At 48.6% G+C, this 62,912-nt stretch overlaps 1 protein-coding gene and 1 long non-coding RNA gene across 2 annotated transcripts in view; both read left to right on the forward strand.

The window, feature by feature from the left end:
- Positions 1–10,232, forward strand: part of LOC149427665 (uncharacterized) — a 10,869-nt gene extending 637 nt beyond the window's left edge. Inside the window, exons 2-3 of the long non-coding RNA XR_016311235.1 lie at positions 2,092–2,168; positions 9,392–10,232. This is a non-coding gene — a long non-coding RNA (uncharacterized LOC149427665). The remainder of the gene's footprint in view (positions 1–2,091; positions 2,169–9,391) is intronic.
- Positions 10,233–20,417: 10,185 nt separating this feature from the next.
- LOC149427666 (thyroid receptor-interacting protein 11-like) lies at positions 20,418–60,629 on the forward strand (the record flags this gene model as incomplete). Its single annotated transcript, XM_089667801.1, is given in 15 exon segments — positions 20,418–20,740; positions 24,268–24,338; positions 24,417–24,527; positions 39,664–39,930; positions 43,297–43,365; positions 45,319–45,484; positions 48,349–48,684; positions 51,188–51,228; positions 51,418–51,594; positions 54,652–56,956; positions 56,959–57,212; positions 57,215–57,260; positions 57,263–57,340; positions 57,343–57,635; positions 60,489–60,629. Coding segments are annotated over 15 exon segments (4,491 nt in total), but the record flags the coding sequence as incomplete, so codon positions are not given.
- Positions 60,630–62,912: the final 2,283 nt, after the last annotated feature.

The raw sequence follows: 62,912 nt of genomic DNA on the forward strand, positions 1-62,912 counted from the left end.
GTGAAAAGGTATTTAGCAGTTTATATTTACTAACATAATTGCATTTCCATGTTCTGTGTACGGATATAGTGAATGCAGGGTCCGGAGAGAGCGGATATAGTGAATGCAGGGTCCGGGGAGGGCGGATATAGTGAATGCGGGGTCCGGAGAGAGCGGATATAGTGAATGCGGGGTCCGGGGAGGGCGGATATAGTGAATGCGGGGTCCGGGGAGAGCGGATGTAGCGAATGCGGGGTCCGGGGAGAGCGGATGTAGCGAATGCGGGGTCCGGGGAGAGCGGATGTAGCGAATGCGGGGTCCGGGGAGAGCGGATGTAGCGAATGCGGGGTCCGGGGAGACCGGATGTAGCAAATGCGGGGTCCGGGGAGACCGGATGTAGCGAATGCGGGGTCCGGGGAGACCGGATGTAGCGAATGCGGGGTCCGGGGAGACCGGATGTAGCGAATGCGGGGTCCGGGGAGACCGGATGTAGCGAATGCGGGGTCCGGGGAGACCGGATGTAGCAAATGCGGGGTCCGGGGAGAGCGGATGTAGCGAATGCGGGGTCCGGGGAGAGCGGATGTAGCGAATGCGGGGTCCGGGGAGAGCAAATGTAGCGAATGCGGGGTCCGGGGAGAGCGGATGTAGCGAATGCGGGGTCCGGGGAGAGCAAATGTAGCGAATGCGGGGTCCGGGGAGAGCGGATGTAGCGAATGCGGGGTCCGGGGAGAGCGGATGTAGCGAATGCGGGGTCCGGGGAGAGCGGATGTAGCGAATGCGGGGTCCGGGGAGAGCGGATGTAGCGAATGCGGGGTCCGGGGAGAGCGGATGTAGCGAATGCGGGGTCCGGGGAGAGCGGATGTAGCGAATGCGGGGTCCGGGGAGAGCGGATGTAGCGAATGCGGGGTCCGGGAGGAGCGGATATAGCTAATGCGGGGTCCGGGGGGAGCGGATGTAGCTAATGCGGGTCCGGGGGGAGCGGATGTAGCGAATGCGGGGTCCGGGGAGAGCGGATGTAGCGAATGCGGGGTCCGGGGGGAGCGGATATAGTGAATGCGGGGTCCGGGGAGAGCGGATATAGTGAATGCGGTCCTGGGTTTAGTAACACTTTAAAGCTAAACATGTTGTTCTGTGATTGGATGAGGGTAGAGATATGACTTTGAGACTCTAAAACTGAAATATGAAATAGTGCTGCCGATCTCAGCACTTATCTTTTCTGCTGTTTTGCTGTTCTTTCAGGGGTTGTTTTTTTTTTCTTCAAATTCAGCTTGCCAAAGTTTGCTGCTCCAGCTTTTGGTTTTTCAGGTGGCTACGTTGTCTTGCAGAGTCTTATGGAGCCTTAACCATAGCCACCCTTTGCTACATGCTACAGGAGAGGACTACTTCTTGACATGCAGATTCTGCCTGTGCCAAAATAGGATTGTGTGCATGAGCACACCCTAATTACCTTGTGCAGCGCAGATTCCCCCCTGCTGACGGGGACCCCCGTGTCTCTACCTCTTCCACCCTCCCCAGATTGCAGCCAGCTTGCCTCCTCTCCTGACAGCTGCTGCGGAGGATATTTCAGTGTGGAGAATGGGGGAAGGGCTGGTAAAGAATTTAATTTCCCTTCCCTTCTTTTTCTGAATTAACATAATGAGTAATCAACACTGATCACTGTGTTCATTCATAACCGAAGCATAGTAAACTGTTTACTATGCTTCAGTTTGTGAATGGGAAACCGCTCCACACAGAGCACTTCCCGTTCATTCACTGCCCAGTGCTGCAGAGAAAGGGACTGGGGAATCTCTGTTCTCAGTCCTTTACCCAGTCTCCAAAGTGGGACATCAGGGGTTTGTGCTTAGACCCCTGATATGTCACCAAAGGGGTTCCTAAAAAAAGAAAGGAAAAAAAAAGCTTTGGGTGCACACTCTAATGCAACAGACTGCGCACCCCTATGACCGGAAGCTTGAGTAGACTAGACTAGGCAGGGCACGCGTGTTGACATGTGAAGTGCTGAGACGGGTCACAGGGGCGTGCAATTGCATTTTTAATATTCCTACATATAAAAGGGTCTTTTTGTTTTTTACCTTTTTCATTAATAGCCCTTACTGGTACAATGTTCTGTTTTAGGCAGCAACAGTCAAAGCCGGAACTCCAAGAATCTGCAGAGAGAAACTCCACAACCGACTCCACAAACACTAACCAAGGTTGCCTAACTTTTTTGTTTTAATTTTTAAAACCTTTTGTTTGCTATCAGTTCTGCATGCGTAACAGTCCACCTGGTGTACAAACGAAGATGTACGCCTAGGTTCATCCCCCTGGAGGTAACCAACGGTGCTCCGAAACTGTGTCTTCCTGGCACTTTAACTACTTCCCGCCCGGCCCAGGGGCGGACTGACCATTTGGAAACTCGGGCACTGCCCAAGGGCCCAGGGTCAGTAGGGGGCCCCATGAGATGCCCCCGGTACCTTTTTCATAGGCTTTTTTGAGTTTGGGCAAGGACACGGGCCCCATGATCCCCTATTGCCCGGGGGCCCCATGAGTTATCAGTCCGCCCCTGGCCCAGCCTATATTATTATGACAGCTGGGCGAACCTCTCTTCCCTCCGGGAGGGTATCACAGGACGTCTTTCCCGGATCGCTTTTTGCGCGTACCCTCAGGGCCACGCTGTGGCGAGGTCTGTCACTGACTGTGTACCTCGGACACGGCCGATCATAGATCTGTGTACCGGCCCCGTTGCCAGTACCATGTGACTTGCTGTGACCAATCACAGCAGGTCACATGACAGTTGGATACAATGGATGGTTTCCTTTCATGTCATCCATTGTATACAAGTGTGTCTAGCTGTGAATGGTCACAGTGATCACATGCACAGACTGGGCCAATCACAGCTAATCACAACAAAAAAACCTGAATTAATTAATTTCATTCAGTTAAATGATTTCTTATAGCAAAGACATTTTTTGCTATGAGCAATCAAAGTATGTAAAAAAAAACTGATCGCTTCCCCAAAGTAGTCCAATGTTATTATTATACTACTTTGGGCATAGTGTAATATGAAAAGAAAGTCTTAAAAAAAAGAGAAAAAAATGTAATAAAAAAATTATTAAAAATGTAAAAAAAATTTTTTTTTTTGTACTGTCACCAGTGTCACTGATCACCACCACACCAGTTATAGGATGACGCTGTACTGCACTGGTGACAGTATGTAAAAAAAAAAATTGAACATCTTTTTAATTTCTTCATTTTCCAAAAAATTATGACAAAAAAATTACAACTTCAAAAGCTCGCCATGCCTCTTATGATTTTCGTCAGACTGCCTACTTTGCAAAAAGGGGTCATTTGGGGGGTATCTGTACCGTCCTGACATTTGGGGGGTGTCTGTACCGTCCTGACATTTGGGGGATATCTGTACCGCCCTGACATTTGGGGGGTATCTGTACCGTCCTGACATTTGGGGGGTATCTGTACCGTCCTGACTTTTGGGGGGTATCTGTACCGTCCTGACATTTGGGGGATATCTGTACCGCCCTGACATTTGGGGGATATCTGTACCGCCCTGACATTTGGGGGATATCTGTACCGTCCTGACATTTGGGGGGTATCTGTACCGTCCTGACATTTGGGGGGTATCTGTACCGTCCTGACATTTGGGGGGTATCTGTACCGTCCTGACATTTGGGGGGTATCTGTACCGTCCTGACATTTGGGGGGTATCTGTACCGTCCTGACATTTGGGGGGTATCTGTACCGTCCTGACATTTGGGGGGTATCTGTACCGTCCTGACTTTTGGGGGGTATCTGTACCGTCCTGACTTTTGGGGGATATCTGTACCGTCCTGACTTTTGGGGGGTATCTGTACCGTCCTGACTTTTGGGGGATATCTGTACCGTCCTGACATTTGGGGGGTATCTGTACCGTCCTGACATTTGGGGGGTATCTGTACCGTCCTGACTTTTGGGGGGTATCTGTACCGTCCTGACTTTTGGGGGGTATCTGTACCGTCCTGACTTTTGGGGGATATCTGTACCGTCCTGACTTTTTTGGGCCTCAAGAAATTAGATTGGCTGTCATTACTTCAGGATTGATCAATTTTCAGATCTATCCCATAGTTTGTGAACTCTATAACTTTCCTACAGACTAAATAATACATCCTAATTTGGGTTATTTTCACCAAAGAAATGTAACAGAATACATCTTATCCTACATTTATGAAGAACAATTATTTATTTGCAAATTTTTTTTTTTTTTTGTTATTTTAGCAAACAAACAGCCCCAGTGGTGATTAAATGCCACCAAAAGAAAGCTCTAGTTGTGTGAACAAAATGATAAAAATTTAGTTTGAATGACAATTGCGCAGTCATGCAACGCTGAAACCTGAAAATTGGCCTGGGCAGGAAGGGGGTAAAAGTGCCCAATATGAAAGGAGTTAAACAGCATGAGAGCAGGGGCGGACTGACAACTCATGGGGCCCCCGGGCAATAGGGGATCATGGGGCCCCTGTGTCCTTGCCCAAACTCAAAAGCCTATGAAAAAGGTACCAGGGGCATATCATGGGGCCCCCTACTGACCCTGTGCCCTCGGGCAGTGTCCGAGATTCCAAATGGTCAGTCCGCCCCTGCATGAGAGTATAAAGGGAAGAGCCGGCAACTCATCCTTCCGATAAAAGTACTTTATTGATAAGGGCACAGTGTGCACGATACAGCAGCTGGTGCCCCCCTGTCACATGGACATCAGATAGAGACTATAAGTGGCCTTTTCATTATGCAGACATGGTCCACTGTCTGCACAGAGTCGAATTGTAGGGAAAAAAACAAAAATTCAATTTAAAGTGGTTGTAAACCTCAGACATGAACTATATCCCTCTATAGTATGTACTTGTCTCTATCAAGACACTAAGTGTCATTTCTGTCTGCTGCCTCTTTCCTCTGATATCAGCATGAATCACTTCTGACAAGTTTTCCTGACACCAGGAGAAAAATGGTGACAGGGGAGGGACCTCCAACAGATTGACAGCTTCAGCTCTGTTTCTGTGAGCTGTGTGGAGGGGGGTTTGTCTCCATTCAGCTCTCAGAGCTCTCCCTGCTGAACTATGCAGAGTGTAATTTCAGCTCTCTGCCCCCCCCTTTTTTTTTTTTTTTTTTGATGGCTCAGACAAGCTTTTTAAATTCAGTACTTTGTCTCTCTGCAGCCTTCTCTCCTCTACATCCGTTCAGATACAACTTATGTAGGATGATTTGTTTCATCTCTGTATCACCTGAGGCCAGTCAAGATAGAAAACTAAAGACTTTTTTTGGCTTTGGGACAGGAAGTGAAGAGAAATCTCTCCGATGGGGACACAGATGGCAAAAAAAAGAAAAAAAAAAAACTGATATCAGCTAACCCTCCCTTACTCTATCCAAAATGAAAAAAGTTTTACATTTAGTTATACTTTTAGGCATTCATAAAAAAATCATCAATACAGCACATGGGTGCAATGCTTTGGTAAAGTGGTTCTAAAGGCTGAAACCTTCAGTGTGCAGTTTCCCCTGTATACTTACCTGGGCCCGATCTTGATCCAGCGATGTGCCTGAGAGCCTCGGCTCTCCTGAGTTTCTCCCTCCTCTTTGGCTGAGACACAGCAGCAGGAACAATTGGCTCTCACTGCTGTCAATCACAGCCAGTGAGGTGGGAGCTGGGGGAGGGACTGAGCTATGCTCTGTGACCCATTGACACACAGGCGGCTTGGGAGTGAGGACACACACAAGTGCCCCCAGGGCAAGCAGCTTGCTCTGGGGGCACTCGGCAAGGGGGAGGGGCCAGATGCATCAGCAGAAGGCGAGGATCAGGGCTACTCTGTGCAAAACCATTGTACAGAGCAGTTACGTATGATGTGTTTTATTATTTTAAATTTAAAAAATCACTCCTTTTAATATCACTTTAAAATCAAATTGCAGCATATACAAAAAATGTTATCATGTCTCCTGGGGCAGGGAGCGGGGGGAGGGAGTTGCTGCAGTTAGACACCCTGCTGGAGACACCCTGCAACCCGAAGAAATTAAAAATCACATGGGGTGGCTCCAAGAGGAGAAGAGAGGAAGGGGAAACTGGAGCATGGGAACTGAGATCGGAAACACAGAAGATGGAGGATTGTGTGATTGTCTGCATTGCCACGCTGAATAAGGAAGTCCAGAAAAATGACAGGATCAACCAGATATTTACTAGGAAAGAATTATCACAAAAAAAAACTAAATTTTTGATTATACTGACCTTTCATTTTTATTTTTTTTGTAAAGAAGAATTAAGAATATAGTTCTGCTTTTCAGCTGGCATTTGACTTTTTTAGGGCTTGTTTACGCTTGCTTCAAAATGTGGCATTGGACACGCTTTTTTAAAGCACTCTGAATGCCAATTAAAGCCCGTCACTAAATAAAATGGTTCCCTCACAGTCCTGTTCACACGTTGTCTTTGCTTCAAAAATGATACCTCGTGTTGTTTTCTTAGTGCTTCGAAATATCTCCAAATCCTCCATAGAAGTCTGTGACAACACTCACTTGCAGCACTTGAAGCTTCGGAAGGGCTTTTATGCAGCATTAGCTTTGCTTTGGAGGTATGAGCCCAGGATACACTAGGAAACTAACAAGCAAATCGGAAAGTTGTCCCCAGCAGTCACTGTGTATGTATTCTGGGAGTGTCTGGTGCAGATGTCACATCTGGTGTGCAGTGTGAAGCAGCAGGAAGGTGAGTAGGCGGTAGAATGGAACCGAGCAACTAGCAGAGGGCACATGTGGTGTGCAACATGGGAACGCTATAGCAGAAGGTGAGCATGGACCAAAGAGAGAGGACTGAGCAGCAGAGCAAGAGAAACTAGCAGATGTCACACGTGGTGAGCAGCGTGGGAGCAATATAGCGGGAGGCGAGAGGGGACCAGAGAGAGGAGGATTAGCAAACCAGAGAATCAGCAGAGCTAGGGGTTGCTACTGAGCGGGGGATCAGCAGAGCTGAGGTTATTACTGAGCAGGTAATCAGAAAAGCTGCTGGTTACTACTGAGCGGGGGATCAGCGGAGCTGGGGGTTACTACAGAGCGGGGGATCAGCGGAGCTGAAGGTTACTACTGAGCAGGAAATCAGCGGGGCAGGGGGTTACTACTAAGAAGGGGATCAACAGAGCTGGGGGACCAGAGCAAGAGAAACTAGCAGATGTCACAGGTGGTGAGCAGCATGGGAGCAATATAGCAGGAGATGAGCGGGGACCAGAGAGAGAGGAGGATTAGCAACCCAAAGAATCAGCAGAGCTGGGGGCTTCTACTGAGCCGGGGATCAGTAAAGCAGGGGGTAGCTACTGAGCTGGGTATTAGCAGAGCTGGGGGTTACCACTGAGCCAGGAATCAGCAGAGCTGGGGATTACTACTGAGCCGGGGGACCAGAGCAAGAGAAACTAGCAGATGTAACAGGTGGTAATCCGCATGGGAGCAATATGAGAGGGGACCAGAGAGAGGAGGATCAGCAGAGCTGGAGATTGCTACTGAGCCAGGGATCAGCAAAGGGGGGGGGGGGGGGGGGGGGATCAGCAGAGCTGGGGGTTACTACTGAGTAGAGAATCAGCAGAGCTGAAGGTTACTACTGAGCTTGGGATCAGCAGAGCTGGGGATTACTATTGAGCAGGGGATCAGCAGAACTGGGGGACTAGAGCAAGAGAAACTAGTAGATGTCACACATGGTGGGCAGTGTGGGAGGTAAGTGGAGACCAGAGAGAGAGGAGGATCAGTAAACCAGATGTCAGGGCTCCGGGTATGACCAGAGGTGTGTGGACTGACACAGGGAAATGCAGGCTTCAGATATAGTATAAACAATATAATTTATTTAAGACTAAACATAAACACAGTGCAAACAAACCAAACCAAAACCCCCAACAGATAACAAAAGAACAATACTAAGCGTAGTCGGACGGGCCAGGTCAGGAACAATCAGGCAGACAAGGTACCAAAGAAGCAGACTGGAGAGTGGTCAGGAATAGCAGAGGTCAGGACAGGCGGAGTTCAATCAGAGTCAGGGATCAAGCAGGATCAGACAGGAAGCAGAAAGAATGCAGGTACAGGGGCTCTTGGGAAAACATACACCAAGGCCCTGATCACAGGCCTGGCCATTCCTTATATGCACCTTCTGCAATCAGCCTCAGGTGTTTTGGCTGACTGCAGGAGTGAGCCTCTGGTTGCTGAGAGCACCCACTGGCCAGTCCTGATACTGCAACCCACAAGGCAGGTGAGTCCCACCACTATTGGCGAGTCCATTCCTGACACCAGAGAATCAGCAGAGCTGGGGGTTACTACTGAGCCGGGGATCAACAAGGCTGGGGGTTACTACGGAGTCGGGGATGAGCAGAGCTGGAGGTAGCTACTGAGCCAGGGATCAGCAAAGGGGGGGTGGGGGGGATCAGCAGAGCTAGGGGTTACTACTGAGTAGGAAATCGACAGAGCTGAAGGTTACTACTGAGCTTGGGATCAGCAGAGCTGGGGGTTACTATTGAGCAGGGGATCAGCAGAGCTGGGGGACCAGAGCAAGAGAAACTAGCAGATGTCACACATGGTGGGCAGCGTGGGAGGTAAGTGGAGACCAGAGAGAGAGGAGGATCAGTAAACCAGAGAATCAGCAGAGCTGCGGGTTACTACTGAGCCGGGGATCAGCAGAGCTGGGGGTTACTACTGAGTGGGGAATCAGTGGAGCTGGGGAATACTACTGAGCCAGGGTACTACTGGGCTCCTTTAAAACAAATAGAAAATCAGCACACACAGGGCAGATGTCACACATGGTGAGCAGCGTGGGAGGTAAGTGGAGACCAGAGAGGAGGATCAGTAAATCAGAGAATCAGCAGAGCTGGGGGTTACTTACTACTGAGCCGGGGATCAGCAGAGCTGGGGGTTACTACTGAGCCGGTGATCAGCAGAGCTGGGGGTTACCACTGAGCCGGTGATCAGCAGAGCTGGGGGTTACCACTGAGCCGGGGATCAGCAGAGCTGGGGGTTACCACTGAGCCGGGGATCAGCAGAGCTGGGGGTTACCACTGAGCCGGGGATCAGCAGAGCTGGGGGTTACCACTGAGCCGGGGATCAGCAGAGCTGGGGGTTACTACTGAGCCGGGGATCAGCAGAGCTGGGGGTTACTACTGAGCCGGGGATCAGCAGAGCTGGGGGTTTCTACTATGCCGGGGATCAGCAGAGCTGGGGGTTACTACTGGGCCCCTTTAAAACAAGTAAAAAAATCAGCATACACAGGGCATTTGACAAACTTCATTAAAGCTTCAAAAAAGCATGTTGGCACTTTTAATGATCGTTAAAGTTGAAGCAAGTGTGAATGAGCCCTAAGAGATAATTCTTCCAAATTGTGAAGGAGATCTATTGTGCTACGCAGAATATTGTATAAATACTAACCCCAGATCTTCTTCTCCTGCAGACCCCGCAATGAATGATGAAGCCATGCTCCGAGCCGCCATGAAAATGTCCTTGGATACAGGTGGGACAGGGCCGAGTCCCCAGGAAAAATGACCATTGGGCTGCGGCCCGTCTGTTTACACTGCCCTGCCTTGTTGTGCAGGTAGTAAGGATGTACATATTCAGTCTATCCTCTGGACCGGCGCCTGCTTGGGATCTATTTTGAAGCTTTTATGGGTGTCTTTTTAAAGGTGTCCGTGTGGCATTTTACTTCTCACAAGAAGATCATGTTGTCCTGCTTTTTTTTTTTTTCCTCGATCTCCGGATGTGTCTCTCCGCCATACAGAAAGTCCCGCTTCCCCCCCGGCTGAACTTCACACCACGACCAAACAGAGCTTGCAGCACGGCCATTGCTTCTCTTCAAAGCCCATTCCATTTACATTACTGTGTCTTCTGATTGGGCAGCAAGTCTATGGGCCCCCCCCCCGTGTCTGGCTGTCCTATTGGAAACTATTCTGGGGGATCTGTCACAAAGCTGCGTCAGAAGCCTCTAATGCAGTCGGCCTTTTTCCCAAGCGGCGTAGTAGTACGGGGGGCAGCTAAAATGCCTGGAAACTAGCGGCCTGCGGGCAGGAAGGCGGCTGCTTCCATCGGAGGCTTCGGTGACAGGTATTTAGCTTTGTGGCAGAAAGGTGCATCTGTTCTATAGCTATAATGTCGGTAAGAGAGGCAGACTCAGGACTTGGTTCTTACATGGAGGGGATTGGTATATTTTTTCATAACTGAGCTCCGGGAAGATATAAAAAGGCACAAATAATGCAGCTCTGTATTCATTATTAAATCATTAAATGTAAATATATATATATATTTTTTTTTTTTTAAATGCAAGTGTAACGGAACCAGACCCCGACTGCACTAGGGTATTTCTGTTAGACTCCCGCTTCCCTGTCCGAACACTGATCCACAGACACCACCGCTGACCACGCAGGAAATAGACAGCAACAGACTCTTCTTAAGACAGGAAATGAACTGCTTTATTTTAACAAAAACACAAGATATGTACACAGGGCGGGGAAATACAACCAGGAACAGGAAACACAGCAGGCCGTCCCACCAAGGGGAAGGGCTACAGGAAACACATCAGCAGGCTGTCCCATCAGGGGGAAGGGCTGCTGGAAACATCAGCAGGCCGTCCCATCAGGGGGAAGGGCTACAGGAAACACCTCAGCAGGCTGTCCCATCAGGGGGAAGGGCTGCCGGAAACCCCCCACCAAACCAAGACACACAATAAAACAAAGGGATACACCACCTGGCAGTAGACAATACAGGAACACATACATCCCATAATAGTTTGCTGGCAAACAAGACACAATAGAACAGTGGAACAACCACTTGGCAGTAAACAATGAACAACCCCCACACCCCACCTATACATGTCCACATAATTTCATGACAGAGCACCCTGTACCCCCTAACAGGCACAGGGTGCCTTAGACATAAGAGGGATTTGAGGAGCTGAGACAGGGGTTTCCCCACCCCCAAAAGTCACTCCCGTCACAGCAAGCAGTGGTAAGTACCTGAATTTGACCTGGCATCAGCCTCTTGCAGTGTCTGTGCAGCAGAGCTCGCAGTGGAAGAGGGAGAAGCAGCACACGCTGATAGAGTGACAGATGAGCTCATCAGCCTGCTGCTTATGGTTTCGCAGACTGGGTCTCTGGGAAGGGGACCTGCAAGTGAAAGTGAAACTGCAGCAGAGCAAAATGTAGGTCCCCTTCGCCAATTTATAAGGTTGTGCTGTGTAACTGGATGAACAAAAACACATCGTTTTGTAGGTAAAACAAACTTTCTTTAGCTGTTTACCTAGAGTTTGGCTTTAATCCTTTCGCTGCCAGAGCAGTCTTTGCATTTTTTTTTTTTGCTTCTGGTTTTACATACTGGGTCTCTGGGAAGGGGACCTGCAAGTGAAAGTGAAACCGCAGCAGAGGAAAATTTAGGTCCCGTTTTGCCAATTTACAAGGCTGTGCTGTGTAACTGGATGAACAGTTTGGCTTTAATCCTTTTACTGCCAGAGCAGTCTTTGCATTTTTTTTGCTTCTGGTTTCAAAGACTGGGTCTCTGAGAAGGGGACCTGCAAGTGAAAGTGAAACCACAGCAGAGAAAAATTTAGGTCTCTTTTGACAATTTACAAGGCTGTGCTGTGTAACTGGATGAACAAAAACACATCGTTTTGTAGGTAAAACAAACTTTCTTTCGCGGTTTACCTAGAGTTCGGCTTTAATCCTTTCGCTGCCAGACCAGTCTTTGCTTTTTTTTTTTTTTGCACATGTTTAAAAAAAATAATTTTAGGCCTGAAGATTACACAAAACCCTCTAACATTTATCTATTTTCTGAAAGCAGACACCCTGGAGCACGGGTGTCAAACTGGCGGCCCTCCAGCTGTTGCCAAACTACAAGTCCCATGAGGCACTGCAAGATTGACAGTTACAAGCATGACTCCCAAAGGCAGAGGCATGATGGGACTTGTAGTTTTGCGACAGCTGGAGGGCCGTCCGTTTGACACCTACAGCGTACAGACCTGCCAGAAAAAGGGTTAATGTACCATATTTAAAGAGTTACTCCACTTTTGTTGAGGAAAAAAAAAAAATCAATCCTCTCTGGGTGATCTACGTTCCTTGCATGGATTTTTAACAATCTTTGTTGCAGAGTTCTACCTGTTTCTGCTCTGGACTAATAATTCTTCATTAGATCATGTCTTGTGCAGGACTGAATCTGAACAGGAGCGACTAATTCATAACAAGCAACTGATGTGCTTTTAGGGTTCTGATGAGGAAAGCGGCAGGGTCTGCATCCCTTTAGAGGTCATTTAAAACTTTGGGAGTATCTCATCAAAAAGGAAATTTTTGTAGCAGAAGATGCCTAAAACCTGACTTGTATCTTAGTGCAGACATTTTGGGGGCCGTTCCGTACACCAGCTCTATGACGGAACACTTCCAGGTAGCCACATTACATTTAATTTAGAGAAGATGCAGCTGCAGGTTGAAAAAATTAGTTTTTTTTTAATAGCATTAACCCCTTCCTGCTCTCACTCCTGTCTCCCTTTAAATGGTTCTGAAGGCCCGGGAGGAGGAGGGGGGGGAATGTTGGGGCAGGAAGGATCTGCAATCATGTGTCCACTGTGATTGGCTGTCTCATTGGTCACATGATTGGGAAATGATCCATCCGCCTACTGATCTAGACCAGTCTTTGACAGTCTGGTCTCTGGGCTGGGACCTCGCAGTCAGCAAGCGCTCAGCACAGAAACATTGGATTCTCAGCGATGCATTACTGCGACGTTTAGAGGTCAAAGCTTTTTACCGAATTTCCTTGGCCACGGCAGCACTGTTGAGGATTTTGGAATGACTGGGTACTGTACACTGATATGAGACATGTTAGAGGCAAGGATCAGACTGGGATCATTTCAGGATCATTTCCAGGGATGCGACACTGCTACAGAACCACATGGCAGGTGACCCGGGTTCCGCGAAGTGTGGAGTGTAAGTGACAGTTGGTCTTCACCAGATTCCCCCAAAGAGGTGATGTAAACCCTAATGGTCCCTGGCTTTCTTTGCTGCAAACTGGCACAAGTTGTGGGTCTCAGGATCAAAGGTGGTGTTGGACATACGTGCTACGGTGCAGAGGCACTTGTTCACAAGTGGAAGATGAGAGTAATTCGATCCACGCAGAGGCCGTGGCAGGGAGCAGGCACAAGAGTAGTCAGATCCACGCAGAGGTCGAAGCAGGCAGCAGTACAACCAGTCAGGTTGGGGCAGGCGGCAGACACGAGAGTAGCCAGGTCGAGGCAGGCGGCAGACACGAGAGTAGCCAGGTGGAGGCAGGCGGCAGACACGAGAGTAGCCAGGTCGAGGCAGGCGGCAGACACGGGAGTAGCCAGGTCGAGGCAGGCGGCAGACACGAGAGTAGCCAGGTGGAGGCAGGCGGCAGACACGAGAGTAGCCAGGTGGGAGGCAGGCGGCAGACACGAGAGTAGCCAGGTCGGGGCAGGCGGCAGACACGAGAGTAGCCAGGTCGGGGCAGGCGGCAGACACGAGAGTAGCCAGGTGGGGGGCAGGCGGCAGACAAGAGAGTAGCCAGGTCGGGGCAGGCGGCAGACACGAGAGTAGCCAGGTCGGGGCAGGCGGCAGACACGAGAGTAGCCAGGTGGGGGGCAGGAGGCAGACAAGAGAGTAGCCAGGTCGAGGCAGGCGGCAGACACGAGAGTAGCCAGGTCGGGGCAGGCGGCAGACGAGAGAGTGTCCAGGTGGAGGCAGATGTCGAGTCAGGCGGCAGACGTAAGAATAGTCAAGGCAGCTGGCATACAAGAGAATAGTCAAGACATGGCAGGAAAGAGAGCACTCAGGTTTAGGCAGATGTTGAGGCAGGCAGCTGACGAGAGTAGTCAGGTCCAGGAAGGCAGCAGATAAGAGAGTTGTTAGGTCCAGCCAGAGGTCGAGGCAGACAGCAGGAAAGAGACAAGTCGAGGAAGAGGTCGAGGCAGGCAGCAGACGAGAGTAGTCGGGGCCCGGCAGAGGTTGAGGCAGGCAGCAGACAAGAGAATAATCAAGGCAGCCAGCAGACAAGAGAGTAGTCAATTCAGGGCAGGAAAGAGAGAAGTCAGGTCCAGGAAGGCAGCAGACAAGAGTAATTGGGTCCAGCCAGAGGTCGAGGATGCCAGCAGGAAAGACAGGACAGGTCCAGCCAGAGGTTGAAGCAGGCAGCAAAAAAGAGAGTGGTCAGGTCAGGGAATCTGGATTAAAGGCAGTTGTATTACAGCAATCTAGCTGTAGGGTAGCTGGCAGAACATTTTAATACCTTCCTAGTCAGAAAACTTGCTCAGCATCATAAACCTGCGCCGATACACTCAGTTCCAGGTATCCAGAAAATTCCGGCAGCCTCGGGGATCCTGGAAATGCAAGTACCATAACAATCAGTCCTGTGTGTATATAACTGGAACAGGAATAACATTTTCTAACATTGTAGAAAGGTGTCAGTGACTCCAGTCTTTGCCCTTGTGAAGAGTTACGTGTTCCGCTGGTATGTGACGCTACCAGTGTGCTGGGTGCCTGATCCTCCGCTGGGTGCTGTGGTACCTCCTGCTGGCCTCTACATCACTATTAGGGCCTCTTCACTATAGAATGCAGTGTGGGAAAGCTGCATTCCTTTGTGGCTTCACGCATCGCATTCCAATCGCACGACCCTTGTGACCTGCTGTGGGTGTCAGTGCAAAGTTAACACCTCAAACGCAGTGCGTTTCAAAAAGCAGCGCATGCAGTACTTTTGGTGAGGTGCGATTTCAGACCATTTGGCATTCCTGTGTGATACACATGCAGTTCCTAAACATGGTGATGATGTGGCAGCTGAGAATGAACCCTGACACTCAGCAGGGGACGTGCTATCATTGGCCTTATGGAGTCACTGCCTGGCAGGTTGAGTATTAAAACGGAACTTCAGTGCAAAGTTTATACCCTTTCACTCTGTAACGGAACAGACACAGTCTGCGCTGGGGTACTTCCGTTATAATACCGCTTCCCCGTCCGAAAACAGACCACAGCCGACCAAACAAGACTAGACGACACCAGTCTATCTGAACATGGAACACTTTATTTGAAACTCGAACTGGCTTTTCATACACTCAGGACAAACCCCCCCCCTCCCTGCATAGTGACACAGGGCGGGGCACTTACATTTAGCAACGAGACACACAGGTATTCACACTTCACACCAGCAGACAGTCCCATCAGGAGGGAGGGCTGCTGGAGACCCCCCCCACTAAGCTATTACACAAACACATACATCCCATAATAGTTTGCTCCCAAGCAAGACACACAATAGAACAATGGGATGCTACCACATGACAAACAATCAACAACCCCCCCACCCCAATATTAGGACAGATCACCCTGTACCCCTAACAGGCACAGGGTGACTTACACATAATAGGGATATGGGGAGCTGGGACAGGGGTCTCCCCACCTCTCCAGTTAGCTGGGTTCCATGGGCCCCCCACCCAAAGTGACTCCCGTCACACACTCCCCCTCCACCTTTTAGAAAGAAAAAAAAAAAACACCCTATACTTACTTTTTTTCAAAGCCATCTTCTTGGTGGTCCAGTGATGTCACAGGAGCTTCCTCTTCTTTCACTGCAGGTAGCCGCATGCCTTCCTGCTGGACTAAGTATGCCATTACATGAGCGCTGCTTGGCCCTGGAGGACAGTGACCCCCCCCAACCTGTGTGATGATGTGCCGCTAGGGGTGTATCAAAGACAGGCTATGTGCACAGGATATGGTGGAATAATGCTGTGCGTGCTCCATTAGCTGCAGGGGAGACATCAGGGGTCTAACACACCCTTGACGTCTCAAAGAGAACCTGACACTGTAAAAATATCACCCTTACATCAGGGTCCTCAGCAAAATCTACCTTACATCAGGGTCCCCCCCATACATCACAGACCCCCTTTCATCAGGGTCCTCTTCAGAGCCGCCCTCCCATACATCAGGATCCTCCATTTCATCATTGTCCCCATCAGAGCCCCCCCTTACATCAGTGTCCTCACAGTCTCCCACTACATTAGGGCAGGGGTGTAAAACTAAATTTCAGTTCAGAATTACGCTACGTGCAGAGAGATTTCAGAATTGCGCTACGTGCAGAGAGCAGAGTTAAGGAGTGTGCTACATAAATACAGAATGCAAAGTTCAGGAGCGCGCTACAGAGTGCAGAGTTCAGGAGTGCACTACTCGCAGAGTTCAGGAGCGCGCTACATACAGAGTGCAGAGTTCAGGAGCGTGCTACATACAGAGTGCAGAGTTCAGGAGTGCACTACTCGCAGAGGTCAGGAGTGCGCTGCATACAGAGCGCAGAGTTCAGGAGTGCGCTGCATACAGAGTGCAGAGATCAGGAGTGCGCTACATAAATACAGAATGCAAAGTTCAGAAGCGCACTACAGACAGAGTGCAGAGTTCAGGAGTGTGCTACATATAGAGTACAGAGTTCAGAATTACGCTACGTGCAGAGTTCAGGAGTGCGCTACGTAAATACAGAATGCAAAGTTCAGGAGCACGCTACAGACATAGTGCAGAGTTCAGAAGTGTGCTACATACATACAGAATGCAGAGTTCAGGATTGCGCTACAGACACAGTGCAGTGTTCGGTAGTGTGCTACGTACAGAGTGCAGTGTTCGGGAGCGTGCTACATACAGAGAGCAGAAGTTCAGGAGTGCAGAGTTCAGGAGTGTGCTACGTACAGAGTGCAGAATTCGGGAGTGAGCTACGTACAGAGTGCAGCGTTCGGGAGCGTGCTACGTACAGAGTGCAGGGTTCAGGAGTGCAGAGTTCAGGAGTGTGCTACGTACAGAGTGCAGGGTTCAGGAGTGCATTACATACAGAGTGCAGGGCTTAGGGGTAAAACCCTTCTTTGCGTCTCTCTCCCCTACCTGGCATGGCTCTAGTACCTTCCTGTGCCTTGCCGGGCAGGGAGATTGTTCTCTCAGATCTGTTCATTCTGGGAACCACTGAGAGCAAAACTGTACGTTGCTAACACAGAAGGCTTCTGTGTTTGCAAGTGACGGTGAGGAGTGGAAGCGGAGGGTGAGAACCAGAGGTAACAGAATGGAGTTCCACCTGCTAAACTGGGTGTAAGGGCCACAAGAAAAGGCCTATTGGGCCAGATTTGGCCCATGGGCCTTGTGTTTGACATATGTGCATTAGGGTCCCCATCAAAGTCCCCCACCCCCCTTACAGCAGGGTCCTCAGTCCCTCCTTACATCAGCTATCATCACCAGAGTCTCCTCTTACATTATGGTCCCCATCGGAGTTCCTCCTTACATCAGGTGTCATCATTATTTCTTATTATTATACAGGATTTATATAGCGCCAACAGTTTGTACAGCGCTGTACAATGTGAGGGCAAACAGTACAGTTACAATACTATTCAATACAGGAGGAATCAGAGGGCCCTGGATCCTTAGAGCTTACAATCTAAAAGAGGAGGGTCAAGTCATACAAAAGTTAGTAACTGTGGGGGATGATGGAGAAAATAAAAGTACAGAGTATGAGATAATCGGACAGATTGGGGTAGGGAATTCCATAGGATGGGAGAGGCTCAGGAGAAGTCCTGGAGATGAGCATATGAGGAGGTTACAAGGGAGCTAGAGAGTAGAAGGTCTTGAGAGGAAGGAAGAGAGCGATTTGGTTTATATTTTGAGATGGGTAGTGATGTAGCTGGGGGCCGAGTTGTGGATGGCTTTGCAAGTTGTTAGCATTCTGAATTTTATTCATTGGGTGAGTGGAAGGCAGTGGAGGGATTGGCAGAGAGGAATGGAGGCCAGTGGAGGGATTGGCAGAGACGAATGGAGGCCAGTGGAGGGATTGGCAGAGAGGAATGGAGGCCAGTGGAGGGATTGGCAGAGATGGGTGGAGGACACAATGGAGGTCAGTGGAGGGTTTGGCGGAGAGGGGTGGAGGACACAATGGAAGCCTGTAGAGGGATTGGTAGAGAGGGGTGGAGGACACTGAATGGAGGCCAGTGGAAGGATTGGCAGAGAGGGATGGAGGCCAGTGGAGGGATTGGCGGAGAGGGATGGAGGACACTGAATGGAAGCCAGTGGAGGGTTTGGCACAGAGGGATGGAGGACACTGAATGGAAGCCAGTGGAGGGTTTGGCAGAGAGAGATGGAGGACACGGAATGGAAGCCAGTGGAGGGATTGGCAGAGAAGGATGGAGGCCAGTGGAGGGATTGGCAGAGAGGGATGGAAGCCAGTGGAGGAATTGGCAGAGAGGGATGGAGGCCAGTGGAGGAATTGGCAGAGAGGGATGGAGGCCAGTGGAGGGATTGGCAGAGAGGGATGGAGGACACAATGGAAGCCAGTGGAGGGATTGGCAGGGAGGGATGGAGGCCAGTGGAGGGATTGGCAGAGAGGGATGGAGGACACTGAATGGAAGCCAGTGGAGGGATTGGCAGAGAGGGGTGGCAGACATGGAATGACTGGTAAGGTGGAGGAGTCTGGCAGCAGCATTCATGATGGACTGTAAAGGGGGAAGACTATGTAAAGGTCAGCCAATGAGGAAGGAGTTGCCGTAGTCGAGCTGAGAGATGACCAGGGAGTGAATTAGGAGCTTTGTGGTGTCATTAGTTAGGAAGGGGCGTATTCTGGAGATGTTGCGAAGGTTGAGGTGGCATGATTTGGACAGGGATTGGATGTGGGTCCCAATGGACATTTCAGAGTCCATGATTACACCCAGCACCCGGGTGAGGGAGGGTGGACTGATAGTTGAGCCATTGATCTTGACAGAGAAGTCAGAGGAAGAGGCACGTTGGGGGAAGAAATATTATGAAGTCAGTTTTGGATAGATTGCGTATGAGGAAATGGTGTGACATCCAGTCTATGTCCGTCAGTAAATCAGTGATCTGGGAGGAGACTGATGGGGTGAGCTGAGGGGTAGAGAGATAGATTTGGATGTCATCAGCATAGAAATGGTATTGGAAGCCATGGGAGGCTATCAGCTGACCCAGGGAGGAGGTGTAGATCGAGATTTGGAGTGGTCAAAGAAGAGAACTTTGGGAGACCCCCATGGAGAAAGGAAGAGGAGGAAGTAGAATTGTGACACTGAAGGTGCGGTGGGATAGGTAGGAGAACCAAGGAAGAGCACAGTCACAGAGATCAAGGGAGTCAAGTTTTTATTTTTTTGAGGAGGGGGTGACCAACCATATCAAAGGCAGCTGAAGGGTCCAGAAGTAGGAGTACAGAATAGTGTCCATTGGTTTTTGCCTGTTTGTGAGTTTTAGGAGAGAAGTTCCTGTGGAGTGTTATGGGCAAAATCCAGAATGAAGGGAATCAAGATTATTTTTAATGAGGTGGTTACTTGGTTGGTTGTAGACCAGGCGTTCAAGGAGTTTGGAGACGAAGGGAAGCAAGGATCTGAGTCTCCTCTTACGTTTGAGTCCCCGTCAGTGTGTTCCCTTGCGCCAGGTGTCCCCATCAGAGGCCTCTCTTACATTAGTTGTCATCCGAGTGCCCCCTTAAATCAGGAGTCCCCTTATATTGGTTGTCCAAATCAAAGTGCCCTCTTACATGGATTATCCCCATCAGAATCCCCTCCCCCCCCCCCCTTACATTGTCCTCGCAGTGCCCCGTTACATCAATTGTCCCATCAGACCATTTACATCAGCGTTCCATCAGCGTCCTTCCTTACATCAAGGTCAGAAGCCAACTGATCTGAACCCTCAAAACAATCAAGATATAAAATCTTGTAGCGGAATAGATGTGACCTGCAGGCCACAGTTAGGAGAACACAGGATAGGTTATCAAACACCCATAACATGGAATGATAGCTCTCTAGCACACCCTGCTGGAGCAAGATTGAACAGCAAGTGGCAGAGAAAATACTCTGTGCTTAGAGGAGCAGTTCTGTTCGACTACTGATACCCCGCCCCCCTCCGTCTGGGGTCAGACATGACGGTGAAGACATTCCTGGAGATGCAGGCGACCCCGGTCAGGCGATGGGGGAGGCGACCCCGGTCAGGCGATGGGGGGGGGGGGGAGGCGACCCCGGACAGGAGATGGGGGGGGGGGGGGGGAGGCGACCCCGGACAGGAGATGGGGGGGGGGGGGGAGGCGACCCCGGACAGGAGATGGGGGGGGGGGGGGAGGCGACCCCGGACAGGAGATGGGGGGGGGGGGAGGCGACCCCGGACAGGAGATGGGGGGGGGGGGAGGCGACCCCGGACAGGAGATGGGGGGGGGGGGAGGCGACCCCGGACAGGCGATGGGGGGGGGGCGACCCCGGACAGGTTTTGGGGGGAGGAGGTGACTCCCCAGTCATGTTCAGGGTCAGTGTGGGAGTGTCAGCTAATCGGTGTCAGATCCCCTTTAAGAAGCCGGTTGTCACGTGAAATTGTTATTGCTCAGCTGTCATCCTCGACCACGTGTCTGTTCCCCGGCTCCGCCCTTGGAGGACCTCGCGCCGTCCCGGCATACAGTGCGCTGCGGACACGTCACTCCGGTGCCACCATAGAGAGGAGAGTGTCATGGCAGCCGTCGAGTTGGCGGAGAGCGGCTCGGTGTCCGGGAAGTGAGCGGAGACCGGGGAGAGCCGCGCCGGGATATGAGGCCTGCTGGCCCCGGGGCGTCCTGTTGAAGCCTTGGACTTTCCTGAGGGCTCTGCCCGCCTAGCTGTGCACCCTCCCCGGGAGACCTCCAGACATGTCTTCCTGGCTGGGGGGGCTGGGCTCCGGCCTGGGCCAATCTCTGGGTCAGGTGGGGGGGAGCCTGTCCTCCCTGACCGGACATATCTCCAGCTTCACCAAAGACATGCTGCTGGAGGGGGCCGAGGAGACAGGTGAGATCCCTCCCTCACCCCATGCTGCTGGAGGGGGAGGAGACATCTGAGACCCCACCCCATATATACTGCTGGAGGGGGAGGAGACAGGTGAGACCCCTCCCCCACCCCAGATATACTGCTGGAGGGGGAGGAGACAGGTGAGACCCCTCCCCCACCCCATATATACTGCTGGAGGGGGGAGGAGATAGCTGAGACCCCTCCCCCATATGCACTGCTGGAGTGGGAGACCCCTCCCCCACCCCATGCTGCTGGAGGGGGGAGGAGACAGCTGAGACCCCTCCCCCACACCATATATACTGCTGGAGGCGGGAGGAGACAGGTGAGACCCCCTCCCTCAACATACCGCCCCTCTCCCATATATACTGCTGGAGAGGGGGGAGACAGGTGAGACCCCCTACCCCACCCTATGTACACTGCTGGAGGGGGAGGAGACAGGTGAGACCCCTCCCTCATGCACACTGCTGGGGGGAGGAGACAGGTGAGACCCCTCCCCCATGTATACTGCTGGAGAGGGGAGGAGACAGGTGAGACCCCTACCGCCCATATATACCTCCCCAATATATACTGCTGGGGGAGGAGACAGATGATACCCCTCCCCCAACATATACCACCCTTCCTTCAAAATATTTAACTCCTGCCCCAACATATACTTCCCCTCCCCCCATATATACTGCTGGAGAGGGGAGGAGACAGGTGAGACCCCTCCCCCAATATATACCTCCCCTCCCCCATATAAAATGCTGGGGGGGAGACAGGTGAGACCCCTCCCCCATATATACCTCCCCTTCCTCATATACAATATCTCCCAGAAGTGAGTCGTCGTCGTCCCCCCCCCCCCCTCACATTTTTGTAAATATTTGATTCTATCTTTTCATGTGACAACACTGAAGAAATGACACTTTGCTACAATGTGACGTAGTCAGTGTACAGCTTGTATAACATGTAAATTTGCTGTCCCCTCAAAATAACTCAACACACCGCCATTAATGTCTAAACCGCTGACAACAAAAGTGACTCCACCCCTAAGTGACAAGGTCCAAATTGGGCCCAAAGTGTCAATATTTTGTGTGGCCGCCATTATTTTCCAGCACTGCCTTAACCCTCTTGGGCATGGAGGTCACCAGAGCTTCACAGGTTACCACTGGAGTCCTCTTCCACTCCTCCATGACGTCATCACGGAGCTGGTGGATGTTAGAGACCTTGTGCTCCTCCACCTTCCGTTTGAGGAGGCCCCACAGATGCTCAATAGGGTTCAGGTCTGGAGACATGCTTGGCCAGTCCATCACCTTCACCCTCAGCTTCTTTAGCAAGGCAATGGTGATCTTTGAGGTGTGTTTGGGGTCGTTATGTTGGAATATTGCCCTGCGGCCCAGTCTCTGAAGGGAGGGGATCATGCTCTGCTTCAGTATGTCACAGTACATGTTGGCATTCATGGTTCCCTCAATGAACTGTAGCCCCCCAGTGCCGGCAGCACTCATGCAGCCCCTAGACCATGACACTCCCACCACCATGGGGCCCCAGACCATGACACTCCCACCACCATGGGGCCCCAGACCATGACACTCCCACCACCATGGGGCCCCAGACCATGACACTCCCACCACCATGGGGCCCCAGACCATGACACTCCCACCACCATGGGGCCCCAGACCATGACACTCCCACCACCATGGGGCCCCAGACCATGACACTCCCACCACCATGGGGCCCCAGACCATGACACTCCCACCACCATGCTTGACTGTAGGCAAGACACACTTGTCTTTGTACTCCTCACCTGGTTGCCGCCACACGCGTGTGACACCATCTGAACCCAATCAGTTGATGTTGGTGTCATCAGACCACAGGATGGTTCCAGTAATCCATGTCCTTAGTCTGCTTGTCTTCAGCAAACTGTTTGCGGCTTTCTTGTGCATCATCTTTAGAAGAGGCTTCCTTGTGGGATGACAGCCATGCAGACCAATGTGATGCAGTGTGCGGCGTATGGTCTGAGCACTGACAGGCTGACCCCCCCACCCCTTCACCCTCTGCAGCAATGCTGGCCCCACTGACAGGCTGACCCCCCACCCCTTCACCCTCTGCAGCAATGCTGGCCCCACTGACAGGCTGACCCCCCCACCCCTTCACCCTCTGCAGCAATGCTGGCAGCACTCATACGTCTATTTCCCAAAGACAACCTCTGGATATGACGCTGAGCACGTGCACTCAACTTCTTTGGTGGACCATGGCGAGGCCTGTTCTGAGTGGAACCTGTCCTGTTACACCGCTGTATGGTCTTGGCCGCCGTGCTGCAGCTCAGTTTCAGGGTCTCGGCAATCTTCTTATAGCCTCGGCCATCTTTATGTAGAGCAACAATTCTTTATTTCAGATCCTCAGAGTTCTTTGCCATGAGGTGCCATGTTGAACTTCCAGTGACCAGTATGAGAGAGTGAGAGCGATAACACCAAATGTAACCCCCCCCCGCTCCCCATTCACACCTGAGACCTTGTAACACCAACGAGTCACATGACCCCGGGGAGGGAAAATGGCTCATTGGGCCCAATTTGGACCTTGTCACTTAGGGGTGGAGTCACTTTTGTTGCCAGCGGTTTAGACATTAATGGCAGAGTGTTGAGTTATTTTGAAGGGACAGCAAATTTCCATGTTATACAAACTGTACACTGACTACGTCACATTGTAGCAAAGTGTCATTTCTTCAGTGTTGTCACATGAAAAGAGAGAATCAAATATTTACACAAATGTGAGGGGGAGGGGACTCACTTCTGGGAGATACTGTATATTTACTGCTGGAGGAGGGAGGAGACAGGTGAGACCCCCCCAATATATACTGCTGGAGGAGGGAGGAGACAGGTGAGACCCCTCCCCCATATATACCACCCCTCCCCCCATATACACTGCTGAAGGGGGGAGGAGACAGGTGAGAACCCCCCATATATACTGCTGGAGGAGACAGGAGAGACCCCTCCCCCATATATACCACCCGTCCCCCCCATATACACTGCAGGAGGGGGAAGGAGACAGGTGAGACCCCCCCCCCCTATATACTGCTGGAGGAGGGAGGTGACAAAACTGTTTGCAGTAACGAATTATAAAGTGAGATGGAGTTTGGCTTCAATTTGTTGGTGTATTTAAATCTGCTAGTTCATCTAACACTCCCCTCCCCCTAGACTGACAATGCTGCCAATCTAAGGTGCCCCCCTGTGCTCCTTCATCCAGAGTAAGTGGGGGGCGCTCTAGTACAGGAGGTGTGTTACTGGCCAGATCACCAGGGGAAAACAGAGGGGAAAAAAGCCTAAAAAAAAGAAAACTAATGCAGCTGCCACATCTAATGATTGGGAAGCTGTAATGTATGACCTTGTTGGTTTTGGGTCTAATACCGCTTTGAACCTTCCTTAGTCCAGCGCTCTTCAATATTCAGTGTCTCCCGTCCTTCCTTCCACTCTTCCCGTAGTTGTTTGATCCTGTCTTCTCTGATCCTCCCCTTCCAGTGTCTGTGTTGTGACTCTCGGTGTGTTTTGTTGCAGAAGTCGGCGGCGAGGGACAATTATCCAAGTTCAGAGACATTGAGAGCCTCCAGGCTATGCAGAGGTCAGAGGTGAGTGATGTCACGTCTTTGATGTCGGATGATGTCATCGATCACATGTTCCTGACGCCGGTCGTGTCTCCTGTACAGAATGAGCGGATGAAGAAGCTGTGTACGGAGCTGGAAGAGAAGCTGGAAGCGGCCGAGCTACAAGTGAAGCAGCAGAGCGCCGACTACAGAACCCGGCTGCAGCAAAAAGAGGTCGGAGCCTGCGCCATTCTAGATCCCGATAACTCGCGTCTTACAGTAGATTTCCGTTTTCGCAGCCAGATTAGGAGAACGCCTTCGTTATGTTTTGTTATTTGTTCTTCACATAGTATAGCTATATGGAAAGATGACCGATTGTGTATTTAGTTGCGCTTTCCTGAATTTGGCAAAACCGAAGTGCTACTCAGAGAAGGCTAGAGAGTTGTGTGCTGACAATTAACCCTGTCTGTGCTGGCAGAGCTCATTATCCATTGCAAAGAAGATTTCAGAGCGAGCGCCCAAGTTTCTTTCCAGATTCTGGCTCCGCTCCCCGTTTCTGCCGCTATTATACAATTGCACAAAAGTACCTTTTTTACATTTTTATTTATTTTTTTTTTTAGTGGTTCTAAAGGGAAAACTTTTTTTATTTTTTTTTATTTTTTTTATTTACATTAAAGTGTCACTAAACCCCCCACAGTACAATCAGTCTGTAGATGCACTAAAACATGCTTGTTATACTCACTGTGGGACCTAAGGGGGTAATCCTCTGCATTGTGTAAAAAGGATGTTTGATCCTGTCTTCTCTGATTCTCCGCTTCCAGTGTCCCCCTCATATCTCCTGATGAGGCATACTGTGTGGAGTCATTCTACACATGTTCAGTTTGGTGTGTATTGCTATAGAGGTTTTTTTTTTTCCTTGGAGAGTGCATGTGACCAGCACAGGTGCCAATCAGCACTGTCCAGACAGAGGTCAGGGGTTCTGCATCCTCTTAGAGCAGAATGAAAACTCCTCCTACAAGCTTTAACCAGTGCTCTGATAGAAGTCACAAGACTGCTGTATACTGCTGATGAGAAAAGATATTTAGCAGTTTATATTTACTAAAATAATTGCTTTTCCATGTTGTGTGTATTGTGGGAGACCAGATATAGTGAATGGGGGGTCCGTGGAGAGTTAATATAGTGAATGCGGGGTCCGGGGAGAGCGGATATAGTGAGTGCGGGGTCCGGGGAGAGCGGATATAGGGAATGCGGGGTCTGGGGAGAGCGGATATAGAGAATGCGGGGTCCGGGGAGAGCGGATATAGGGAATGCGGGGTCCGGGGAGAGCGGATATAGGGAATGCGGGGTCCGGGGAGAGCGGATATAGTGAATGCGGGGTCTGGGATAGAGCGGATATAGTGAATGCGGGGTCCGGGGAGAGCGGATATAGTGAATGCCGGGTCCGGGGAGAGCGGATATAGTGAATGCGGGGTCCGGGGAGAGCGGATATAGTGAATGCGGGGTCCGGGGAGAGCGTGTATAGTGAATGCGGGGTCCGGGGAGAGCGGATATAGTGAATGCAGGGTCCGGGGAGAGCGGATATAGTGAATGCGGGGTCCGGGGAGAGCGGATACAGTGAATGCGGGGTCCGGGGAGACCGGATATAGTGAATGCCGGGTCCGGGGAGAGCGGATATAGTGAATGCGGGGTCCGGGGAGAGCGGATATAGTAAATGCGGGGTCCGGGGAGAGCGGATATAGTGAATGCGGGGTCCGGGGAGACCGGATATAGTGAATGCGGGGTCCGGGGAGACCGGATATAGTGAATGCCGGGTCCGGGGAGAGCGGATATAGCGAATGCGGGGTCCGGGGAGAGTTGATACAGTGAATGCGGGGTCCGGGGAGACCGGATATAGCGAATGCCGGGTCCGGGGAGACCGGATATAGTGAATGCGGGGTCCGGGGAGACCGGATATAGTGAATGCCGGGTCCGGGGAGAGCGAATATAGTGAATGCGGGGTCCGGGGAGAGCGGATATAGTGAATGCGGGGTCTGGGGAGAGCGGATATAGTGAATGCGGGGTCCGGGGAGACCAGATATAGTGAATGCGGGGTCCGGGGAGAGCGGATATAGTGAATGCGGGGTCCGGGGAGAGCGGATATAGCGAATGCGGGGTCCGGGGAGAGCGGATATAGCGAATGCGGGGTCCGGGGAGAGCGGATATAGTGAATGCCGGGTCCGGGGAGAGTGGATATAGTGAATGCCGGGTCCGGGGAGAGCGGATATAGTGAATGTGGGGTCCGGGGAGAGCGGATATAGTGAATGTGGGGTCCGGGGAGACCGGATATAGTTAATGCATTATGGTACAAAAAAAAAAAAAGTGTGGCCCTTTGCTATGCACTCCTCACACCTTCAGATACTTATCTGAGTCTTTGCATGTTTGTTCTGCCAACAACAAAAACTTCTTTCTTCTATTTGGAAGATTTTTGCCTGTGTCTACACAGCCTGCAGCATCTAATTAAATTCAATGTCAACAAGAATCTCTTCCATGGGCTTTGCTTTGTCTGGCAGATGAACTCATGAAATTTAGATCTGTGTTTACTGGACTCAAAGCGAAACTAAAGTCTCAGTTTAAAAAAACAAAACTGTGAGCAGGCAGGCGCTTTGTAGCAGAAGAAACATGCAATGACTGTGAGTAGGCAGGTTTACTTTACTGCAGAACAGACTTCTGTCTTCATCATACAAATGATGTCCGTGGGACTTTTGGTGAGTTGCACCATAAAAGTGAATACCACATATGTTTTTAAAAAAAAAAAAATCACATCTTTTATTACTTCTAAATATAAGAAAAAATACAAATAGCCAGGTAGTCAAGAAAAATAGAACATGTAAACATCAATATGTATTGCATTTTGGGACATAGATAATTTTGCAGCAATCAAGGAATACTTTCAACGTGTTTTGTGAACAACATTCACTTCCTCAGGAGTGGTGAGATCTAAATACATATCTGCGAAGAGACCATGTAAAATCAACAATGCTCACATACTCATACTTTGTGTTTATGTGAGTATCTTGTTTTTTATTAATACATTGTATACATACAGGATATATTATATAATACATTGTATACACACAGGATACATTATATAATACATTGTATACATACAGGATATATTATATAATACATTGTATACATACAGGATACATTATATAATAAATTGTATACATACAGGATCCATTCTATAATACATTGTATACATACAGGATCCATTCTATAATACATTGTATACACACAGGATATATTATACAATACATTGTAGACATACAGGATCCATTATATAATACATTGTATACATATAGGATCCATTCTATAATACATTGTATACATACAGGATACATTCTATAATACATTGTATACATGCAGGCACATTATATAATACATTGTATACATACAGGATATATTCTATAATACATTGTATACATACAGGATATATTCTATAATACATTGTATACACACATGATACATTCTATAATACATTGTATACATACAGGATCCATTATATAATACATTGTATACATACAGGATATATTATATATTACATTGTATACATACAGGATATATTATATAATACATTGTATACACACAGGATCCATTCTATAATACATTGTATACATACAGGATACATTCTATAATACATTGTATACATACAGGATCCATTATATAATACATTGTATACATACAGGATCCATTATATAATACATTGTATACATACAGGATATATTATATAATACATTGTATACATACCGGATACATTATATAATACATTGTATACATACCGGATACATTATATAATACATTGTATACATACAGGATCCATTCTATAATACATTGTATACATACAGGATCCATTCTATAATACATTGTATACATACAGGATCCATTCTATAATACATTGTATACATACAGGATCCATTATATAATACATTGTATACATACAGGATTCATTCTATAATACATTGTATACTGTCTTGGAAATTCACTTTAACGAATTTCTCCTTACCGTGAGTACTCGCAGTTGGATGCGCAGAAATCCCCCATAAAGCTGTGCGAATCTCGCTTACCACGACTGCAGCCAAACTACACGATTCCTGCCCATCCAAATACTTTGGTTCTGTTGAATTTGTGGGTGATTGGAGCTCCGTTACCCTAGAATGATCACACGACACTCTAAGGCTGGTTGCAATCCACATAAGGGCCGGCTTTAGGCTCAGCTCTCTGTTTTATTAAGAATACACACATGCCCCCCACATGAATAAAGTCAATCCCTCCCACCGAACAATACAATGGGGATTGCCTATACAGAGGATGTACATTCCAATTGGAGCATAGCCTTTGCTATTATCTATCACTGGTCCTCCCCCATGAGTCTTCTGAGGTCAGCAGACTTCCTCCCCTTCCCCCCTATGAGCCATCTGAGGTCATATTTCCTGTCCTACTAGCTTCTATTGGTATGCAAAATTCTCTGCACAAGCATCTCCCTAAAAATATCAGTCTGTACCTGGATGGGCCCGATACGATCTTTATTAAAACACATCCATCCCAGATACAGTTCAGATTAGTAATGGGTTGTAAGATATGCATAAGCCTACACGTGGAGTTCACACCGCTTGCGCCTTGCGTTATGAAGCCCACGTGGTACCATGCTGCTGATATGTGGATACAGGCCCACGGTCTACTGACAGCAGCATTCGCATGGAATGCCGTGGTGGTATACACGCCGGTCTATAAGCGCAGATCTGCCATCTCATCCATTACCAAGCTGAGTACTGTAATACATACATTGTACATGCGCATGGCCCAATTGCAGCCTTCAGAGCTTTAATTAAGCCACACGAGAGACATATGAATAACACGAATATATGACACATTTAAAGTTCGACCAACAATACAAAATTTCCATGACATTCCCTCCTGTTTTATCATATTCTCCTCGTGTCCCTTCTTGATCTTCTTCAGCTTGATGGGTGTAGTCTCAAACTTCAAAGAGTTCCTGTAGTTGTCCTTGAGAATAAAGCTCCACGGGGTACCTGAAACAACAAGACCCGACGCAGACTCGACGCAAACAGGCTTGATTGAAGCGATGATCCTCAAGAGCGTTGGAACCTTCACTACAGGAAGGCTCTTGCAAAAACCACAAACAGACTTGTGGTATGAATAAAGCTTGTGATCCCACGGTGGTCTGGGGAGATCCAGCAATAGATTCTCAAATTGCCCCTGCAGACGGGGCCACACAAGGCTGGTCTCGACCCAGACAGTTTTCCAAATCGCAGACACAAACAATGATGAGGCTTGAAGCTTGCTTGAAGGTCTTGGAGAATGTGGTCTTCAGAGAGATAAATTAGAGGGAAGCCAGGACGTAATCTGTAGAGAAGGTGGTTGGTTGGTGAGGTCTTCCCCCGATCAGTGGTTGGAGTGGGATCCCAGGAGCGGGCATGGAGATGTGGTCGTCTGCCCGAGCTTGGCTTACACGGTCGATGAGGCAACAGGAACATCTCACCGCGGCATATAAAAGGCAGATGAAAAAGAGAAGCATCAGGATATACACTCCCACTTCCTTCAACCAAGATCCGATGGAGAACAGGAAATCTCCCAATCCTCCCAAACCCTTGAACGGATTCCAACCCTCACTAGCTATAGCTCTAGCTTTTCCCTGTAGTTCACTAACTTTGTCCATATGGGCCTGGACCTTGTCATCGGTGTCTTCTATCCAAGTACAACAATCCTCTCCGATGAACTCACAGAACCCCCCTTTGGCGGCTAAAAGATAATCAAGGGCCATCTTCTCCTGAAGCACTAAAATTCCCATCTGCCGTTGTTCTTGGGCAATTTCTCTGACAGCCTCTACGGTCTCGTTAAACATACTATCCACGATGACAGAAAAATTGTTCAGGCGCTTCATAAGTTCTATTCCCCATCCTGTCCATGAGGGGAACCAAGCCCATGCCTGGTCGCCCTCAGAGAACAGTTCCCTGCGAACTCTCCCTGCCATCCTTACCTTCTTGTGGACCATCAACTCTTCATGGTCCATCACTACATAGGATGCGGGGACTAGCTTTATGAGGGCACACGAACCTTTCGCGTTCTGGGGGAATGTTCTATAGGCTGCCGAACCACACAGAAAATAGTATGGACCTGTCAGAGCAGAGCAGGAAGAGTTCCTCGTTCGGCCTCTGGCACTGAGCAACAGTTGCACAGACTGGGGGATTGCTCCCTCAGTCTGCACATCACATCCGTCCTTCCAACACACGTGGTCTGGTCGGTCAGTGTGGTTACTCAGAAGGGAAGTCTGGTTAGTCAGATTGACAGTTATACCTCCCTCACAGGTGGTAGTCCCAACAAACTTGTTACCTGTGCCAAAGCTGATGTTAAAGCACACCTGAGGGCTGCCTAGCTGCCCAGTTACCCATAATGGACTGGTGAGGGCCCTACAGGAGCTAGAGCTAATATTGGTGCTGAAACTGATGTTACCTGCTAAAAATGTGTCATTAAGTTCTACCGATAAATGTCTACGTGGGGGCTGACCAGGGGTCCCTTGCTTTTTCATGCCGACGCGGATGTCATATAGGGCATGAACAGCGGCCATTGCGGACATGTGATGACTGGGTGGGGGCTTAGAGCATACCCAACAGTTGGTTTTGTTGGCGGTTCTGGCTAAACGTAGGTGCATTTTAAATAAAAGGTTGGGGTATCTGCCGTCTTTTCCTCCGTTCACACACATGTATGACATACAAACAAAAAGAAAAAGGAAAATGACACCCCTCATTCTCTGGTGTAGCTGAGAAGCTTCTTGCAGTGGCTTGCGTGCACCCAGTTGTCTCGTCCCTCGAGCTTGAGTGAGGTAGGTGTCGTCAGCTGGACTTGGTATGGTCCGGTGAACCGTGGCTCGAGTCCGGTTCTTTGATGTTTCTTTAGGACGACCCAATCACCTGGCTCAATAGAAAGAACACCTGTTATTGTATTTGGATCGGGGAGCGATTCGCGAACCCGATGGTGTATCTTCTGCAGCTCCCGTTGCAGAGATTGCACATAACCTGTAAGCTGTGAATGCAAAGACAACAACTGTTGAGGAAAGTACAACCCTGTTTTGGGAGGTCCCCCAAACAACACCTCGTAGGGTGACAGCCCATGTGGTTGCCGAGGGGCATTCCGGATGGAATAGGGGGCAATGGGGAGACACTCAGGCCAAGGTTTTTGGGTATCGGAAGACGTTCAACCTTTCCGCTACTCTCGGGGTGATATGGGGTGTGTCGCCGCTGACTCCAGTTCCACCAAAGAAATGCAGTCGTGTCCTTTGGAAGAGAGATTAGTAGTGGACAAAGAAGACATGTTAGCAGAAGAGGTGTTAGTATTGTTAGTCGTGTTGCAAAATTCAGCACTGTCATTGCTGTCCTCCCCCCCCTTCTCATCTTCCGACACAGGAAGAAGAGAAGCTGGGTTAAGAATAGTGCATCGTTTGATAGTGAGGTTAGTAGGGGTTAGGAGGGCTTTCCCCTGAGAGGGGTACCTTGCCTTGGATGTCCTGTTTTCGCAGGACCGTTCTTGCTGCACCGGTGTCAGTGAGGCAAGGGAGGGGATATTTTAATTCCTCTAGAAAAAGATGGATCTGGGCCGACACCGATTTGTCAACTTCCTATGAGAATTCATAGGAGTTACTTACCATGGTGGTCATAGGGGCGGAGGACTCATCAGGAATGAACTGCCACCGACCTTTAGGTAATTGGGGACAGCTCCTCCTCATGTGCCCCGTTTGGTGGCACTGGAAGCACCTGGGTGGGGGCCTATCCTTCCTGTGACCCAGATCCCTTGGTTTTTCGTGTGGGGTCTGGGACATAAGAACTTTGGCCTTGTCTTGTTTTCTTCTATCCATTTCCCTCTCTATTGCCGCAAGAGTGGAAAGGATAGCAGGGATAGACATCTCATTATATTCGGGTCGGGCCAGAACCAGCCTTTCCCGAATTTTAGTATCGATGCCTTCCAAAAATTTGGCCCGCAACAGAATGTGCGTCGCGGTCACCTTTACCCCTTCAGTTGGAGCATCAGGTCCAACTTCCAGATCCGCATCCAGTGCCGTCTGCTTGAGACGGCGCCAGAAGCAGGCGCTTTCCTCATTAGGACCCTGGGTGAGCTTCATCATGTCCGTAGTAGAGGTAGCACCATACATTTCTGGAAGCTTTGCCTTTAGCTGTGTACAGAACTCTTTGCCCCCTGAAGTCATCTCCTCATGCGTGGTTATAGAGCACCCTGCAATCACTGTACTGGCCACTTCCATGCCCACCTTTGCCCGTAGGATCTGTGCACAATCTGACCCGCTCATACCATAGCTGAACTGGTTTTGTCCAAACATTCGAGCAAATCCTCTCGGATTGACTCGATAGTCCGGGAGCTCAGCCAGAATAGTGCGGATCTCTGCCGGGGTGAAGGGGACATGCCAAACTACCCGTTCCCCTAAAGTCCGTTCCCCCTGTGCATTGGGAGGACCTTCAAATTGCTGCACCCTGACTGGATAGGCCTCGGTCCGGGAAGAGTGCAAGGGCTGGCCCAGCATCATCGGTGGGCTTAGATTAACCACCTCGCTTACTGCACCTTCAGGTTTGAGGTCCCTCAGATCAGGGTATAGCTGGGGGGCAGGGGTCTGATCAGTGGTTCGTAGCGCTTTGATGCAATCCGCCCTGTTTTTTAACCGGGTATCTATTCCCCTTGATTCACAGATAGTCTGCAAATCGGTTGTTGAGTAGGCTTCATAGTTGGAAACAGAAGGAGCTGGGGTGAAGCAGGGAGAAGGGAGAGGTAGAGGCAGAGGCTGAGGCATAGAGACAGAAGACACGGAAGGTACATCAAGAGTGACGTCACTAACAGAAGAGACAGGTGCAGTTATACTTATCTCAGCCACTGTTGGTTGTTGGGGAACCCCAGCAGACCCTGATCCTGCCTGCCTTAGTAGAGTCAGCCCTGAAAGGAGCTTCTTCCACCTCTGACACTGGATCCTCCTGTTTTATTCCCTCTGGAGGCCAGGTATACATCACCTGGTTCTTCCGGACAGACACCAGTTTATGTATGCCCTGCTTCCCTAATCGGATTGACCTGTGAAGCCATAGCTGTGCGATCTCTAGTTCTGACGCCTGCATCCGTGGTTCAAATTCAGAGATGAATTTTTCCCACCTCCATGCGTCAAATGTACCTTCCCGGGGAATTTCCCATCTGGTACCCTTCGACCATTTATTCCACCTTTTGAGGGGTTCTGTAGACTTCCCCCCCAAACTCACCTTCATCAGTTGTGCAGCTGTCCTTACCCTGAAGAGGGCTGGTTCCCCCTCTCTCTTCATGGACTGACTACTGCCCATCGTGACTAGTCACTGGTATATATCCCGCGTCCGGGTACCTGTTTACCCCCTGGAGCACTCGGTGGGATCCTACCGAGAGGCCTGATTCCACCACTTTCCCAGCACAGCGTAATTTATGTGATACTTATCGATCACCCGAAGCGCATCAAGTGGCGGTCAGACTGAGAGCACACCTCCCACTCCCACAGCGCAATTTGTGTGATCCTGACCACCCGAAGTGTTTGTGGTGACCAGGCTAAGTGTTACACTTCCCTGAACCGCCCACTCACACAGCGTAATTTATGTGGTTCTCATCACCCACTGTGTTTGGCAGGCCACACCGCACAATGATGAAAGTGGCTTTTCTCTCCCTGCACACAGTAGCTAACACAAGTCAAAACAAAAAGAGGGGTTCTTGGATGTTACTTCCGGGTCACTGGTTGGGCAGAAACCTGCTAACTGACCTTTAGGAAATTTGTGTAAAGAAAAAAACTTTCCTAATACACACAGAAAAACCCTTTTTCAACCTGAAAAACTGTTAAAAAGGACAAAGTGGATCCTTATGAAAAACACGGGACGTTTCACAGTAAAACAATTACACAGAGGTAAACCGAAAAACTGCGCCAAAAGTAACCTTGTTGCTGACGCAAAAATCACTCCTATCAGCACCGCTAAACGATCCACGTTATACACGCAATCTTTACTGCAACCACCTAGAACCGTTTACACAAAAAGTCTGCTGGACGTGAAACACGCGACACAGCAGCTTAAAACAAACCCGCTTTACAATAAGGAACTACTTTTAACAGGAAAAACACAAGAAAAACATAATCACTATACAAGAAATCTATGTGCAAAAACCCAGACTTCACTGCGCTCATTAAATGTGGAACACGTGAAGGGAAAACTCGCTTAATACACTTTAAATTGGCTGGCAATACGCAAATTTAAAGCTAAAAGCAAACAAATGAAACTGTAAAAAATTTGGATTAAAAACACAATATGGGTCAAATGCATATAGGAAACTTCATGCACATTGCATAGAGATTACTGCACATTTGGTAGCCAACAAAATGGCCACCAAACAAAAGGAGTCCATGTGGTTTAGTCAAGAAAATGACCCCCCACAGGGGAGCACATGGTAACACTAGAATGACCCCCCACAGGGAAACACACGGCAGACTCTAGCCTCAAAATTGCCTCTTACATAAAACAGACTTTTAGACAGAACATACACTGGACAATTACACAACAATATGAAGTACACATACAACACAATTTGGGCACAATCACAGAACGGACATAAAACACCAACATATCACACTAACATGCACATGTAACAGAAAGGACCCCCTGCTGCATGCTTGCTGGGAGCAGTAGTACCACAAAACATTGTACAGACCACATAACACAGATCTTACAACAGTTAACAATTAACCTAAGCCTTTCAGCACTGTAATAATTACCTCACGTGGAGGGGGGTAAAGCAATCACCACAGTACCTACAGCCCACAAATACTTACCTAACACTATGCAACAACTTTTACCCACTAAAACATATACCCGTTTAATTTTTGGTTGGAAGATTTTTAAACTTGACCAAATCCAGCCAACCAAAACCCACCCCTCTGCTGCTCTCCGCAGAGACAAACCCTCGTCTTTCACCCACAAATCAAGAGTTTAGGACAAAAAACGAGGTCCTTGTTAAGCGGTATTTCTTGTTAGCTAACAGAGAGCGAAATCAGCCACACGAACACGCAAAAAGCGATCCTCTTAATGGCAGAGAGACCTGAAATGTGCCGGCATACTTTTTGCTAGTTCATGATAGTTCATTTCCCCCCCGTTCTTTGTTAGCTATGCAATAATACGCGTTAGTATCCACCAGGCTCGCCAAACTGTCTTGGAAATTCACTTTAACGAATTTCTCCTTACCGTGAGTACTCGCAGTTGGATGCGCAGAAATCCCCCATAAAGCTGTGCGAATCTCGCTTACCACGACTGCAGCCAAACTACACGATTCCTGCCCATCCAAATACTTTGGTTCTGTTGAATTTGTGGGTGATTGGAGCTCCGTTACCCTAGAATGATCACACGACACTCTAAGGCTGGTTGCAATCCACATAAGGGCCGGCTTTAGGCTCAGCTCTCTGTTTTATTAAGAATACACACATGCCCCCCACATGAATAAAGTCAATCCCTCCCACCGAACAATACAATGGGGATTGCCTATACAGAGGATGTACATTCCAATTGGAGCATAGCCTTTGCTATTATCTATCACTGGTCCTCCCCCATGAGTCTTCTGAGGTCAGCAGACTTCCTCCCCTTCCCCCCTATGAGCCATCTGAGGTCATATTTCCTGTCCTACTAGCTTCTATTGGTATGCAAAATTCTCTGCACAAGCATCTCCCTAAAAATATCAGTCTGTACCTGGATGGGCCCGATACGATCTTTATTAAAACACATCCATCCCAGATACAGTTCAGATTAGTAATGGGTTGTAAGATATGCATAAGCCTACACGTGGAGTTCACACCGCTTGCGCCTTGCGTTATGAAGCCCACGTGGTACCATGCTGCTGATATGTGGATACAGGCCCACGGTCTACTGACAGCAGCATTCGCATGGAATGCCGTGGTGGTATACACGCCGGTCTATAAGCGCAGATCTGCCATCTCATCCATTACCAAGCTGAGTACTGTAATACATACATTGTACATGCGCATGGCCCAATTGCAGCCTTCAGAGCTTTAATTAAGCCACACGAGAGACATATGAATAACACGAATATATGACACATTTAAAGTTCGACCAACAATACAAAATTTCCATGACAATACATACAGGATAGATTATATAATACATTGTATACATACAGGATACATTATATAATACATTGTATACACACAGGATCCATTCTATAATACATTGTATACATACAGGATCCATTCTATAATACATTGTATACATACAGGATCCATTATATAATACAAAAAAAAAAGATTATTGCTGTATGGGGTTTTCTATAAAATTCATACCAGACCTGACCATATATATGATGGGGGGCAAACAGTTTTTCTTTTTTTTCATAATTTTTAATTGCCAGCATACTTTGTTTACATTCAGCTGTCAGCGAGGAACCTGCTGACAGCTGATGAGTCATTCGTTGTTAAGGAAGCGGTGGCCGGCCTCCTTAACAACCAGCTACTGTGTGATAAATGACTGCATGAAAATATGTGGCAATTACCGCAATAACGATATTTTACCGCAGTCGTTATTTACCTGCTAAATTCTTAGTGAATTGAATTTGCACAATTGTGTCTTCATACGTTACTTTACTGCCTTTTTAAAGCGTTATTTAACTCTTAGTGAATTGACCCGTTTATCTTGGAAAAAAAAAAATCACGGTATAATTCACCTGGATACTCAAAGCAGTTGCAGTGATATGTACAGTTTTTACTAAGACATTTCAAAGTTGAAAAATTGTGTTCAGGCATTAACATTACTCTGTCACCAAGGGGTGAAGGCTCAATTCATGGAGCTAACCCTCCAGGATAAGTATACTTGTTCTGTGGAATTCCTGTAACATGGCTAAAATAAAGATCCTTATCCTTGAGACCTGGCATTACTGAATAGAGCCTTTTTAGTGATTTCAGCACACTTGGATGGGATAGCATTATCCATTCACTAACTGGCTTGTTGCCTAGACCCGCCCTTGTAGTCTAACCTACTAAGTGACATATCGGCATGGATGTCACTCCACTTCCTCAAACTCAATCTTTCGAAAACCGAGTTCTTACTCTTCCCTCCAGCCCGTGCCCCCCCCCCCCCCGACTTCTCCATCAAGATCACTAACACAACCATCAGTCCCTCCCCTCATGCCGGGGTACTAGGTGTCATCCTAGACTCCCATCTGTCCTTTCAGCCCCAAATCCAATCACTGTCCAACTCTTGTAGACTTCACCTCCGCAACATCTCCAAGATACGTCCGTTCCTAACCTCGGAAACCACTAAGCAACTTGTCACTCCCTTGTTATCTCTCGCCTTGACTGTTGTAACTCCCTCCTCATTGGCCGACATCATCGCAGTCTATCCCCTCTTCAGTCTATCATGAATGCTGCTGCCAGACTCATCCACCTTACTAATCGTTCTGTATCTGCCACCCCTCTCTGCCAATCCCTCCACTGGCCTTCACTCAGTGTCCACCACCCCTCTCTGCCAATCCCTCCACTGGCCTCCAATCAGTGTCCTCCACCCCTCTCTGCCAATCCCTCCACTGGCCTCCACTCAGTGTCCACCACCCCTCTCTGCCAATCCCTCCACTGGCCTCCAATCAGTGTCCTCCACCCCTCTCTGCCAATCCCTCCACTGGCCTCCACTCAGTGTCCACCACCCCTCTCTGCGAATCCCTCCACTGGCTTCCAATCAGTGTCCACTACCCCTCTCTGCCAATCCCTCCACTGGCCTCCACTCAGTGTCCTCCACCCCTCTCTGCCACTCCCTCCACTGGCCTCCACTCAGTGTCCTCCACCCCTCTCTGCCACTCCCTCCACTGGCCTCCATTCAGTGTCCAGCACCTCTCTCTGCCACTCCCTCCACTGGCCTCCACTCAGTGTCCTCCACCCCTCTCTGCCAATCCCTGCACTGGCCTCCACTCAGTGTCCAGCACCCCTCTCTGCCAATCCCTCCACTGGCCTCCACTCAGTGTCTAGCACCTCTCTCTGCCACTCCCTCCACTGGCCTCCACTCAGTGTCCTCCACCCCTCTCTGCCAATCCCTGCACTGGCCTCCACTCAGTGTCCAGCACCCCTCTCTGCCAATCCCTCCACTGGCCTCCAATCAGTGTCCTCCACCCCTCTCTGCCAATCCCTCCACTGGCCTCCACTCAGTGTCCACCACCCCTCTCTGCGAATCCCTCCACTGGCTTCCAATCAGTGTCCACTACCCCTCTCTGCCAATCCCTCCACTGGCCTCCACTCAGTGTCCTCCACCCCTCTCTGCCACTCCCTCCACTGGCCTCCACTCAGTGTCCTCCACCCCTCTCTGCCACTCCCTCCACTGGCCTCCATTCAGTGTCCAGCACCTCTCTCTGCCACTCCCTCCACTGGCCTCCACTCAGTGTCCTCCACCCCTCTCTGCCAATCCCTGCACTGGCCTCCACTCAGTGTCCAGCACCCCTCTCTGCCAATCCCTCCACTGGCCTCCACTCAGTGTCTAGCACCTCTCTCTGCCACTCCCTCCACTGGCCTCCACTCAGTGTCCTCCACCCCTCTCTGCCAATCCCTGCACTGGCCTCCACTCAGTGTCCAGCACCCCTCTCTGCCAATCCCTCCACTGGCCTCCACTCAGTGTCCAGCACCCCTCTCTGCCAATCCCTCCACTGGCTTCCCATCGCCTAACGAATAAAGTTCAAAACATTAACAATAACATATAAAGCCATTTATAACTCCGCCCCAAATTACATCACCAATCTTGTCTCCAAATATCACCCAAACCGTCCTCTCCGCTCCTCGCATGACCTCCTACTCTTTAGCTCCCTTGTCTCCTCCTCCCATGCTCTTCTCCAGGACTTCCCCAATCCTCTGGAACTCTCTATCCCAATTTATCAGACTATCGCCTACTCTGCTCACTTTTAGGCGATCTCTGAAAACCTCTCTCTTCAGGGAAGCCTATCCTGCCCTCAGCTAATAATGGAATCTTCTATTCCTCCTACCAGTCCATCCCCCACAGTTACTACCTTTTGTACCACTAGCCCCTCCCTCCTAGATTGTAAGCTCCCAGGATCAGGGTCCTCCTATCCCTCTTGTATTGAACTGTATTGTTGCTGTATTGTCTCCCGTTATATTGTAAATCTCTGAGCAAAGTGTTGGCGCCATAAATCCTGTATAATAATAATAATCTTTAGAGGAATTTCACATGCGTGTAGATTACCAAGGCTTGCTCTGATGTGTTCAGCTTGCCCACAGCCCAGTAGACTGGATTCATAAGAGTTTGTTATTCATATTCAGGTGGAAGTAAGTCATCTGAAAGCCAAGCTGAACTCGCTGCAGGATGAAGTACAGAAGTCGCAGGTCTCAGCGCAGCTGTCTAGCATCACTCTTCAAGCAGCCGACTCTCCGGCCTTCATGTCCAGTATCCCGCCTCCCTCCTCCAGCTTCCAGGGGGACGACATGGACTTTAGTGACGTCATCTGGTCTCAGCAGGAAATCAACAACCTCTCCAGTGAAGTGGCCAGGCTGCAGGCAGAGGTGACCCACTGGAAGCACGTGGCCCAGGTGAGACGCTTGATCTGATCTCATTGTGTGCAATAGAAAACTTTTTGCGTAGAGTGAAAAGTTTTTCTTGTTCTTTTGCTCATTCCTTATCAGTGACTTCAATCGGTCTGTACCACAGAGCATTTACTGCTTCAGGATGGCGCATGCAGTCATGGCCAAAAATATTGGCTCCCCTGCATTTCTGTCAGATAACGCACCACTTTGCCCAGAAACTTCTTGCAGTTATAAATGTTTTAGCATTCTCCTGTTTGTTACGGAACTGACCCAGACTGCACTTGGGTACTTCCGCTAGAATACCGCTTCCCCGTCCGAACACCAACCACAGACACCACAGCTGACCATAGAGGACACCAATTTTGAAGTAATCCAGAAGTAGACTAGTTTATTTGAACACAGATACAAGATATATACACTCAGGGTGCAATCCCCCCTCCCTGCATAATGACATTGCGGGGCAATCTACATTTAGTAACGAGACACACAGGTATTCAAACTTCACACCAGCAGACAATCCCATCAGGAGGGAGGGCTGCTGGAGACACCCTCCCCCACTAAGCTAATACACATACAAGAAAAAGTATGTGAACCCCGTGGGATTACGTGGAGTTTTGCATGAATTGGGCATAAAATGTGTTCTGAACATCCATATTGTCATCACCTGGTCATGGATACGGGGGAGTTTAACGACAAATTACAGGAGCATCACAAACTTGGAATGCTACTACAGGAAACGTTTGGTTGAGTTTATTGCTGCCAAAGGAGGGTCAACCAGTTATTAAGTCCAAAGGTTCACATACTTTTTCCTCCCTGCGCTGTGAATGCTTACATGTTATGTGCAATTAAACCATGGCAACATCTAATGTTTGTGTAGTATTATGTTCAGCAGACTGTGTTCTTCTATTGTTGTGACTTAGATGACGTTCAGAGCACATTTTATGCCCAATTCATGCCAAACTCCACGTAATCCCAAGGGGTTCACATACTTTTTCTTGCAACTGTAGACACATACATCCCATAATAGTTTGCTCCCAAGCAAGACACACAATAGTATAATGGGATGCAACCACATGAGATAAACAATCAACAACCCCCCACCCCAATATTAGGACAGATCACCCTGTACCCCTAACAGGCACAGGGTGATTACACATAAGAGGGATATGGGGAGCTGAGACAGGGGTCTCCTCACCTCTCCAAAGTGTGCTTGGTTCCATGGGCCCCCCACACAAAGTGACTCCCGTCACAGTGTTTATTTCTTTAGTTTGTATCGGTATGACATAAAAAAAGTGGAGAAACGAAAAAGCCAAATCTGATACATTCCAGGCAAAACCCCAAAAATGGACTAGAGAAAATTATTGGCACTTTCCCAAAATGGTAATAAATAATAGCATTCCAAGTTTGTGATGCTCCTGTAATTTGTCGTTAAACTCCCCCGTATCCATGACCAGATGATGACAATATAGAAATCACACCGGCAACCAGTTAAAATGGTAAAAAAATGGATTCCACCTTTCTGTTGTGTGTCTCTGTGTGCCGCATGGAGAAGAGAGAGAGCAGCAAAGAATTGTCTGAGGATCTGAGAACAAAAATTGTTTAAAAGCATGGACAATCTCAAGGAGACAAGTCTATCTCCAGAGATCCTAATGTTCCTGTGTCCACTGTGTGCAACATTGTCAAGAGCTTTACAGCCCATGGCACTGTAGCTGATCTCTCTGGACGTGGACAAAAGAGAAAAATTGATCAAAGATTGCAACAAAGGACTGTCAAGGAACCTCAAGCAACTTCCAGACAAATTCAAGCTGACCTTCAGGCGCAGGGTACAACGGTGTCCACTCACACTATACGTCGCCATCGGAGTGAAAAGGGACGCTATGGTAGGAGACCCAGGAGGACCCCACTGCTGACACAGAAATATGGGAGGAGACCCAGGAGGACCCCACTGCTGACACAGAAATATGGGAGGAGACCCAGGAGGACCCCACTGCTGACACAGAAATATGGGAGGAGACCCAGGAGGAACCCACTGATGACACATAAATATGGGAGGAGACCCAGGAGGACCCCACTGCTGACACAGAAATATGGGAGGAGACCCAGGAGGACCCCACTGCTGACACATAAATATGGTAGGAGACCCAGGAGGACCCCATTGCTGACAGAGAAATATGGGAGGAGACCAGGAGGACCCCACTGCTGACACAGAAATATGGGAGGAGACCCAGGAGGACCCCACTGCTGACACATAAATATGGGAGGAGACCCAGGAGGACCCCACTGCTGACACATAAATATGGGAGGAGACCCAGGAGGACCCCACTGCTGACACATAAATATGGGAGGAGACCCGGAGGACCCCACTGCTGACACAGAAATATGGGAGGAGACCCAGGAGGACCCCACTGCTGACACAGAAATATGGGAGGAGACCCAGGAGGACCCCACTGCTGACACATAAATATGGGAGGAGACCCAGGAGGACCCCACTGCTGACACATAAATATGGGAGGAGACCCAGGAGGACCCCACTGCTGACACATAAATATGGGAGGAGACCCAGGAGGACCCCACTGCTGACACATAAATATGGGAGGAGACCCAGGAGGACCCCATTGCTGACAGAGAAATATGGGAGGAGACCCAGGAGGACCCCACTGCTGACACAGAAATATGGGAGGAGACCCAGGAGGACCCCACTGCTGACACAGAAATATGGGAGGAGACCCAGGAGGACCCCACTGCTGACACACAAATATGGGAGGAGACCAGAAGGACCCCATTGCTGACCCAGGTCATGGGTCTTCCAGCAGGACAATGATCCAAAGCACACGTCAAAAAGCCCCCAGAAATGTCCAGATCTCCATCCCATAGAGCTCCTGTAGAGAGATCTCAGAACAGCAGTTGGGAAAAGGAACCCTTCCAATCTGAGAGACCTGGAGCAGTTGGTGAGAGAAGAGCGCTCCAAAATTCCAGTAGAGAGGTGGAAGAAACTCATTGATGGTGACAGGAAGCCATTGATTTCAGTTTTTATCCAAGGGTGTGCTACCAAATATTACATTGAGGGTGCCAATAATTGTGTCCAATCCATTTTTGGGGTTTTGCATGGAATGTGTTAGATTTGGTTTTTTGTTTCTCCTTTTTTTTTTTTTTTTTTCTTTTTTTGGTTATACTAATACAAGTAAAAGCAATAAACTTGAGAATGTCGAAACGTTTGTAATTGCAACAATTTTCTGAGCGAAGTGGCACATTATCTGACAGAAAAACAGGGGGGAGGACAAGATTTTTGGCCATTACTGTACAGCGCACATGAGCATCAGTTTGTTTTTCCTGAATTGTTCTCATCGAGGTACATTTTTCTTTTCATTTTAGGTAACAAAGTCTCAAGGCACGCAGAGTCCTGACTCAAAGGAGAATGGAATGTTACAGAACACTGTCAAGGTACAAGAGGCAGCTCTTATGTGTTGTACAAGGCTGTGACATTGTTCAAATACTGTTCTGATTGTGAAATGAAATGGACACAGAAATACTGCAATATATACTGCAAAGCTCCACTTTTATTGGTGGGCCAAACCAGTTAAAACAAGCCATCACTGACCTTTTTAGCTGGGGGCACTGTGGAGGAATCGATCCTCAGGGTTTACTGCAGAAGCACAGAAGTTATTTAGGTAATTCTCTCAGTAGCTCAGCTCCCATGTTCCATCCCCAGAGCATTTGTGCTTTGTTTACATTAGCAATGTGAAAAGTCAGTGCTGGGAGGCATGAGCAGGTGGAGCTGAGCTGCTCAACCAATGTTGGAAGGGGAGCAGGATGGGCTGAGATGCTGAGTCACTACTGGGAAGGGGAAGCTGAGCTGTTGACCTACTGCTGGAAGTGAGGTAGGGTGAGCTGAGCTGCCACACCACTGCTGCCAGGAGCGCAGGGTGAGCTGAGCTGCCACACCACTGCTGCCAGGAGTGCAGGTTGAGCTGAGCTGCCACACCACTGCTGCCAGGAGCGCAGGGTGAGCTGAGCTGCCACACCACTGCTGCCAGGAGCGCAGGGTGAGCTGAGCTGCCACACCACTGCTGCCAGGAACGCAGGGTGAGCTGAGCTGCCACACCACTGCTGCCAGGAGCGCAGGGTGAGCTGAGCTGCCACACCACTGCTGCCAGGGGTGCAGGGTGAGCTGAGCTGCCACACCACTGCTGCCAGGGGTGCAGGGTGAGCTGAGCTGCCACACCACTGCTGCCAGGGGTGCAGGGTGAGCTGAGCTGCCAAACCACTGCTGCCAGGGGTGCATGGTGAGCTTAGCTGTCAAACCACTGCTGCCAGGGGTGCAGGGTGAGCTGAGCTGTCAAACCACAGCTGCCAGGGGTGCAGGGTGAGCTGAGCTGTCAAACCACTGCTGCTAGGGGTGCATGGTGAGCTTAGCTGTCAAACCACTGCTGCCAGGGGTGCAGGGTGAGCTGAGCTGTCAAACCACAGCTGCCAGGGGTGCAGGGTGAGCTGAGCTGTCAAACCACTGCTGCTAGGGGTGCAGGGTGAGCTGAGCTGTCAAACCACTGCTGCCAGGGGTGCAGGGTGAGCTGAGCTGTCAAACCACTGCTGCCAGGTGTGCAGGGCGAGCTGAGCTGCCACACCACTGCTGCCAGGGGTGCAGGGTGAGCTGAGCTGCCACACCACTGCTGCCAGGGGTGCAGGGTGAGCTGAGCTGCCACACCACTGCTGCCAGGGGTGCAGGGTGAGCTGAGCTGTCAAACCACTGCTGGGACCATAGCAGGGGGAGTGGAGCTACTGAAGCACTGATGGGTGGGGGAAATAGAGGGAGCTGTGCTGCTGACTCTTTGCTTGAGGGGGAGCTAATTGGCTGCTGGGAGGGGAACAGGGGCAGCTGAGCTGCTGAATCACTTTTTGTAGAGAGGAGCAGGGGGAGCTGAGTAGCTTTTGGGAGGGGAGCAGGGGGAAGATGGGCTACTGAATCACAGTAGCGGGGGGAGCAGGGTGACCTGAGCTGCTGCATCACTACTGGGAAAGGGAAGTAGGGTGAGGTTAGCTGCTGAGAGAAAAACCTGCACTTCAGTGCTTCCGCTGTGAAATTTGAGGATGCATTGCTCCACAGTGCCTGCAGATACAGATATAATTGAGGCCTTGTTTTAATGTGCATTTACTACTTGTTAAGGCATATACAGTATGTATTGAGTGTCCATAGACTTGCCACAGACTCACTTAAAATCCCACCAAACAGCTGATTATCTATTGCCCCTTAGCAACCTATCACAGTCCTACCTGCCCAAGAGAAAAAAAAAAATTGCAGATTGAATGAATACAATTGTTCCTACATTGCAACGGAGGACATTCTCATTTCTAACACTTTACTGAACAAGGCCAAATATTCCTTTCTCTTTGTCACAGGACTTGAAGGAGAAGCTGAGCCGACAGATTGATGAACACCAGCATGAGCTCTCCGTCTTACAAGATGCCCATCGGCAGAAGCTGGCGGAGATCACACGGAGACACCGCGAGGAGTTGGGTGAATATGAAGAGCGGATCGAGGAACTGGAGGAGCAGATGAATGCAGGTCTTTGCTTGCTAATAATCTCCTAACCTACACTGATGGCGCTTATTTTGGAAGTAGTTCTGGTGCGCCCCCTCATGCCACACAATGGAATAAAGAAGTTGTAAAGCCCTTTTTTTTTTTTTTTTAACCTCTTCCCATCCGGCCCATTGCTGATAAACGGGCAGATGGGAGCGCTGCCGATGCGGGTGGACGTTCTATACGTCCCCCGCATCCATTTCTTGAGAGTGCGCTGCGGTCGGTGCCTGCTGTGTTCTCCAGACACAACAGACCACCCATTGCTGTATGGGACCTCTGTGTGAGGTCCCGATTCATGTGATCACTGATTGGTCAATCAGTAATCACATGAACAGTAGTAAGCAAGATATCACTTCCTGACATCATTGCTTACTACGTGTGAAATCTGTGAATGATCACAGAGGTCACATGGTACAGGGCCATTTACAACAGCCTTGTACCAAGTGACAAGCTGTGACCAATCACAGCTCTCACAGTATTTCTCAATGGCTGCAGGAATGCATCCAGACAGAAGGAAAAATGATTGCTTTTTCAGCCTTTATGGGTGTAAAAGCAATCTGTGTTAAAAAAAAAAAAAAAAAAAAAAAAAGAAAAAAAATCTTCATCACCCCCACATTTCCGTTGTGGTGTTAAAAATCCTACTTGCTGCATTTTTGGTTCATATTTGGTCAGTAAAAAGAAAAAACACCGCACCTCCCCATTGAGGCCTGGTTCACACCAATGTGTTTGTTAGAGCTTTTTGCAGATACGCACTACAGTCCATGTAACGTGGTTTCCTATGGAACACGTTCACATCTTTGATTTTTGCTGCATTTTTGGAAAGGGTCAGGGACGTTTTTTAAACGCAAAACGTTATGTTTTTGGTTCATGGAAAATGCTGCAGAAAAAAGAATGTAGTGCAGTCTTGACACATTTTTAATGAATCTCCCCAGCAACAAATTGGCAAAAAAAAAAACGTAAAAAAAATTTAAAACGCACTACAAAAGGCAGTGCAAAATGAACAGAACGCAAGCTGCAGCGGTGTTAACCAGGCCTGAAAGGCATTAAAAATGCAACGTGTCTTTGAGCCACATGAAAAATGTACCCTAATGTGGTAAAATCACAGCAAAATTGTGCATGTATCAGCGGTCATTATCTGCACTTTTTTTTTTTTTTATTGGCAAAAGGCTACTTTCGGCTGCCGATAGATCACTACATCCCTGGTATAAATCTCAGGACTGGATAGACAGAAATACAATTCCTTGCCAGATAACATGGCCCCATATATGTATTTCATCTGTATATTTATCCATCCGCTCGGAGTTCTGCTTTAACTTTGTAGCAGTAGAGATTGAAAATACAATAATGAGGCCATCGACAGGCGAAAAACCAGCCTTTTTTAAAAAAAAAATAAAAATTGGTCGTTCAATCGGCCGATTTTTGTCCCATCTACGGCCAGCATTTTTACTTCTGTCCCTTGCAGAGAGCCATTACAGATACAGATCTTCTTATTTGGATACAAATGGATACATTGTTGCAACCGCAAGACTTTTCATATAAAATATAATAGCGGACTGGAATTCTTCTTCTTTCTTTCTTTTTCTCCTTCTTCTTTCTTCTTCTTCTTTCTTCTTCTTCTTCTTTCTTCTTCTCCTTCTTCTTCCTTCTTCTTCTTTCTTCTTTCTTCTTTCTTCTTCCTTCTTCTTCTTCTTCCTCTTCTTCCTTCTTCTTTCTTCCTTCTTCTTTCTTCTTCTTCCTTCTTCTTCTTTCTTCTTCCTTCTTCTTCTTCTTCCTCTTCTTCCTTCTTCTTTCTTCCTTCTTCTTTCTTCTTCCTTCTTCTTCTTCTTCTTCTTCTTCTTCTTCCTTCTTCTTTTTCCTTCGTCTTCTTCTTTCGTCTTCTTCTTCTTTCGTCTTCTTCTTCTTCTTTCTTCTTCTTCTTCTTTCTTCTTCTTCTGCTTCTTCTTCTTCTGCTTCTTCTTCTTCTTTTTCTTTATTCCTTCTTCTTTCTGCTTCTTCTTCTTTCTGCTTCTTCTTTTTCTTTTTCTTTCTTTTTTTTCTTCTTCCTTCTTCTTTCTTCTTCTTCTTCCTTCTTCTTTCTTCTTCTTCCTTCGTCTTCTTCTTCTTTCTTCTTCTTCTTCGTCTTCTTCTTCCTTCGTCTTCGTCTTCCTTCTTCTTCTTCTTCTTCCTTCGTCTTCTTTCTTTTTCTTTCTTTTTCTTTCTTCTTCTTTCTTCTACTTCCTTCTTCTTCCTTCTTCTTCGTCTTCCTTCTTCTGCTTTCTTCTTTCTCCTTATTCTTCTCCTTCTTCCTTCTTCTTCTTTCTTCCTTCTTCTTCTTCCGTCTTCTTCTTCTTTCTTCTTCTTTCTTCTTTTGCTTCTTCTTTTTCTGCTTCTACTTTTTCTTCCTTCTTCTTCCTTCTTCTTTCTTCTTTTTCTTCCTTCTTCCTCCTTCTTTCTTCTTTTTCTTCCTTCTTCTTCTTCTTCCTTCTTTTTCTTCTTCCTTCTTCTTCTTCTTCTTCCTTCTGCTTCTTCTTCCTTCTTCTTCTTTCTTTCTTCTTCTTTCTTTCTTCTTCTTTCTTTCTTCTTCCTTCTTCTTCTTCCTTCTTCTTCTTCCTTCTCTCATGCGCAGATTTTTTATTGCTAAAATGATCGGCCAATTTTGCCCATCGGCCGCGATTTTTCCAACTTGATAAAAAAAAGTGCCAAAACCCCGAAAAACGGCCGACCCATTAACCCACTAACGGTGCAAATATCGGACAATTTTTTTTTTTGGCAGATTTTCGACCCGTCTATGGCCTGCATAAGCAGTTTTACATTTTTATGGCAGCTGTTTAACACTTGTTACATTTTTTTGTTTTGTTTCTTTGGCTCAGCAGGTGTGGATGGCACTTCTGACCAATCTAAAATGTTTGAACTCCAGAAAACCGTCCGCTCTCTAGAAGCAGAGAAAGCTGACCGCGCCCAGGAGATTCAGGATTTGGAGCGTCGGCTGAGAGATCTGACGTCCGTTGTCTCTGCTGCGGATGAAGAGAAAATGTCTCTGCAGCAGGAAAAAGCCTCCGCGGAGAACGAGAGGAATCGGCTGGCTGCAGAGTGCGAGAGATTGCTCGCCGAGTTAACGCAGCTACAAACCGCGCACGAGTCTGATGGCAGGAGGGAAGTCACCAGCTTACAGGAAGAGGTCCTGCGGCTACAAGAAGCCCTAATTGGTATGAATGAGCCCTTTCTAGTTGTAGTGTATGGTGGCCCCAACTGTGGGCTGCTCTTGCCTGATCCCTGTTGGTCTGTTAACCACCAAAAGAAAGCTTTATTTGTGGGGGAAAAAAATGGCAAAAATGTTATATGGGTACAGCGTTGCATGACTGTGCAATTGTCAGTTAACCACTTGCCCTCCAGAGGATTCCCCCCCCCCCCCCTTCCTGACCAGGCCATTTTTTTGCGTTACGGCACGGCGTTCCCTTCACTGACAATTGCGCGGTCATGCAATGCTGCACCCAAATGAAATATATGTCCTTTTTTTTTTTCCCCACGAATTGAGCTTTATTTCGGTGGTATTTGATCGCTTGTGCTTTTTTTTTTTTTTTTTTTTTTTTTTTTTTGCACTATGGAAGAAAAGAGAGACTGACAATTTTGAGAAAAAAAAACAATATTTTTGACTTTCTTGCTATTTAAACATGTCCAGTAAAAAAAGTTTTAAAAATCAAATTTCGTCAGAAATTCCGCTCCGTGTCTTCCCAATACGTGTAAATTGATTGGTTTATGCGAAAGTTATAGCGTTTACAAATGGCGGTATAGATACTGGAATTTATTGATTTATTTTATTTTTTTTACTAGTAATGGCGGCGATCAGCGACTTATAGTGAGACTGTGGCGGGCATTCTGACACTGGGGGGGGGGGGGAGCTGACTTGGTGTCACTGACATCCCCAGTGACACCAATACAGTGATCAGTACTAAACAAAAGCACCGACACTGTACTAATGGCACTGGGCAGGAAGGGGTTAACATGTAGGCTGATCAAAGGGTTACTTGTGTGCTGTTTAACTGTGTGCTGTGTCTGTGCGCTTCACTGTAAGAACACTGCTTTGGATGGCTGTGCGCACGAGCTGAAAGGGAGGAGAACTGTGTTTTGTTTTTTACAAACAGTTCTCTCCCCCCCCCCCCCCCTCCAGAGATGGGGACCCGGTGATTGACAGCCGTGGCTGCGATTGGCAGCCCGGACATGCAAAGTCACGTGTATATATACATGATTTTGTACAACCCTGCCACCCTACTATAGGGCAGTGGGAATGCAGTTAAAAGTAATGCCGTGCCATATCTAAAAAAAAAAAAAGCGTGTGAAGATTAATGGTGCCGCTCCAAAGCTGGATTAACGGAACACGATCAACCCTCCGGCATAGGAATAAAGGGAGCAGCATCCTGGGTCCATTACAGTATCTAGAGCAGGGGTGTCCAGCTGTTGAAGTACTACAAGTCCCACCATGCCTCTACCTCTGGGTGTCTTGTATGCGGATGTCAGAGTCTTGCAAGGCCTCATGGGACTTGCTGTTCTTCAACACCTGGAGTGCCATAGTTTGGACACCCCTGATCTAGAGAAAGGTAAGGGTGAGCGGACGATGCCCAGAAGCAGCCCCAGGAGTCCGGCATGTTGAGTGTATAGCGTGGCCTCAGCAGTGCGCTAGCCACACCCTCTGATGCGTTTCGCCCCACCCATTGGGGCTTGGTCACAGAGGCGGCAGAGGGCGCGGGGCAATGGTGAATCAGTGCAGAGGCCACCCTATGCACTCCACATGCTGGACTCCTGTCACTGCTTGTGAGCGGCGTCCGCTCCCCCTTACCGTACTCGTATTGAGGTAGTTATACTGAGGTCGTGGTTGAGGCTACAACCATATTCCTAGTGCCGTTTTATTTTTCTCCTGGTGATTCTCTTTTGTGCAGAAGTGATCTGAGCGGCTGTATAGCCACCAGATCACTTTTATGAGTGGTGAAAGGGGGTCACCGCCTTTCCTGGGCTCTCTCATCCCAGCAGGGAGCCCAGAACTGATCCAACTGGCGGCATCCTGCAGCTCCTCTGTGTTGGTCAGTGATATAGCTGCAAGGGAGAAAAGGGAGTGAAGTCAGAACCCCCAGCTGTTGCGTGCTCCCTCTTCTCCCCTGCAGCCGTTGTTCATTGACATAAGGAAACACCTATTTTTAGTTCACTTTCTCAGGCAAGTATACACCTTGTGTGTTTTTTTTTTTTCACACAGGTAGCAGGAAGGGGGAGGGGCGTTTTTAAGCATAGTTAGAGTTTAGGCTGGAGTTCCACTTTAACTCTTTTGAGCATTCAGCTTCATTGTGCAGGCAGGCTCTTGGCATTCCAGGTTGCTGCGTTGTTTTGTAAGAAATCCATGTATGCATGTGGAGGGAGAGAGAAGGTCAGGGATTGCTGAGCTCTGTAGTGCAGCAACGCTGTTTGGGATTTCAGTGCAGCAAAGGCAGCGTGTCGTCAGCGTGTTGTCAGCGTTTCGTCAGCGTGTTGTCAGCTCTAGCAGGAAGTTTGAAGCTTACAGGATTTTTTTTTTTTTCTTCGCAGATCTGTGAGTATTTTTCTGTACTTGCAGCATTTTTAAAGGGATAAACCATCGGGGGGGGGGGGGGGGAGTGCAGGAAAACTGTATTGATTTATTTCTTGACGTGCTCTTCTTTTTTTTTTTTTTTTATTACATTTCAGATGCTGAAAAAGGGATGCGCAAAGAAGCACCAACAGATCAGGTAATGCTAATTCCTTAGGCCCATCAGTAACAGATTTAAATTGTATGAAGGGTTCCCTCCTACACCTATTTAAATCTGCCCCTCTAATTGAAACGTGTGCGCGTTGTGCAGCCTTGCACGCATTTTGCTGTTGTGAAATCCAGCCTTAGGTGTGTGCTGTGGCTTACCTGCTTTTGTCTTTTTGGAAAGGTGCTGCTGGGGGATACGGACCGCACTACTTCCTCCGGGGAGGCCGATGTCACCTGCGAGCAGCTGAGGAATGATCTAGAGGAGAGCCAGAGAAGGCTGGAAGAAAGCATCACAGAAAAGGAGTCCCTTACTACAGAACTAGAGGAACTGGACCGACAGAATCAAGAGGCCATGCAGGTGCTGGACAGGCAATTCCCACCTGCCCCCAAACCCCGCCCCCCATCCCCCACCCATATTGTCCCTCCTCCCCCAACCCTCTCTTCTCTCTGACCATCGCCCCCACTAAGGGCAGCTGTAGCAATGCTTTTCATAGCAGCAATAATATCCTTCTCTCGTGTCACACTTGAGGATCTGCTCTCAAACATTTCGTGGTTTTAAATCTGACCTCCAGCCTTCCCGTCAGTCCTGCACAGTTGTACCAGAGGATAGAACAGGAGGACGCTTCTAAGTGCAGTATATCCAGAATAATCTTCATGGTTAGAAACACAGACTCGTAGTTAAAACCGGCTCAATAAAATCGTCAGGGGGCGGAGGTTCAATCCACCATGCGAGAACCCGCTGTGCCGGCCAGCAGCTGCAGGGGAAGCTGAGGATCAGATGTCCAAGATGGCCGCCGCAAGTTCCAGGATCGCTGGAGCACACGCTGTCCAGAAGAACGCAACCGGAAATGACATGGGTTAGGAACGGGCGTGGAACGGTGACGCGTTTCAGAGCATGCGCAGAGCTCCTTCTTCAAGACCGATTGATCCTCAGCTCCCCCTGCAGCTGCTGGCCGGCACAGTGGGTTCTCGCAAGGTGGATTGAGGTTCTGCACTCTTGACGATTTTTTTTTTTTGAGTCGGTTTTAACTACGAGTTTGTAAGTGTTTCTAACTGTCATTATTAAAGATTATTCTGGATATACTGCACTTAGAAGCGCTCTCCTGTTTTATCCTCTTCCATTTACAGAGTTTGCTTCTACACCTAGAAGTGCTGCCCGGTGCCTGTTGTCCAGTGCCTCCTCCATTCCCGGCTGACATCTCTCGGTCCACAGCCTCCTCCATTCCCGGCTGACTTCTCTCGGTCCACAGCCTCCTCCATCCCCGGCTGACATCTCTCGGTCCACAGCCTCCTCCATCCCCGGCTGACTTCTCTCGGTCCACAGCCTCCTCCATCCCCGGCTGACTTCTCTCGGTCCACAGCCTCCTCCATCCCCGGCTGACATCTCTCGGTCCACAGCCTCCTCCATCCCCGGCTGACTTCTCTCGGTCCACAGCCTCCTCCATCCCCGGCTGACTTCTCTCGGTCCACAGCCTCCTCCATCCCCGGCTGACATCTCTCGGTCCACAGCCTCCTCCATTCCCGGCTGACTTCTCTCGGTCCACAGCCTCCTCCATCCCCGGGTGACATCTCTCGGTCCACAGCCTCCTCCATCCCCGGCTGAAATCTCTCGGTCCACAGCCTCCTCCATCCCCGGCTGACATCTCTCGGTCCACAGCCTCCTCCATCCCCGGCTGACTTCTCTCGGTCCACAGCCTCCTCCATCCCCGGCTGACTTCTCTCGGTCCACAGCCTCCTCCATCCCCGGCTGACTTCTCTCGGTCCACAGCCTCCTCCATCCCCGGCTGACATCTCTCGGTCCACAGCCTCCTCCATCCCCGGCTGACATCTCTCGGTCCACAGCCTCCTCCATCCCCGGCTGACATCTCTCGGTCCACAGCCTCCTCCATCCCCGGCTGACATCTCTCGGTCCACAGCCTCCTCCATCCCCGGCTGACATCTCTCGGTCCACAGCCTCCTCCATCCCCGGCTGACATCTCTCGGTCCACAGCCTCCTCCATCCCCGACTGACTTCTCTCGGTCCACAGCCTCCTCCATCCCCGGCTGACTTCTCTCTGTCCACAGCCTCCTCCATTGAAGTTCCCTATACATATCCTTTGCACAGTCGTACCGACTCCTCTCCTGGACTGAAATTGCAGACTCCTATTTTCATTGTAGACTGTGAGCTTCTTACAGTGTGCAGTGACGTTGGCCCCAAAGAAGTTTTAGGCCTTAAAACAGCCCTTTTGATGACTTTGGGGTTTCCCCTTCTTTTCCAGCCTCTGAAAGTACCCACAGAAATCCAATGGGAATTTAAACGCATAGGCCTGCCCAGGAGAGTTAGACCTGTGGGACTGGATACAAACAAACACCGGACACGGGGGTGTCTGATCGAGCCAAGTATGCTTCTGTGGAGGGGGTGGGTGGGTCTTTGTCTTAAAGTGCACTTAACCTTTAAAAAGCCATTGAAAATACGCTAACGTGATTTTAGTGGCTGGGTTTAGATCTACTTTCAAGCCCAGCGAGTGGCTTGCTATGGGGGCACCTGCTCCTGAGCCTCTAATATGTTGCTCAAAGGTCATTCCTTCCCAATGCCCCCCCCCCCCAGTGAACAATCAGCAAAATTCATTGTTTAGTTGGGTTCAATAAAGTGACACTAAACACTAATGTATCCCTTCTCTTTCTGTATGTGGATGATGGCTCTCTATTTTAATTTAAAAGAAAAATAACTTTTTTCCTAATCAATATACAGCTGTCACATGACCCAGCTCTTTCCCAGCCTGTATGCATGGAAACAGTGGCAGGAGTAGCTTCTAGACCTTTGTCACGCCCCTCCAGCCTTTGTGTTAAAATAACAAGGAGGTGAAGCCTCCATCAATCAAGATGTAACACATCACCCCCCCCATTATGTTTAACAGGTTAGTGGGCATTGAGGAGGAGGAGGGAGGGAGTGGGCTTTCATTTACCACTGAGTATATGTCCTCATGAGTGACTATATTCCATGGGTAGGCAACCTGCGGCTCTCTAGCTGTTGTGGAACTACATTTACAGCTATGACTTGCAGAGGCATGATGGAACTTGTAGTCCTGCAACAGCTGGAGAGCCGCAGGTTGCTTACCCCTGGTATAGTCACATAGGCTGCTCCAATGTGATAGGAAGGAAATGCTCTGAGTAGAAGTACACTGAAAACTGAGCATGTGCAGTAGCTGCCAACACTGCTCTGCAGAATCCCCAACTGCAGTGGGGACAGGGACAGGAGGGGGAGACCGAGAACAGCAGGATCAGACTTTTTGCAGAACACAGAAAATGCATCCCATAGTGAATGAGTATTTCTTGATAGTTTTTAATGATTGGGTTTAATGACGCTTTTAATTTTCTTTGTGATAAAAAGGATAGGTTGCCTGTTATTAACCAATAACTATTGTGTGTTTCACAGCACTTGCTGCATATGAAGGAGCAGCTGTCCAAGCAGAAGGCCGGTTCCGATATTCGTGTGGCTCAGATGAATGAGGAGCTACAGCTATCGAGAGAGAGAGAATCGAACGCCGTTGCAGAAATCAGAAAATTATATGAACTGTTGCAGTCTGAAGAGGAGAAGCTGAGGCACGCTGAAAAAGTTTTCAGCAACGTACAAGCAAACAATCGACAGCTTACAGTCCAGATGAACGAGCTACAGGAGGTTGTTAAAAATTTGGAATCCAGAAATTCCGGTACTAAGAAGGAATATGAAAAGCTTCAGGAGAGCCTGAAGCTGGCAAGAGAAGAACTTAGGGTGGCCCAACAGGAGTCACTCTCCCGACATGAGATCCAAGGCGATGGTGAACACGAAAAAGAGATTAATAGGTTAAATCTTCAACTTTCAGAAACTAGACAGTCGAAAGAAGACTTGGAGAATGAGATTTGTGACTTGAAGATGGAGAATGAGATGTTACTGTCAACCCAAGAACAAGCAAAGCAACAACTGCAAGAAGTTGTGGCCTCTAACGGCAAGGAAGCTTTGGAAAAACAGACAGTCATCGAGGCCCTCAGGATGGAGAAGAGCCGTCTAGAAATGGAGCTGAACCAACTGGAAAACAGACTTCATGAACAGGCTCAGAAGTATGAACGAACCATCCGTGAACTTTCAAATGCCCAAAAGATGGACACCTCTGCTTTACAGCTTGAGCACGAGCGAATTGTTAAGCTCAACCAAGAAAAAGACTTTCAGTTAGCAGAGAGCAAACGGACTATAGAGCAGCTTGAGATGGATTCTGAGGAGACCAAGGAGATGCTGACAAGTACCTTAGAGGGGCAGAAACAGCTCACTGAACTTATTAGAGAGAAGGAAAGTTTTGTCACTGAGCTCAAGGAGAAGAAACTGGAGTTGCAAAGACAACTTGAGGAACAAACCAAAACGACAAAAGAACGTGACGTCTTAAGACAGAGCATTGAAGAGAAGGAAAAACTTCTTGCTTCAATGAAGGAAGACAACAGCCACCTTAAGGAGGAAATTGAAAGGTTGAAGGACCAGCAGAGCCGGTCCCAGCCGGTGGTGGACCCAAAAACATTAGACATCATTACAGAACTGGAGGCAGAAATAACGCAGCTGACCAAAGTCCAGAACCATTATGAAGAAGAGCTGAAACTTCAGAAGAAAGCAGTCGAAAAACAAAATCAAAATGCTGCTCAACTTCAAAAATCTCTTCAGGAAAAAATCAAAGAAGTCAATGAAGTAACGTTACAGCACAAGGAGATGGTGGACACATATGAGAAGCTACTTGCTGAAAAAGACAGTGAAATCTCGAGTCTGCAACAGACCAACGAATTGATCAGCTCCCAGCTGCAAAACGAGCATCTTATCCAGACAGATTCCTCTGTTATACTCCATGATACCAAGGCACAAACGATCAACAATGGTGATAACGGCACAGAGAAGCACGATCTATCTAAAGTGGAGGTTGAGAGATTGGTCAAGGGTATCAAAGAGAAAGAGATGGAGATTAAGATTCTCAATGAAAAGAACTTTAACTTGACCAAACAGATTGACCAGCTGTCTAAAGACGAAGTGGGAAAGCTCACTCAGATCATCCAACAAAAAGACTTAGAAATACAAAATCTTCACGCCCGAGTTTCCTCGGTCAGTTACATGCAAGATGTAGTCTATCTACAGCAGCAGTTACAAGCCTATGCAATGGAGAGAGAGCAGGTTCTAGCCGTCCTAAGTGAGAAGACCAGGGAAAACAGTCAGCTTCGAACTGATTACCACAAAATGATGGACGTGGTGGCTGCCAAAGAGTCGGCCCTTTTGAAACTTCAAGATGAAAACAAGAGACTTTCGCTCAGCCAAGAAGGCACCAACCAAGAGATGTTTAGAGAGACCATCCAGAATCTCTCCAGAATAATTAGAGAGAAGGATATCGAGATAGATGCCTTAAGCCAGAAATGTCAGACCTTGTTGACCGTTCTTCAGACCTCCAGTTCGGAGAATGGCAGTGACCTTGGAGGTGTCAATAGTAATCAGTTTGAGGAACTGTTGCAGGAACGGGATAAACTCAAGCAGCAAGTGAAGAAGATGGAAGAGTGGAAACATCAGGTAATGACCACTGTCCAGAACATGCAACACGAGTCTGCTCACTTCCAGGAGGAGCTTCACAAGCTTCAGGGGCAGATCAACAAGGAGAGTGATTCTAGCTCTAAATTGCAAGTAGACTACAACCACCTCATTCAGAGCTATGAAAACAATGAGAAGAAACTCAAAGATTTCACCTAGAGCTGAGTAATGTTCAAACCAGTATTGGTGAACTCAACAGCACAAAAGAACATATACTTGGTCAACTTCAGGTCAGTAAATACACCGCAAGTCCAGTTGAGACTCCCTTGGGGGCACCTCCAGAGCACAAAAGTGGCAATTTTTCAATTGTTCGAGAATGTGAACAACTGAGGATTCAAATTCAAGAGAGGGATATCACCATTCGAACCCTTCAAGAGAATAACCAGCGATTGTCAGACTCCCATGGCTAAAAACATCGGAGCAAGGTCGCCGGAGCCAGGAGGAGACCACCTCTGAGTCAAGCAGATGAAGGACAAAAACGAACTCTTTCAGAAGGCTCTAAAAGACAAGGACATAATGATAAAGACAAAGGGCGATAATTAAACTCCACCGTCGAAAACCTGAAGAACAAAGAGAATGAGAATGAGCTGCTGAGGCAGGCCGTCACCAACCTCAAAGAGAGGGCTCTTATTTTGGAAATGGACATCGGCAAGCTGAAGGAAGAAAACGAAAAAGTGGTGGCCAAAGAGAAGGAAAAAGAAACAGAGTTTCGAGCATTACACGAGACCAACATGCAGTTTTCCTTGTTGCTCAGAGAGAAGGAATTTGAGTCCAGCTCGATGAAGGAGAAAGCATCTGCTCTGGAAAACCTTCTTAAAGAAAAGGAACAGGTTTGTCCAGCTTCATTCTGGGTTTAAAATACTTTTACGTATACGTTGGGAAATCTTATAAAAGAGTTGTGAACTGGTTTTTGTTTTGTTGCTCTGCACACTCCCACTTTTTAGGCTTATGCAGCAAAGCAGTGCAAATTTCTGTACTGGAAGGAGAAGTACGGCCAAAGCCTCTTTTGGCCAAATGTCTCATGTGGGTCACAAAAAGTGCATTACAGTAGTTCTGCATTCCTGTGACCTAGATTGAGCTGACTGCGGGCTAAAGTCTGCTGTTGGCTGACATCACAAAGCTGGTCCAAGTTCCGCAGGGGTCCCCGACAATAATGTTGGGGATCTGCCCATATGCTTGACCAGCAGCTGCCTCAGTCTCTCAGCATGCCCCTTCCACAGTCTGGTGCTCCTGTGAGCATTGGAGGGGCAAAACACAGAGCAGTAACCGCTCTGTGCTTGGAGCGGATCCGAGAACTGAGCGATCAGCGTTACAGTATTTAGGGAGGTGGAAGCAGACAGCTAGTGAAAGTTTTTAGAGATGCACTGAAATTTCGGAAGAAACGTTTCAGCCAAAAACAAACCCTATTGGCCGATATGAAAAAAAGCACCGATAGAGATGCCGTAAAAACCCTCCCCTCGCCGCCTGCCGCTGCCGGCAGCGGCCAACACTCGGTAGTTCTCAGCCTTACCTGAAAAAACATTGAACAATCCCAGCGCTGGGCATAGAGATGAGTGAAGGAAAGATGGCCTCCAATCATCTCTATGCCCTTGGAGGACCGGAGCGATGTCATTGCCAGTTCCGGCCATTATTTTTTTTTTTTAACGCGCTAGATCAATGCTTTTTTTGATCTAATGCTTTACATTGCAGAGTAGAGATGTGGGTCTTATTGACCCCCATATCTCTCCATTAAGAGGACCTGTCACTAATCATGTCTTATTGACCCCTGATGTCTCATAAAGAGGACCTGTCACTAATTATGTCTTATTGACCCCCCCTATCTCTCCATAAAGAGGACCTGTCACTAATCATGTCTTATTGACCCCTGATGTCTCCATAAAGAGGACCTGTCACTAATTATGGTCTTATTGACCCCCCATATCTCTCCATAAAGAGGACCTGTCACTAATCATGTCTTATTGACCCCTGATGTCTCCATAAAGAGGACCTGTCACTAATCATGTCTTATTGACCCCTGATGCCTCCATAAAGAGGACCTGTCACTAATTATTTCTTTCAAAGGGACGCATGCATTCCTTGTGATAATAAAAGTGATTAAACATTTTTTTACATGGACAGTGCAAAAAAAAAAACATTAAATAATAAAAAAAGAAAGTTTAAAGTGCCCCCATCCCCCCCATGCTGGCACGTAGTGGTGAACGCATATGTAGGCCACGTCCACATATGTAAACAGTGTTCAAACCGCACGCGTGAGGTATCGCCACGAACGTAAGATCAATAATTCTCGCACTAGACCTCCTCTGTTACTTTACACTGCTAACCTGTAGAATTTTTTTAGCGCATCACCCATGTAGATTTTTAAGTACTGCAGTTTTACGCACTCCACGAGCGTGCGCAATTTTTAAAGCATGATATGTTGAGTATCTATTTACTCGCTGTAACATCCTCTCATATTTTACAAAACAATGGGGGTAATTGATGCGGGTGAAACGTTTAGAAACGTCCACCCGCTTCGGCAGTGCTCCCGTCCGGCCCATGTAGATAAACGGCGAAGTGGTTGACCTATCCATTTATACATGTGCTCCTACTATGGAGGCTTTGGAAATTTTAGTTATGTTCACAGTATACAGAGGACCCTTGACGTGGGACTGAGGCATACGCATCTATTTGCAAATGTGTGCAAACAAAACCCCTCTGCTTTTAATGCAAACTGTTAGACAGGCCACATTGGTTTTGCAGGCTGGCTGGTAAATGTTGCTGGGAAATCTTTTGTTTGTTTGCGATGTATATTGCCCTTCCATGTGCACCGGATCGCAGTGCCGCGTGCTCCCAGGAGGCGCGGTGCCGCGTGTTCCCACGGAGCGCGCACAGGCAGTGAATACGGAGGCTGTTTATAAACGGCCACTGTAACAGAACTGGACCCCGACTGCACTTGGGTATTCCGTTAGCCTCCCTCTTCCCTGTCCAAACACAGATCCACGGACACCACCGCTGGCCATACAAGACGAGACAACACCAGTCTGTATAAACATGGAAACTCTTATTTGAAACTCGAACTGGCTTTTTATACACTCTGGGGACAAATCCCCCTCCCTGCATAATGACACAGGGCTGGGCAATCTACATTTAGTAACAAGAGACACACCAGCAGACCGTCCATCAGGAGGGAGGGCTGCTAGAAACACCCTCCCCCCAAGCCAATACACATAAACACATACATCCCATAATAGTTTGCTCCCAAGCAAGACACACAATAGAACAATGGGACCACATGGCAGTAAACAATGAACAACCCCCACACCAATATTAGAACATTTTACCCTGTACCCCTAACAAGCACAGGGGGACTTACACATAATATGGATATGGGGAGCTGAGACAGGGGTCTCCCACCCCTCCAAAGGGGCTGTGTTCCAAAAGGGGGCTGTGTTTCATGGGCCCCCACCCAAAGTGACTCCCATCACAGCCACCCGCTCCTGCACTTCTCCCGCCCGGCCGTTTATGTACATGGGCCGACGGGAAGGGTTAAGTAACGAATATGGATTTGAGTTTTCTGTATTATATTTATGTCCTTCTGGTTGCACAATACGAGATTCTAGTCAAATATTGCCTGTATGGTGTCTCTTCAGTTACTTCCTCCTTTTAGTTGGTTTATTGGAATAATAATTTGTTTTCTTTCTCAGGGAAAGGCCGGGGAATTGAACCAGCTGCTGAATGAAGTGAAGTCGATGCAGGAGAAGGCGGTTTTGTTCCAGCATGAGCGGGATCAGGTCATGTTGGCTCTCAAACAGAAGCAGATGGAAACCAGTGCTCTCCAGAATGAGGTGGGTGCTGGGACCATGGCGGGGGGATGTACCAGTCAGTGTAGAATATGATCCACTTCATCACATGACGCCTCCGAGGTAAAGTACACTGGGGAGGTCATATGCACATCTTATTGTAGGTAAAAAAAAAAGTGCTTTATTTTTTTTTTTTTTTTCCTGGATTCCTTCACGACCAGCAAGATCACGGGTGCAATGCAGGGCTCCTGCAGACTGTCTGTGTAGCTGTCTGCTCGTACCTCATGGGTGGGCACTTACACAATTGACAGGAAGAATTCAATGGACTACCAGAGCGCCTAACCACACCCTGCTAGTTCATTGAGAACCACAAGCAGACAGCTGCAAAGGCTGTCGGACTTGGTAGTTTTCCCATTCACAGAACCCTGTGAATGAATGACGCAGCCGGGTGGTCGGAGCCCTGCCAGACCCTGTGTGTGGGTGGGGTTTTTTTTTTTTTTTTTTTTTTTTTTTTTTTTAACCACTCCACTGCACTTCGTTTTCTCTTAGACCCTTGAAATGTCTCACAGGCACCTGTTGATCCTACCCAGGAAATTCACTTAACCACTTCCAGTCCGGACACTTTCCCCCCCCTCCAGTCTGGACACTTTCCCCCCCTTCCAGTCTGGACACTTTCCCCCCTTCCAGTCTGGACACTTTCCCCCCCTTCCAGTCCGGACACTTTCACCCCCTTCCAGTCCGGACACTTTCCCCCCTTCCAGTCCGGACACTTTCCCCCCTTCCAGTCCGGACACTTTCCCCCCTTCCAGTCCGGACACTTTCCCCCCCTTCCAGTCCGGACACTTTCCCCCCCTTCCAGTCTGGACACTTTCCCCCCCTTCCAGTCCGGACACTTTTCCCCCCTTCCAGTCCGGACACTTCCCCCCCCCTTCCAGTCGGACACTTTCCCCCCCTTCCAGTCCGGACACTTTCCCCCCCTTCCAGTCCGGACACTTTCCCCCCCTTCCAGTCCGGACACTTTCCCCCCCTTCCAGTCCCGGACACTTCCCCCCCCCTTCCAGTCCGGACACTTCCCCCCCCTTCCAGTCCGGACACTTCCCCCCCCCCCCTTCCAGTCCGGACACTTCCCCCCCCCCTTCCAGTCCGGACACTTCCCCCCCCTTCCAGTCCGGACACTTCCCCCCCCCCCCTTCCAGTCCGGACACTTCCCCCCCCCCCTTCCAGTCCGGACACTTCCCCCCCCCTTCCCAGTCCGGACACTTCCCCCCCCCCTTCCAGTCTGGACACTTCCACGCCCTTCCAGTCCGGACACTTTCACGCCCTTCCAGTCCGGACACTTTCACGCCCTTCCAGTCCGGACACTTTCCCCCCCCCCCTCCTGTCCGGACACTTTCACCCCCTTCCTCTCCAGGCCAATTTTCAGCTTTCAGCGCTATCACACTTTGAATGGACAATTGTGCGGTCATGCAACACTGTACCCATATGAATTTTTTAGCATTTTTTTGGGACAGATAAAGCATTATTTTTGTGGTATTTATTCACCTCTGGGATTTTTGTTTTTTGCTATGTAAATGAAAAAAGTTTAAAAAAAGTGTTTTTCTTATAAAATTTTGCAAATAAATAATATTTCATCATAAATCTCGGCCAAAATTTATTCCGTTATCTAGTAAAAAAAAATAACCCAAATTAGTTTATAACCAAAAATTATAATTTTTAAACATTTTTTTTACATTTTTATTTTATTTTTTGTATATTTTTTTTTTTTTTTTTTTTACATACTGTCACCCTAGCAGTACAGTGTCACCATGGTGACACTGTACTACTTGTGGAGGGTGATGAATATTTTTTTTTTTTTTACACTGATTGCTTTTTCACCCATAAAGTCTGTAAAAGCAATCATTTCTCCTCTCTGGCTGCATTCTTGCACTCATTGAGAAATACTGTGTGAGCTGTGATTGGTCACAGCTTGTCACATGGTACAAGGCTGTTGTGAATAGCCCTGTACCATGTGACCTCGGTGATCATTCACAGATTTCACACGTAGTAAGCAATGATGTCAGAAGTGACATTTGCTTACTACTCTGCATGTGATCACTGATTGGCCAATCAGTGATCACATGATCAGGACCTCGCACAGAAGTCCAGTACGACGATCGGTGTTCCACTGTGTCCGGCTCCGGGCACCGGATCGCGGTGCTGTGCGCTCTCAGGGAGCGTGCACAAGCAGGGGGCGGGGAGGCTGTTTTATAAATGGCCACACAACCCTGCACTGCAACCGTCCGGCCGTTTATATACAACAGCCGCACGGGAGGTGGTTAACAGTGACTG

This window comes from Staurois parvus, unplaced genomic scaffold, assembly GCF_062004578.1.
Source record: "Staurois parvus isolate SC_StPar_1 unplaced genomic scaffold, SC_StPar_1.0 ptg003594l, whole genome shotgun sequence".
NCBI classification, from domain to species: Eukaryota; Metazoa; Chordata; class Amphibia; order Anura; family Ranidae; genus Staurois; species Staurois parvus.